This window comes from Xiphias gladius, chromosome 1 (genome assembly GCF_016859285.1).
Source record: "Xiphias gladius isolate SHS-SW01 ecotype Sanya breed wild chromosome 1, ASM1685928v1, whole genome shotgun sequence".
Taxonomy (NCBI): domain Eukaryota; kingdom Metazoa; phylum Chordata; class Actinopteri; order Istiophoriformes; family Xiphiidae; genus Xiphias; species Xiphias gladius.
Genome location: NC_053400.1, coordinates 9616368 through 9678731, shown reverse-complemented (window position 1 = coordinate 9678731; position 62364 = coordinate 9616368). Strand labels below are relative to the sequence as shown.

The 62364-nt window shown below is 41.2% G+C and overlaps 1 protein-coding gene across 1 annotated transcript; it reads right to left on the bottom strand.

The window, feature by feature from the left end:
* Positions 1-15057: 15057 nt before the first annotated feature.
* On the bottom strand, positions 15058-45558 carry nkd1 (NKD inhibitor of WNT signaling pathway 1). Its single transcript, XM_040133276.1, has 10 exons — positions 45391-45558; positions 45252-45284; positions 44898-45037; positions 25875-25932; positions 20649-20752; positions 20420-20515; positions 18322-18469; positions 17346-17427; positions 16748-16875; positions 15058-16123 (listed from the first exon to the last, which is right to left on the bottom strand). The coding sequence occupies exons 1-10, from the start codon at positions 45413-45415 to the stop codon at positions 15591-15593; spliced, it is 1347 nt and encodes a 448-aa protein (XP_039989210.1). The 5' UTR covers positions 45416-45558; the 3' UTR covers positions 15058-15590.
* Positions 45559-62364: the final 16806 nt, after the last annotated feature.

The following is a 62364-nucleotide window of genomic DNA, read 5'->3' as shown; positions in this document are numbered from 1 at the left end:
GCTTCTTACTCCTCTTGCATTCTCTGATATCAAGATAAAAATAAGTGCAAGGCTGAATTTTTGGACAGTCGCATGATTTATCATCACTTTTATTACAGCTCCCTACCATGATTAGTTTAATGTGTTTCTGTTGTGATTTCTGTCTCAGCCCTGTTTATTGGCCCTCCTGTCATACTCCACCTGCCCACCAGATGTCCCAGGACTTTCTTCCTGTTTCCAAATCCACCTGCTCGCCTGTTTTCTATTTCCAATCACTGGAACTTCCCTGCCCACCTACACAACTGTTGCTCTTTTCCCTCATCTGCTCCCTGGTATTTATACCAGCCCTTTTTCCTCACTCATGTGCCAGTTTGTTTACTAATGTCTCTGTGTTTCCCTTTGTGATGCTCATCCTGTGGACTCTGGTTCCTGTTACCTGTTGTCTATGTCTGCTCGTCTGCCCATGTGTCTGCCTGTAAACCTTGTCCCCATCACCTAATCTGTTCAAAGTTCCTTCATTGTACCAGCCTGCCTGTGTGTCTGCGCTTGGGTCGTCCCTTCCTGTGCTCCTACCGCCAGCCGTAAGAGTTTCTTCAATGTGCCCTGTGGGGCAAAATCCTCAGATTAACAAAGACAACAGTAATCAAATACAGACTAAAATAAAACTTTCTAAAGTGAGCTTCTTTGTTTCCTTCCTCTTTTTCTTGTCTAAGACACAGGCAACTCTACCAAGGGGAGTGTAATGCAGAGTACTCTCTGTCAGGTACCCTTGCGTGAAGCTAACATGGAGTTCTGTCATCCAGATCACAGTAGGGGGTGTAGACAAGAGTTGATGGATAAGAAAGAAGAAAAGAAATTGTCAATTAAAAAAAAAACTACAGATATAATCTCAAATGGCATCTGAGTATTTCTGTCTTTTCCTGCAACAGAGTTCTTAACTGTCAAATCACAGAAAATATGTGGCTCCATCTTCATGCCTTTTGACTACATAACCTCCTCCACCATGAATGAAGAGATCTTTGGACTTGTTTAGTTGGCTAGTAGCAGTTAGAAGTAAGGAAAATTTTGATAGGCTGAATAAAACAAAGCCTGGAGGATCTACTCCTCAGCTTGCAGTTTATTGGGCATGAAAGTTAAGTCTTGCTCCACATGGAGTCAGTTGAGCTCTGTGTACTCCACTAAAACTGCTGCCCAGCACCACATAACCTTGTCCACCGAGTCAGTTTAATGTGTATGTCAATGAATAACGGTGCAGTTCAGTGCTGGATCCTTCCCTCTCTCATAGCAGAGATGGAGCACTTTGGCTCCAGTCATTTCATCGATGTGCATTCTTTCTGTACCGATATCTCAAGCACATGTGGTGAGCTCTGTGTTCGGGCCGGGTGCACTGATGTACTGCATGTGTACTGATTGGTTCGCCAGTGATTCACAGCTCCCGGTCTCATCTTCTATGTATTCTGAAGTAAATCTACAGGCAAAGTGTTATACAAAGCCAACTGTCTTTCATGTTCAGAAATGATTATTTATTTTTTGATATTATGAACTTCATAAGAATGCACACCTGTACTGCACACAGAGCAGTACCATGATGACATCAGTATAGTACACAAAATAATACAATTCAATCAGTCAACCAAAAATAAAAGCTTTATTTTATCCTTGTAATGGAAACTGCATATGACAACAACACACACAGTAACAGCACACGTACATTAAAGTCTAGCCATGAAAAAAGTTCCCATTTATTCAGTAAGAGGTATGGGACAAAGTCAACAGTCTTCATTCTATGCAAAAATGCAAAGTTAAAATCGTTAGTATCAATTTCTGTCGCTACGTGTTTGCTTGCTGAGCTTCAGTGGAGGGATAGCGAAATAAAAGAGGGAATTTCGTACTAAAAAGACTGTCACTTCGGAAGAAACCCACTCAATTTGTCCAAGTCGACTGCTGAACTTCCTCAACTCACAGTATGTGGGAATGCAAGTTTGGATTTAAGGCAGACTTGAAAAAATGTAAAGCTAATCTTTCAATAACCAAACTTTACTTAACCTTGTTAATTTGGGTATCCATGTGTTCCTTAATCAGAAGAAAGATGGACAGATACTGTATGAAAGGTACCGAGGAGTTTTATATTTATTATTCAAGCTATTTAAGCTTTGTATGATATTGCTTTCAGAGATCAGTTCCCATTGCTGCAGAATAACACACAGTTCCTAGGAAGATCCTGGGAAATAGTAATACATCTGGGTATCAGAAATGTATGTCAATGAGTTTTGATATAATGTTTGCTGTTATGTTACAAAGGGACTGATTTGTTATGTTATACACGTTTTAGGTGGTTCTATGATACATTGTAATTTGCAAAGGGTATAGCTACAACTTCATGACCATGTTTTAATCAATCCACATTTATTGACAGCTCACACTAAGCAAACAACAGCGAGGAGTCCCAGTCCCCGAGCGAATGATGAAACAAAAGTTCTTCTGCCCTTCAACACAAGCATCGAGAACTTTACGTTACCAGGTTATAAAATGCAAAGAACAATGAAAGCCATTTATCAATGGCGTAAAGCAAAAAGGCTGTAAAATATACGTTAACGACCTGTAATCTCACGTTCCTCTGAGACAGAGGGGATGACGAATAAAGGTGGATTACCTCATTTGATTAATGGGGTTATTAACGGTAAGAGGATCACTACGTACGGCAATACTGTAGCAATGCAGACATTCAAGCCTCAAATTGACTCATACATTGGAGGGATTAGTGTATAATTAGAAAAGGCCTCTCCAAGCCAGAAAGGGAGACATGGCATGTCTTTTAGAGGTAAGTGGCTAAGGGGAGCACATTTGCGTGACCATGTGGGCATGGGTGTGTGTGTGTCAATCAGGATGTAATTGACAGGAAGATTAAAGCTTACGTCTGAGGAACCCCCCCCCCCTTTTTTTTTTTTTTCAGCAGAGGCAAAGTTGATGGAGTCTGGTCTCCAGGGTCTGCCCGAGGTTTGGGGTGCTGCGCGCAAGGTTAGCGCAGGCACCCCGCTGAGTGCGCGCTGTCTGAGATGGGTCCTACTTGTTGGACATTCATTATCAAACTCTGTTTGCTCCTTTCATCTGCAGCTCTCTGCCGCACTCAGCGTAAACTACAGAGGCACCTTGCAGCTTGACATCTCTCCATTCACTCTGTACCTTAAACAGCATGCTGCCACATCAAAGAGCCGCGGCTGCCTTTGATGTTGCAAAAAGAAAGAGCTCCAATGATCTGCTAAAAACCAACGCAACTTTCTGGAGCCTTGTTTTATTCATTTGCTATCTCTAGAAGTCTGGAGTCAGTCTCTAGAAGTCCAGGCAGCAGGTTTGGAATTTGGAAAAGTTGTGCTGTTTGCAAAATGAAGTGAATGAACAGCTGGTGAAGAGAGAGCAAGATAATACCGCTTTTTTATTTTGCCGCGGCGGGGCTTGTGTTCTCAGTGTATTCTGTGGTGAGTGTCATATCTTATAAAGTTGAAGGGGATTGCTATTGAGTTTCAGGTTTAAGGTGTAAGTAAGATGGCAAGGCAAAGGCAAACATCCATTACTGTTTACTAATTAACTGTTCATAAGAAAAGAGAACAACCTTGCCCTTTAGACAGGGTATCATATTAATTCATGCATTAATGGATGAAAATGGAAAACTTGACTGTGACAGGTTTTATTGGGTACATTTTCTGTTTCTAGCAAATGAACACTGCCGCAGTTTAAGTAGCTGTGCTCTCAGTTCACAGTTCATCTCACAAATTGATCAATATCAAAGTTGTTATTTTAAGAATTTAGCTCTTCTTAATAAAACAATATTCACATTCATCTCATTTCAAGACACAACAATATTAACAATATCCTCAAGATCCCCAACTTTTAAATACAGAAATATAATAGTAAGAATCCGAGGTTAAAAGTTTATATAGCATCCAGTAAAGTATAGTATCACAACCTCCTTGACAATGAGAGTGCTTGGCGAAAATTTTGGCAGTATTGTAAATAATGTCGTACAAATGGCATCTTACTCAGCCACTTGGGCACTTAAAGGTTGGTGTTATTCTTCATTTTCTTATAGAAAAACAAATCCCGTAAAAGACCAAACAATCTCTCCGTATTATCCTGTTTCCTGAGCCTGTCTGTGTCTTTTCAGCCTCAAACACATTTATTCCTGCGAGAAGATGTAAATCATTAAAAAGGGATTTAAAGGGGTAAAAGGCTAACTAATTTCCTAAAACAGCTGGGCCCTGTAGTTTTCACCTAACTCAATGCAAACTGGAGTAAATGGAACCTTTTTTGGTAGCTATTTTCAGCCACAGATTTATACACATTTGGTGGTTTAGTGTTTACGTGAGATCAACTCAACTCAACTCAGTGCCCATGTTCATTGTAATGAAGGAATGTGTCACCTAGTGCAACAGTACGGCTCACTGATTTTTTTTTAATGGTTTCTGGACAACAATGGAGCTCTATGAGAGAAAAATAAGGTATATCAGACTTTGGATACACAAGCAATACTTAGTAGTAGAATCAGTCCACCGATGGTTTTGGAAGTTTGGATTTTTTGACAATAACAAAAGTATAGAATATCACCAGAATTATCTTTTAATTAAAAAGGAAGACGTGCAGCAAAGTAATTAACTGTGGGAGGTACAAAGTATATGGGAAAGTAATCACATTTTCTGTGGTTTCAGGACACCGATGTCACCCTTATACATACATACAAACAAGTAAAACTTATCCAATCTACCTGAAAGTGATTAGTCTTTTTATACCCAGGGCTGAAGTATTTTTGCTTCTATCCTCGAAGGTGGTTAATTAACAGTAAATATTGTACAGGGGAAGACGCTGCAAGATGAAAAATCTCTCCTACACAAATGGCCCTTTTGTGGTTCGGTTGCCAGTCATTAATCTGAGGGAACATCAAAAACAGGCACAGACTCAGTTTAGTGGTCCTTACCTGCAGTGCATCTTGAGTCACTTTCATCGGACATGGCGGTGAAACCCCTCGCTAGTCCTCCGGGGGATTTCTTTGTAAATGAAGATGTTTTAACATATATTTGGAGGGCATGGTTTTTAATGACTCACATGAGCACTGTGCATGAACAGCAAAAATATTGGACCAGCAGACAAATAACTTCCACCCCCAGGCCCCAGCCGCCTCAACATCAGAGCTGAACAAAGCAGCCACTCTCTCTCTCTAGTGCCAGCATGGTGATTATAGGCCGAATTTAATCTCGCTAATTATAATTTCATCAGATATAATGAGAGGAATGTCGACAGTGAAAAGTGACATTTAATGCAAATGGCTACTGGGTCGGGCACACTGAACTTGAGCACTTTGTCAGCTTGTTTCCTAATTGAATGAACTTGACAATAATTGAAGTGTTTTATTTTTGCCCTTCTTTCCACACATAAAAGCCTGCCATGCCAATTAGCTTTAATTCTCCCTTTTCCCTCTTGCTTTTTCATGCTCTTGAGTAGGCAGGAACCGGCACATTCTGATCATTTGCATTATCCAAAGCGAATCTGCTTTGAAGTTCTGAGATTCTGTAAGAAAAAGGATCCACTTACCCCACATGAAAAAAATGTTCAAAGCTCATAAATTCACTGGAACAGATGTACATTATCATTGGATTTGCCTTTTTTTTCTCTCTCTCTCTCTGCTCCTGTATTGGTAATATGCTACCTCATGTCCTTCTCATCCCTTAGCGTTTAGCATCCTGCCTTTACAGAAGCTAGTATCCTGCTGTGCCAATCCACACTTCAAAGCTCTCTGCCTATCTGCTGGAAACAAAGCACACAGAACATATTATGGCAGCCTCTCATTTCCCCATATTTAAGTCAATATCATTGCTTATTTTTTTTATTTTTTTTGCCAGTGGTTACACAGAGATAGGGTTTATTTCTACCCAGAAAGACCACTCGCTGTAACCCGTGTCCCCCAACTGCAAAATACAACGCCGCACACATGCACAGGAAAGGTTTATCCCTTTATAGTTCGTTAATGTTGGATTTTTCCATGACAGTCACCGAAGTGTTCATAGCTCTAAATATGGAAAAGCCAGATTAATGTGGCTTTTCATTCTCTGAAAAATTACATAAAACTAAATGTAAAAATAAATGACTGATGTTTAAAATAGTCATTTAGTCCTTGCTTTACTAAGAAGACGCCCTATGCCTGGCAAAATCCTTCTGTATTGAACTACTCATACCTTGATCCATTTGTTAAACACCTTTACTTACACTACACAGTTTGTACTTAAACATTAATATCCTCTTGAGCACTGCCAGAGTTAAGGTAAGTGAATAAATATTTTCAGATGTGTAGCCCTAAATATCTCAGTGCTGAGCAGTACCAGGAGACCATTACTCCCCTCATTTCTGCTCTTTATTTTCTTCAGTGTAACGCATCCAGTTCTCCGGAGGATGATTCTCAGATTAATTGCTCATTGTATTGCTGTGTTTGGTACTCATCCATAAATGCCCATGGACCTTTTGCTCAGATCTCAACTTCCCATGTCGTAAGCCACTGACCTTTGTTCTCTTTACTGCTGAGAGTTAAGGAATCCACCAACACTTATAGATCCTTTGTCCTCGTTTATAGTGAGAGCTTTAGACTTAGGAGGGCACTAGACTACTATAAGCTCTTCAGCTTTGCAGATAAACATTGGATATGACAGAGTAAGTGAACTTTCACACCGTATAAAATGGGGAAAGGCCATAAAGGCTTTGATTACAACTGTAGCATCCAATAAAAGTTTAACTAAATGCAATGAAACATACCTTTCAGTTGTCTCAAAATGTAATAAATCAGTTTAAATCAGGATTCCTAAGCAAGTGCTATCTAGTGAAAGTTACTTTCTTTGGTGGTTTATTCTCTTAAGAGTTCTTTTTCTTCTGCCGCGTCTTCCAAGTATGAAAAAAAACCATGGTGCCAACATCTGTAAACATACCTGTAAATCTTTGTATTTTGGAGTTAACTCCCATGCAGTAAAATAATTCAGAAAGACAGCGTGTTAGATGTAGTGGTGGAAGCAGTATTCAGATCCGTTACTTAAGTATGAGTCGCAATGCCGCCGTGTAAAAGTACCTGTTCATAAGTGAAAGTCCCCAGTTTAAAATCTGCTTAATTAAATGTAGAAATATTATAAGGAAAATTTAATCAAAGCTGAAGATTAAAATATTCATTATGCAGAGGGAATCCAGTCAGTGTTATATTATTATACTGTATTAGTGACTTGTTACTACTGATTTTAATGTTGTAGCTGGTCGAGGAAGCGCAAATCCTGAGTAGTTATTATACTGTTTGTTGGTAATAACAGTCCGTCCGCACAAGTGCTGCCACGTATGTTACCTGATCACCTGACCTCTTCTCAGGACAGTACGGCTGTGTGTAAACTGCACCTGACTGATATCTTCCTCAGCCTCCCGTTGATTTTGGAGTACCTGTTGGGGCAGTCATTATTCTTATTAGTGCAGTCGGGGAGTTTGGTGACTTCACATAAAACCCAACATAGCTCCACCCACCTAGCGATCTGATGAGTGACTGAAACCACCCGTGGAGGTGTGCAGAGCCTTTAACCCTGATTCTGGGTCGGAGCTATTAATTGACTTCGAATTAGATGACATGTTGCTCATGAACTAGACGTCTCATCAGCTCTTACCTTTCAACCACATTTTGCTCACTGATTGATTAACTGAGGCTGTGTTTGATGTCAGCCATGATGTATCCGAGACTTGACTGAAATTATGATCTCATCTATGAGATCAGATCAGACGATCTGTATTAGCCCGTACTTTTAGCTCACTGAAGATGTCACAGTTCAGATAATATATGGGTTCTGTGAAGGCATGAATGATCTCATCACTTCTGAAGTAGGATCTTTGGCATCGGAGATGTTGTCACAATTCAGATATCATTGTAGGAATTATGCTTTTTTCACATCTCTCCATATATATACATTTATATACAATATATATATATATATATATATATATATATATATATATATAGATAGATATAGATATATACACCAGTAAGCATTCATTTGGTGATGTGGAGGTCAAAAGATATGAAAACCAGGCTCAATTCAGTTGTCTAGTGAAAGTTTATTGGGCGTCTGTATTACATATATGCGTTGCTTTAACACCATTCAAAGTAGCATATGTGACATTTGAAATACATTAATTTAATTGACAAAATAACTATAAATGTGAAATAAATGTAGTGTGGTTTAGTGTAAAAAGTACAATATATGAAGTAGCATTAAATTGAAATATTCCAGTAAAGTACAAGCACAGTACATAGTTACATTACACCAGTGGTTACCAGTACTGTAGGGGTTAAATAGGGTGAATGCTTGACTGAGAAGTTAACTATCCCAGACATTTGTGCATTTTGCATATGATTTCAAAGCAAAAGGTTTGATCTAAATCCTGTGTGTTTGTGCTGTAGGTTTATTTTTTTTCTCATTCACGTTAATCACATTCACATTAAATGAATGATGCACTCTACTTTTATTATTCTGGTTATGTAGCAGTATTTCAGGGTTCTGCTTTTTATGCAACTGCTCTCTTATACTGTCTGAGCAAAGATAGCTTCAAAAAAAAAAATCCCATTTTCACTAAAATCCTGCCATGCATTTGTGGCCACCACATGATAAGCAAAGGTATTACAGTGTGAACCAATACTTTGTGTACAGAATTTAATCTAAAAGAGCTTTGACCGAGTCTGCTGTACTTTCAGCAAAAAGAAAGGACTGATATAGTGTGAAGAAAACTATGTATAATACAGTAGTTTTAAAAATACAGTTATTAAGCAGCAGTTGAAATTTAATGTAGTAAGCAAGTTTAGACTGTTTTTCTTCAGAACTCCAAAGCAAACTTTAGTTTGAATTTGTAGAGCATGTTCTACACCTCTTACTTCTTCGTCTGACATACATATAAAGAGTCCTGAACCAAATGGATTGAGCAGCAGACACAGGCTTATAGATGAGAGGAAGGACACTGTCTCCAGTGCTGTCATTTCAAAAGCCGTGACAGCATTATCAAACAGTTACCCTGCACTGGAGAAGAAGATCTCCATGAACACCAAGGCTATTACCAACATATGTGAAGAGTTGAAAGGAGTACAGATCAAAGTCAAAGTTAAAAAAAAAAAGAAGAAGAAGAAAATTAAAAAAAAAAAAAAAAAAAGTGCCAGGCTAAAGAGAAGAGAGGATGCAGGACGATACAGTAGGAAATGGCCCCTTCAGCTATACCGCATCCGAGACTTGCAATGAAGATGCAAGAAAAGCGTCTGAGTTTTTGAGCTCCTTTTTTTTGTATAATTTTTTCAAAGATCACTCAAAAGGACGAAACAAATGTGTTCACTATGTTGACTATGAAAACAGCCAGAATCCTGTGATTCAGACAGAACACATTTCAGTAGAGACGGCCATAATTCTATCATATCATGTGGTTAATTATTGTTTGCTGGGCTTGTGGTTTGAGAGGTTTTATTTCATTCAAGCGCCTTCACCTTGACAGACTCAGCCTACATCGTTCTGCTGTAGTGCTCAGCTGTCATGGCTGTCATTAGTTATGGCAAATATAGCAAAGTGGTTTTAAACAGAGCAAGGATGGAATCTATTAGATTTGCTAAGTGCTCATGAAATGGTACTATTTCTTTTAGCACTGAGTGAGACTCACTTTTGCAGCCTTTAAATGACTGAAAATATTTTTCTACCTGTCGGATGCAGTGCTAACAAAAACTCAGGGTTAACAGGCAATAAGGCTAAAAGGGAGGAAAATAGAATGTGGGCTCAATTTAAGCATATTTTTCCAATAAATAGCACCACTCTGCAGTAGCTGCCGTGATAATTGCTATAAGCTGGAAAGACATTTCTTGACATTTCATTGTTTTGTTTTGTTTTTTTGTATGCACCTAATGATAGACCGGGACCAGGACCATACTTGCTCTTGTGTGTCTGAATTTGAAAAATCTCCAGGATAAGCACAAGTAAGTCCGTTTCGTCATAGGAGGTGACTTTAAAAGTGAGTGTGATGTCTATAAATAGTTGGCCGCGTGGAGATTTCTTAAAAAATAATAGTCCAAATTGCTCTTCATTTTGGGTTGCAGACATCTGGCTTAGTTTAAATCCTAACTAAAAAAATATGACTTCATCAACTGATTAAAATAAAAAAGCAAGACAAAATCGTCCAGCATCAGTTAATGCTATATATATATTTAATATATGACTATAACCTTTAAGTAATGTAAATATCATGTGATTATAACTGTAACCATTTACTTTACACCACTGATATATAAGACTAACTCTTTTAATAGCTGAGATGTGTGAAGCAGTGGTAATAATAACCTGGTAAGATGTGTTAGGATTGAAATCATTTGTAATGATGACAGAAGTTCTGCGGGTTACACTGCCTCGCTTACACAAATAGATGTGCTCCTGAGAGGGAGGCGTATCACATTGCCAAGAGGCAGACTCTCAGTGGTTGCCCCGACCAGAGATAAGCTGCTAAGCTGCAGATGAAAGTGTGTGCGCATGTAGAGAGCGTGGCGTGGTGAGCAGCTGTGGTCAGCAAGATTTGGGAGCCTTCTGTGACACCACAGTTAAGATACAGTGGAGAGGAGCTTTGCTTCACTACAAGCACACAGACACGATATACACACGCACACACACACACAAACATTTCCCCCAAACCTTCACATCGGTCCATCCTACTTCTTGGAAAGTCAAGATGATAAATTTCTTTAAAAGGAAAAGATACACCACATAGAAGGACAAAATGCATGAGAAACCTAATCAGCATTTGAAAGAAATTATTTTCAATGACAACAAACAGAATTTGGTCTGGTTTTATAAAAGTATATCAAGGCAACAATAAACATGTCCCAAATAGTACAGCCCCCCACCCCAAATCCAGCGTTTTCTTGTTTTGATCCTTAAGCCCCCATATGGCCGCAAGTGGCACAGTTGCTCAGTGGATAGCACTGTCGCCTCACAGCTAGACTTTGGGGCCTGTCTGTGTGGAGTGCGCATGTTCTCCATGTGCCTGTGCAGGCTGGGTGAAATGGGGGTTTACTGTAGGTGTGAATACGGTTTGAGAATGGTTGTCTGTCTGAATTTGTTTTAGTGATTTATTTATTTATTTATTAGCCCTGTGATAGACATACATTTTCCTGTATTTGTTTTCTTGCCGAGAGTTAAATAAGAGGATTAATACTACTCACTACAACTAAGCTTAGCATAAAGACTGGAAGTAGGGGGCTCCATTAATTATTTGGCCTACCAGCACCTCTAAAGTTCACCAATTAACATGTTATATCTCGTTCTCTTTCAGCAAGTTAGTGGATAAGTTCATTTCCCAAAACAAAAGACCCACATGTCAGTAGATGATGTTTTTGTTTTTTGAATGCATTTCTGTAGAGATCTTATGTTTTAGCGTGAATAAATGGCGTACTAATGTCGTTAGCTAGTATCTTTTATGGGACGGAATGTGTTTATAGTATACATACACATGCACGGTGCAAATCTACACAATAATATCTTCGCTACTAGCGAGAAACGAAATAAAATGACTCCAGTTACAAGGAACAGGTTCATACTTTAATAAAAGGGTATTTCCCTTGGCACAGATCTGCTATCAAATAAATAAAGCAATTAATCAAATACAATCTATATAAACTAAACCAAGTCATGAAAACATTAGGAGGGAGGGGGGAAGGGGAAAAAACAGCTAGTGCTAAACAATTTTCTTTTACAACAAATACCAAGTGAAAGTGTGTCTGTGTGAAGAGAGTGAAACAGCTTGTGGTAGAGGCAGAGAATTATTCCTCCCTGCTGAGTCAGATTGGCATGGCGGATATTATATTAGGAGTACTAGCTAACAGGCGAATGAAATAGCTTGACAGTCATTAATTATAAATAAGCCTTATTTTCTTTCTACATGATGCTGGTTTTAACCTTTCTGCAGTCCACTATATACATCAGATTTTTAAAAAATGTTGATACATGGATATTAGTGGAGCAATACATACTGCATTAACACGGGGAAGTGGCTCTGAATACTGAATATCCTGTAGATGATGGATCTAGAGCAGTTACTAGGACATGGTTTGACTTTTTTTTTTTTTATTCCAAAAGGAGGCTTTCATAACTTGAGATATTATCACATAATAATCTGGCAAAGAAAATAATACAAACAAATTCTGGTAGCTTTAGAGGGATGGCTGACGACTTGGCTGCTGGTAAAATGACATGCTGCACATGATCATTTTTTTTTTTTTCCTCTCAAAATTAGATAGGTTGCCACAGTAGGACGAAAGACAGAGCAGGGGTAGTGACAGTGGTAGGTTTGCTCCCTCCATGGAAGTCTTTTTGATAAAACAGGAAAATAACTACTTTCCCAACCCTTAACAAATGCCGCTAAGGTGCCTTTGAGCACAGCAAATCCTCCCCAGTTGTTCCAGTCAAGGGTATTGTAAGTACATTTGAACAGTAGTTTCTAGTGTGACTTTCAGGTAATTCTCTGAATGTGAAACAGGCAATTAAAAAAGGAGTTAAAGTATGTATCTTCAGTATACTCAATCTGGGTGAAAGAAGTTTAGAAATTACAACCTGACTGTGGGTCTGTCCGGGCTTTTCACCCAAATTCCTTCAGAAGCCCCCACTCACCGTGTCGAATCAGACCACCCTGCTGGACCAACAATTGCCTGCCTGCTGTCCGTTCAGACAACCAGATAACCGTTTCCACACCGCTTATATTTAGAGAGTCATACACTGGTACCAACCCTGTTTTGGGTGACGTGAGAGCTTTGACAAAGGAGTTACAGTCTTACGAGGGGTCCAGTAGCGAGGACTTGATGTCAAGGAAAAGCAGTACGAGGTGAGGAAGCTGAGGTATGGAGCGCAGCTGTGAATGCCCTCGGGGAATGACGCCGTTTTCACCACTGGGTCCCACGAGAGGACGCGTCTGACTGGTGCCTCTTTCTAAAGGACAGCCTGCAGCTGTGAGAGGACATTGCAGGGCTAAAGAAAAGACTGGCATACACTGCATTCTTGCTCATCACAAAAAACACACACGCTTATGACAGACTAACACAGTCAAACATATGGCATAGTCTGGGCTTGAAGCCTGCTAATGATAATAGAGTCTGGTTCACTCAAATCACCTCCCCTCTGCATGCATGAGGCTACCTTAGAGCAAGGCACTTAAATTCACATTGCTCCAAAGGTCAGGAGACTGGCTGCACTAGAAACAAACAGTCAAGTGCTGCAAGAGAACATGTGTGCTAACCAAGAATATCAGGAAAAACAGTCAACAATCCTGGGGAACACTTCACTGGCTCTGTCGGACCAGATGTGACACGGCGAAAACACATTTTTGCACATTGGTGCCTTCAACATCTGCATGTTTATGGCAGCGCCCATAGAGCATCATGGGACAGGATGAGCAGACAGTCCCTGGTGCTGGCAAGAGAGCAGCAGTGGTGAGTAATGGGTATATTGGAGACTGCAGGCCCGGCCCACTGTTACCCAGCACCAGAGGAATGAGACAGCTGAAAGAGCCCTCGCCCCGCCGCACCACAAAGAAAAAACCTGCCGACAGCCGGGGGACAGGAAGATGCCATGGCAACAGAGGGAACAGCCGTGTGACCCTGAGCCAGGCCAAGTGGCTGGACAACAGAGCTGCTAGGGAAAGCCCTGGCTTGAAAGTCAGAAAACAAAAGTCCAAAAAGAAAACCAACTCCCAGGTGTGAATATGCATAACTGCTTGGATCTGATGCAGGGCAGAGGTGAAAGATTAAATGCATAATAATTGTAAAAAACCCCAAAACTACATACTGATAAAGGAATACACCAACCTGTAACTGGCTGGATGAAACAGGGTTTCAGTCCATACAAAATATGCTAAGAGGCCTGAGCCAGAGCTGGTCTACTATACTGCTCTGATGTCACAGATCACACCATCTCGAGTTTTGTTTTTAAGTCTATCATGGGACCGAGGACCACGTAATTCAACTGCTGACATTTTAGACATTCAAATAAAAAAGGAGTACAAACACTGCCAGGGTCCAGGAACTTAACAAAGCTTTATAGAATATGTATTTTAAAGGGTAAAGGCTGATGATATTTCTAATCTTTAGGCAAAATCCAGATACTCTACATGAACAGCATGGAGGCCATTAAATTACAGCTAAGCTTACATAAACTAAACTCGAGTTATATACTTAGACATGTATTCAAAAGTACAGCCATGTACCTTAAAATAATTCCTCACCTTTTTAATGTTCTATTCACACTAATGAACGCTACTGAACAGCACTGTCGAGAGCTGGGATTTTAGTCATTCAGCCATAATTACAAGGTCACAGTTATGTATCTAATCACAGGGTGAGAAAGTTGAAACAGAGAGAGAATGAGAATGAGTGTGTGAGGCTGAGTGGGTACAGTTTTACAGTTGTACATATTCTAGTCAACATGGGGCTCCTAGTGATCTTATAAAATGCAGTTGTGTAGGAAAGGAAACATAAAAGCTTCAGATAGTGAATACAAAGATATCACATTATCAATAAAGCTTATAAAATTGATAACAATATATACCTTATGTACAGTAAATGTTAGTTAATAAAAGTATGGAGCTTTTTCGACATTTCAGTACTGCAGATTATGACACAATTTCTCTTCTTTCAAAAAAGTTTTGAAGTAATTTGAAAATAACCTCTGAATGCTTAGTCAAAGTCACCATTACAACAACAATTAGGATAAAATTAGAGGTAGCAGCGGATTTGGGATCTCTGTTCTTTTTTTACTTTATAACACTTCAGCATTTCCTTCTCATTTTTGCTTAGGGGGTATTGCGTGCTTAGATCAGTATCTTCATTTTCATCTTCAAAAACCTGCCTGACAGCCAGCTTTAAATACTCACGCACCCATGAGCGCACTTCAAGTGGTTTTAAACAGACACCAGTGTCGTGACACTCACACACACATGCGCGCGCGCGCCCACACACACACACACACACACACACACACACACACACACACACACACTCTTGCTTCGCCCACACATTCACACAGTGTTTCACACACACATACACGCTATGCCCTGCTCTCCTATCACCTATATTCCTTCATATAATTTCATCACAGTCTCTCTTCCTCTCATCCCTCCTGTTCCTTAAAAACCTTTTGGCTTAGTGGTCTGGAAGGGTTGTGGTGCTGGTTTGGAGCCGTAGAGTTCATCAGGTAGTGGGATACGAGGTCAGGGAGAGAGGAGCTTCTCAGCTGTTTATTAAATCTGTCCCTCCTTCCCTCCTCCCGAGCCCAAGCCGTGATCCTCAGTCCTGCTGCATACCCGAGCTTCTGTATGTCTGACCAACCTCTTTATAACACTGGTATAGAACATCTCAGCACTGGACTGCCCCTCCCATGATCCTCCTCTCCTCCCCATGTCCTGTGTCCACTTTAAAGCCACTGGCGGGCTAACTGCACAGTGTTTGAGGAGGAGGCTCACTGCAGTCAGTGTCCGCAGGCCTGGCTGGGTTTCGTGGGGCTGCAGGAGTGCTGGGCTGTCCCAGGCTGGGTAGAAATTCAGGACTGATAGAAGTGGTGGTAGTGGTGATGGTGTTCATGGTGGTGGTGATGCTCATGCCGCTGAACCACTTGTGCCAGCCCCCCCTCATAAAGCAGCACGCTGGGCAGGTCCCTCACCTGCTCCTTCTCCACCACTGGTCCTGAAGCTGCCAGAGGGCCGAAGGCGCGGTAGCCCTGGCTGTCCTTGGACCGCTGCTTGTGCTTGCGGTAGGGGGCTGTGGACTGATGAGGGGGGATCTGGCTGGGTAGGGCTGGGGGAGGCGGTACTCCTCGACTTCTCATCACCCTGCCACTGATCTGTGCAGGAGGTGTGCGGCTGTGGGTCTTGGGAGAACGGAGTGCATGTTTCCCTGAGTCTTGGCCTCGTGGCCGAGGAGGGTGGAGGCTGTCCGGAGCAACAGTGTCCACAACGGTCTGCAAGCGGCGGTGATGGGAATGGGTGTGGCCGTTTTCCGGTTCGTGGGAGCGAGAGCGGGTCTGGTTGGATGAGCGGGTCTGAGGCTCTGCCTTCGTCGGCTCTGTGACTGGAGCTGTGAGACACACAGACATAGGTATTTATTTTAACTGAGAAAGCAGCATCAAATACACACTTCAAGGTTGCAGAGAAACAATTCATTCAGAGGACTGGTCATTGTTAAAATTCATTACGTGGGCACTCAAAACCCAGCAAACAAGGAAGACAAATAACCCAATGTGCAAATTATTGTGCCAACAGCTCACTAAGAGAGATCCACTAAAAAGCCCCACGATAAGATTCTGGCAGTTTCATTTGAGGTTCTGTCTTCCTGGGGGTAACTCTGACACACTGTGACACAAAGCAGATCTCTGTTAGCACTTTCCTAAGAGAACCAACATTAAAATAATCACATGTCATCACTGACCTTCAGATCAAGGCTGCTGCTTATTAGACCTAATATTTCACTTCACAACAGCCTGTTCTGTTGACGGGCTTTAGCCGTGAACACTTGATGTATTGTGCTTGCCTTAGCCCAGATGTTTGTACTGGCGAGGAGCTCAGTGGGCTGGTAGTTCCACCTAATGGCTCCAAGCAGGTGCCGCAGTAATGAGGGTCCCGGGATGCAGTTTCAAAGGGCCACGGTCTATGTTTCTCCCTCCCCTCTCCCCCTCTTTACCCCTGGCCCCAGTCCACTCACCGGCTCCGAAGCGGGATGTGTAGTTTTCGATGCCTGCCAGGTCCAAGTAGTGGTTCCTGCGTTCCAGGTTCTCATCCACACAGTGGCGCTGGCAGCCCGGCTGGGTGTGGTGGTCACTGTGGTGGCGCCTGTGGACACAAGCGGCACCTCTCATTAGGTAGCAGTTTGGGTCAGTGAGGTTCAGTATAGTAGTGTTTGGAGAAAGTAAAACAAGTGTTCCTTATGATCAGGCAGTAGCAGAGTAATTGTTAGAGAAGTGAGATTGTGACTGGAATATCACAGGTTTAAACCTCAACTGGAAGTATCTGCACAGAGGGCTGACACTCCCCTCCACTGTTAACTCCTCCTTAGTGCAGTGGAGGTAAATTTGGGCAAACCTAATTAAAGAGTAGAGGACTAACTGCAGATCCAAAATGTGTGCCCCTTGCAACTCTTTATGGGAAATTTCTAGTTTTCTGTTTCACAAAGTGGATGTTCAAATCAGTGATCTAATAAAAAAATATGATAACAATAAACTTCATCGTCTTCTTGTAGACACCACAAATAATTGAAAAAAATAAATATTAGAAACCTTAGTGTTCAGGGGAGTTCGGTTTACCTTAGGAGCGCTCGAGTCTTCTTGTCTGCACTCTTGGGGTCTTCTATACACTTGTCATTTTTCTCTCTGGGGTGGGACAAGTCTGCATATGTGTGAAAGACAGGAGGCTATTATCAAAGAGAGCTACTCAGAGCAGTCGCACACACACACACACACACACACACACACACACACACACACACACACACACACACACACACACACACACACACACACACACAAACACACATGACAACAGTCACACAAGCCTGAGAAGAAAGCAACCTTTGTTTTGGAGTTTTACTTTGAAGATCTATAGAAAAGGAAAAACAACAATGCTTCATTTATTCTATTTTCAACTCTCAGCCTCTTATAAGGCGTGAAATGAATAAAAAACACGCAGACTTCAGAAATAGTTTATTAAGGCTGCGAGATCTGATACAGTTTGAAATTAGCATGAAGGCAACCGGCAATATTTTCAAAGCGTGCTCTGTTTGAATCTCTTGACGGATATTTATAGCCGAAACAATAGGACGCAAACACACAGGAATATATACTTTTTGAGATATTTTTCCCTGACTACTTATTTAGTCATCAGTGAGAAAAGTTAAGTTGAACGTAGCTATATTTTCCCAGCAGCTATGAGAGGGAGGGGGGGTGAGGGGGAAAAAGGGAACTTTGGAGAAAAGAAAAATGGCTGTGGTTATCAAAAGGACTCGGCTCATCTCTTAAGGTTTCTTTCAGAGTATTTGAAGGCGCTGAGGGTGGGGGCCCTCTCTTGGCTCTGTCACTCCCCCCATCATTAAAAATGAACCCCATTGAGTGAGAGAGATGGAGCGACTGCATGGAACAAAGCTCTGACGGGCCTGAAGCAGCCGCCTTTCTGCATGACAACAAACCCATCTCTGGTTGAGCTGACAGCAGGCAACACAAGGGGGACCCCAAAATGCCCTCTGTTCTCCTCCGCCCCCACCCACCGTGTTAATGCGAGCTTTACCTGCTGCACCCTGCGTACAACTCCTCCACCGCTGGCTGGAATCAGGTGCCACCGAGAGCTTGACCCGCAACGTCTTGCTGCTGCCGGGAGAATGGTTGACGGAGGCGTCCACGACCTCGTAGATGGTGTGGAGCAGGCTGGTAATATCCTGCAGGAAAGAGGTTATCCACTTATCACTTAAATGCAAAGTATGACAAAAATGTTGAAGATTCTTGGTAACATTGGTGCAGAGACACAGAATTTCAGCGCACATATTTTACGGGGAAAAAAAAGCAAGAAAAAAAGAACATTGTCTTCAGTATTCTGTTCTGCTTTGTGTATGAATCATAAACCTCATGCTAGCTAGGAATTTAAAGAAGTGACTCAGACAACAGTGAACAGAGAAACACACGGATGTCAGTTCTTTTACATCAGCTTTCTAAGTGAAGCGATCAGACAGGGTGTAAAGTGAAGTTATAAATTCATAAAAAGAAACGTCTTGAAGGGTAGCAGAGGAGGCTGAATGAGATGTCAGGCCTGATACGAGTCATGTTGCAGCTGCGCGAGCCCTACACTTTCTCCGTTTAATTCCTCGGCGTCTCTTCAATGACTGAAGTGACATCTGCATAGGGAGTAACATCTGTGTAGAATTTCAAATAAATGCACAAAAGAACATGTATGCATAAACTCAAAAGCTCACATTCAAATGCAAAGCACCCCTGTCCGCGCATGTAGGAACGCACCAGCAGATATTTTCATGTAACTACAGGCCATTATAACGCTCTGCCTCAGGCCAAGGAAAAGGAGGGATCACAGAAAAATAAAGAGAATTATAGGAACAAAGAAAAATGAAACAATTACCAACAGCAGTACTTTCAAATGAAAAGTGATACCATGTTTACTTCAGAACAAGGTAACTGACCATATTTGGACTGTTTAATTTGCACATAAAATAACGCTGTCTCTTGTGGCTGTTTAGAAGCTATATTTTGCACTGACGAGTGTTTTTGTAAACCACACTGAGCTAATGACTCCCTCTCGGGTGTTAGCAACTGTGCTGGATCTTAAAATAGCAAACCAAATTCTAATTGTCCATAAAAATTTCACCTTGTATGGACGTGAAATGAATTGACTTATGCAGTATCTCAAATCTCATCAGTGTTTTACTTTATGCAGCTTCACCATTAGAGCTCATTTGACAAAACCGCTGAGAATGAAAGCTGTGCCACACAAAGACTCCACTTGATTTTCACTTACTAAACCACTCTGACTCAAAACAAAAAGGACTATTATGAATTCTTCAGGGATTGGTTCAACATACTGGTTTCAGATATAGACGAACTGTAAAAAATGAAATAAAATAAAAGCTTCCTGTATCACTTTTGGTTTCCTTCTCTTTTTATTTGTGTGATGGGGTAAAAAAAAAAAAAATATATATATATATATATATATATTTTCAGAAGAAAGCTTTTCTTTCCTCCTCCAAGCCGCTGCCTGCCGTCTCATGAGCCGTGGAGCCACAGGGCAGTGCCAAAAAAACTGCACAGCCAACCACACAGAGGACAGCTCCAGTCTCTTTGCGCTGTTTCAAGTTGTTCTCAAAAAACATGGGCCTTCCTGGATGTTCTCTCAGATCTGTACCAGGCAGACACAAGCTACAAGGTACCTCGCAGGAGCGGGAACACACAGATGGTGCTGGATTCGGTTCTTAGGAGTAAGATTGGGTTAGAGGCTTATAACGTCCATCCTCAATTTCTTTTTGGGTGTGGTAAAACCAGAAAAAGTTTACGTGGAATTTACTGATTCATTTCGATTTAAAGACAGGATGGTGTTTTGTATAAGCAAGATGCTGAGCAGTAATTATTTTGTGGCAGTCACTTAAAATATGTGCATGCATATTTTTTCATTTTTATTAATGTAATTAAAAAGTACAGGAAAATGACAAAATGCAACTAGGTATGCTCGATGTGAAAAAGGCTGAATTACTTACTTTTTAACAAAGTGACCAACTAAATCTACCGTGAGGTGTTGGCAGATGTTTTGTTTAATTATCATTCGCTTGTTTGCTGATTCATTCATTTCTCCAGATTATAACCCTTTTGGAGCAGATGATTCTTACCTCTCTGGTTACTTTGCCGTTGTTGTCAAAGTCGTAGAGGGTGAAGGTCCACTCTTGCCTGTTATCCTCCTCCACAGACACAGCACACTCCAACTCCTGAAACGGCACAGCATCGAACTATCAACATCATCTAGTGTGTATGTGCGTGTGTATTTGCGCGTGTCCTGCCATTGCCCTAGTTTCATCCAGAGGGGAAGTAATAAACGTCCTGTTCAGTGTTGACACTCACTTCAAACTGGAGCTGTTTCTGTGGCCCTGTGAGAGATTGACTGTCCCTCTCCTGCATCTTCTCCTCCACGCAGCAGCCTTCTGTCTTCTCCGGGGGTAAAGCCACTGCAGCAACACACACAGATACACAGACATACACACAAAGATAAAAGACAGAGCCTGAGGATGGAAACGTTGGTTGCAGTTATAACCTGAGGATATGTCATCACCTTTAAGTATTCCTTGTAAGCTCCTACTTCTGAGCTCTGCAGCGGCAATTAAGTTGTGTCATACATTCAAGTGCTCCTGGTTGGAAGTAAACCTACACAGCCAAACTCCTCACTGTTTTCTTCTCAAAGAAATTGCATTTTCATATTAATAATACCATAACATATTTATTAGTAATGTAACAGATTTGAAGGCAGTACAGTCATTGTTGTGCTTAGCGTAAGTTATGCATATACAGTATCGACAACTTCAAATGTTGCAACTTGCAGAATCAGAATTCAGAATTCAGCCCAATTGTATTTGTAGAGTGTATTTACAGTTTATGTGATAATATTCCAAGGTGGCAGAAAATCAAAGTTCGGGTCACGGTCAAAAAGTGCTCTTTGGTTTATTACGTGTCTAAAACACCATGGGAAGGCAATCAGAGGAAACTGATCTGTGACAGTCTGGGGTCACAACAGGGTTCAGCAAAAACCAAGAATATGATCATTTGTTTCTTTTAAGACATTTGAAGGTGCTTCTACCACTTCTGAAAATGCACTTGTGGTAGCAGATTTGAGAAATGTTACTCTAATTGAACTTCTGAATGAGATTTTTTGTAGTGTTTCATGTCAAAAGGTTAACTAATGCCTCACTGCAGAGCACAGAAGTGGTGTAGAATCAAAACATCAAGACTGGAACTGAAGTCCAAAATGTCAATTCAATGAACATTCGCTTTGCGGTTGTGTGTCTCCATCAACCAGTCAAGATGCAGTTTACAATCATGTCTGTCCAGACTCATAACTTATTGTATGTATAAAGAATTTAATAAAAGGTATTAAGTGTATTTTTATTCTTGAGTAATGGCCTAAAATGTGTTTTCTGAGGTCACAGTGACCTTGACTTTTGACCTCCGAAATCTAATCAGATCAGCCTCGAGTCCAAGTCAACATTTGTGCCAAATTTCAAGAAATTCCCTGAAGGCGTTCCGGAGCTATCACATTCACGAGAATGGGACAGAAGGACAGCCCGGAAAGATAATGCCTCCGGCCCCAGCAGACGCCGGCGCGGAGGCATAAAAATGTTGAAACTGTGACAGCTCTGATTCTCCAGTGGTAAAAGCTCTTCCATCAGCCACACATGTAGTAATAGTTTTTAAACTCTTAGCCACAGTATATATATCCCAGTGGGTTCACAGTGAGAGGGGATGTCGAACATGAAACCGAATGGTATAACATGCCTAAAACATGACAGAATATTAGGTGGCATTCAAATAGAAATGGTGGAACTAAAACAGCATCTGAATATCAAAGTCCTATAGGAGGCCCCCTGAGTCCCCCGCTCAGTGCAGCAGGACCCATCATTTTATGGAATGTCATTCATGACATTACCATCCAGACAAATACAGGGAGACAGTCCAGAGGGAGTAGCAATCCGCCATATGCACTTCAGCAGTTAAACTGACGGCCAAACTCTCCTGTGTAGAGCCTGGCAACATTTCCTATACCGCAGAAGTCAATGAAATATTGGCCAGACAGGGTTCAAACTGAGAATGTCTTGATGAGGTCAATGTCAAACCTTAATACTCCTCTAACACCAGGTCAGTGGGCCTAACAAAAACCTGTGTGCCTCTGATGTGAATGTATCAAACCTGTGTCCACAACCCTGCTTTGCCTGTCCACAAGTTATTTTGTAGGGTGTGACCCTGTTAGGGGTCACACCCTACAAAACAAAAACAACACCTTCAGACTAATACAATCCGTTACAATAAAGCTATTAAGAAATATATGTAGCTTTCAATGATTAAAAACTTTATGACTGTGTAGTAGAGGTGTCTATTCAACATTATGGTAATGTTGAGGTCACAGTGGTGGTGTATTTTTGGATTGCACTGTATTGTAAGGTGCTCCACCCTTGTGGAAAAAAATGACACGACTGTCACTGTCTGGTTGGATGTTTCAGTTTCACTTTTGGATGTCAGCCCAGATCTAATGCTACCGAATAGAATTCTCTGCTTTGAAATCCAACATTTGTCTGACACATGAGACTGCAGATACACACGACATTTTCACTGAGACTTGGGAGGTGTCGTCTCCTCTGCGCGCCCCTATGAGTTACAGTTATCCAAACACAACTTTGCTTCTTCTTCATAGATGTTTCTGTGTATTTTTCTCAGAAGCCCCCCCCCCTCCGATCACAGTCCTGTAGGCCACAAACACACCCATAAACCCACACAGACCACACCCCTCTCTCTCCACCCTCCCCTGCTCCTCATTCCTCCCGCTACACTTTGAAGTTCCATTCTCAAACCTTTTGGAAGAGGATCAGACCAACTGTAAAACAGAATCACTAATTAATTAAGCCAAGTCAAATCTGAAACACTGTTTGTTTGCTCGCCAACAGAGCAGACACAACAGCCCAATTTCTTTCCTCCTGATCCAAAGCAGATCAAAGCAGACCTGTCTCATCCCTGGGTAGGGGAAAATGCCAGAAATGAAAGGCATCATCCCAGGAAGCTTCCACCAACTTTTTGGAAAGGAGCAGCATTTGGGGTCCCGCTGTTTGATCATCTGAGGTGCTCAAAGGGAACATTGTGTGCAGGGGCAAATCTGTTCCCTAGCAGGCTCAATATGGTCGCAAGATGCTTATCTCGGAGCTAATGAAATGCCGGGAGGAGTAACAATAATCTGCTATCACCCTCCCCCCATGACCAAAAACCCCCAACTAACACCACCACAGACATAAGCCGACTCTTTATGAGGGAAGCTGCCGCCAGGGGATTGGCTGCTCATCAGATCGAAAGGGGCGAGACGAGGGCAGCCGAGGCTGGCACCCTCCACGGAAAGCCTGTTCCAGCAGCCCTGCTACACGCACGTGCACGCATACACTCGTACACACACACAAACACAAGTTCTGGCAGGTTGGGAAAGCTGCCACACACTGTGAGCAATCAAGGTCAACCCATAACAGGTAAGCTTACTAGAAAATATCACAGGCGGGTTGTGATATAAGTTATTTATAACTGCAAGCAATAGGCTAGACTGTGATCACTAGTCCACCTTCTCTTCCCCTTTCTCTCTCTCTCTCTCTCTCTTTCTTTTCCTCTCAAATACACGCACGCACCAGAAGGTGCAGGCCTTCTTATGCCCTGGCTGTCAATAATCTGCATTACCGAACTATGAAGTGTATCATACTGTGATGCTTGGTTTTTTGGATAGCCGTGTGGAAGTCAGCTGTGGTCATTATTGATTATTAGTATACGTTTATCAGATGTGCTGACGTAGGCCTACATGTTTGCAGCTATGAATGTTTCTTTACCGCAAGAGTCACAGTCATTCCTCCCTTTGAGGCACACGCAAGTGACTTGATTTTCCTTCTCGCCTTTGCACAAGAGGAAATAAAATAAATAGTTTTTACTAATGTATGAACTGTAGGAGTCAGGAATATGAAGGTGTACTTATTGGAGGGAGGGTGGCTCCTCTCCACTCTCCATGCATCCGTGGTGCTAAAAGACACACAGCAGGCAGCAGCAGCTGCTTTTCATCTGTTCTCTTATTGTTATTATTCATATTCTTGTTAATTGGAATAATAATAAATAAAAGCTAAATCAAGTGCATTATAAATGTTCTATCTGCCGTTTCTGACCATGAAAAAGTTAAAGAGAAAGAGAGAGAGAAAGAGAGACAGTGAGAGAGAGATAAGATTTGGCAGTTTGCGGGTCGGATTCGGGTGGCTGATTAACGTTTTCATTTTTGCGGGCCGGGCAGAGTGGGTTGGCTCTCATAATGTGTCAGGTGGGTGCGGGTATTAAAAAACCCTGACCCATGGATCACTATTAGCTAGACTACTGAATTACACATAACTGAGTCTGTCCCCCCTCATACATTCAAACAGCTCAGTGGTGGGTACCAAATTGATTTTAGGATGGGCAGGATGAGATGGCCTTTGTGGTGAAAGTATTATTTTTTCTCCTTCTGAAGCCACCACTAAAGTACTCAGCTACTCATGAACAGGGGAGGGCAGGTTCTTCCTGTGTGCTTGCAGTACCGATGTTAGGAATCCTAAAGACACTTTCATCACTGAGCCCTTCTTCCCAACTTTACAATTTTTGCCAGCAAGTTCTTTGTTAATCCCCACAAAACTTTGTTTGGAAGTGCTTCCTTAAACCCAGAGGAAAGAAGGCTTTCATTTCTACTTTACCCCACTCTGTTAGATCTATGGAGAGTGGATCTGATCACTGCACTAAACGCAGTTCATGCAGAGGATGTCATAAATCCTCCACAGCTGTCTTCATTTGGGTCTTGTGCCTGAGGAGGTGCAAAATGGCTTGGTATGAGGACAGTTTATTCCAAAGTAAAATAAACTGTGAAGATAATAAATTGTTTTCATTAAATTATATTAACACAGCAGCTACAAATAAAATGTGACAGTTTTTTGGCAGACAAAATAACTCGGATGTATCCACCTCTGGCTGTCTTAAAGGGAGGACAAGCTTGGATCAGACTTGGGTTCAGCCCAAGACTAAAAATCATTTCAAACTTCATTTATCAGTCATGTTATCTCTTGTCTCTGTACTTTCTGTATTATCCAGTGAAGCATAACTGAAATAAAAGTCTCTGCCACGCCTCCATATTCTGGGCTGGTCTCATTCAGCTCCACAATTCAGCCTGCACCTCACATCCAATCCTGTCTTTAAATGGGAGGGAGAGACTTTCTCCTCCCAGAGCTCTTAATCCACGATCACATAACATCAGGGAAAAAACTTGGAGGAATGGAGGCACTTTTCAGAGCTCTGCTTGGGGAGAGGTGTCTGAGAGACGGAGGAGGTGAAGAGGTGGGAGGGAAGGTAAAGCGGACCTCATCAGCCCATTGTTGGAGCTTAGAGAATGGTTGTAGAGTAGAGGGGACAAGAACAACCACACAAGTACCTGGAGGGCAGCTGTGAACAGTGTTTTTGCAAGTTTTCATTCAAATTAAACTAACAGGGACCAAATGAGCTGGTGCAACTTTTGGTGATGATGATGAAGAGCAGGGGGCCTACCTTCTAAACGGTAGTGTTCATCACCAATCCCCTCAGCCCCTGCTTCATCCATGGAGTCCTATAAAGAGAAAAAGAGAGAAAACAATACACATATATTGCTGTTTCAAGTCATATAGAAGAGAAGTACAATATTTTTGTCGCTTAAAAACAAACATCTTTAACAGTACAAATCCACAGCGGAGCTTTCCGACAGAGTGAGATGCCCGAATCGAAATTATAGCGTTTACATAACTATATATGAAGTTTGACAGCTGTGACCTTAGCTTAAACAGCAGCGGAAAATTCAAGAGGCTAGTAATTGCAGGACTGAAACAAAACTGAGCATAAGACTAGCAGTCAGAACTGAGACTACGAAAGAAGTATCTAAATCACCGTCGCCAGCCCTGCGGGGAATTCTGAGAAAGAGAGCTGGTAGTAGGGCTATTTCAGTGGCGGGCCATCGTTGCAACGATACGTTCAGAGGCTTGTTTTTGTCCCGGACCATTTTACCCGGGTCCCCTCTGCTGGCAGCTCTATCTGTTAGTGCATACCAGAGACTGGAGGGACATGTGATCCCCGGGTTTCACTGTGGAAAAGTCTGGCTCAGGTATCCATGTTGCATTACAGTCATCTGGCCAAAAAACCATTACTCATGGGCTGACAAATGTATATACATGTACACATTTGTAAACACATACACACATGTTCAAAGACCCACCCCTGGCTTCATTTCAGAGCTTTCCACTGCACATAAACTACTCCTGAAGACAGTTCAGTCAGTCATCAAAAAAGAGATAAACTGCACAGACTCTGCCGAGACAGAGCATATTAACAGCAGACTTATCATAGGTGATGATTAACCTTAATAATTAATAATTAACCTCATAAAATACCTCCTTGAATGTAAGTGTCAGAGCATGTGTTTGTATTGTACACATGGTATGTTCATAAATGCGTGTGTGTGTGTGTGTGTGTGTGTGTGTGTGTGTGTGTGTCAGAAGCAAAGCTGTGACACTGTGAAAGGGGATTTCTATGTAATCCAGAGAGGTAGAGGGTCAGATGATGTGATCCTACCCTCTCAGACTATTGCCGGCCAGGCTGCAGCCCTGTGGGTGGCCTCAGGAAGAGAATACAGCAAACCACAGGACTAACTGATTGGCTAGCTGTAAGACTGATACCCCAAAGCAGGGATAAACCTGAGATTGTTGTTGGGATAAACGGGTCAACACACGTTACGGCCTAGCTTTCATGAGCCTGCTCCTAAGATTGTTTTAATGCAGGTCTGACACTGCTCGGCTTTGGTATGATAAAAGGGTCACCAGTAGCTTCTATGACAACTGTAGGATCATGCAAGGGTTACAATAGAATGCAAGAAAATGATACTACAGCTATGAACTATGCTTGAACTGACAACTGGTGTAAAAAAAGGTGCAATACTGTTTTACCTCACCAAATGTTTTTGTATGAGGTCAACTACGAACTTTCACACTTAAAATGGTATTTGTTGACAGACGTTCAGACTGGAGCTTAAGTATCATTGCGTCTGTTTCCCAGGAAGAACCAATTTTGCACATTTGACAGCTATATTGACCATCCCATTGCCAATAAATGCCTAGGACCACAGTCAATTGACCAGTCAGTTAGTTCAACACACTCATATTTCGTGCATCATCTTCAATGGGCGATTCATTCATGTTAAATAGAAGATGGCCACTTATACAGGTCTTGCATTTGCAGTTGTTGAGGTATTTTCTGACAAAAAATACAGTTGAAATACTCTCCCGTTTACTGGTGGACGTTTTAGTTTCTGATATTCAGAAGGCTCAGTTCAGCTCTCAGAAGTTTGTGTGATGTGTACTTTAGTTTGCTTTAAACAAAAGCCTTCAACCTGCATTGAACCAATTCATATGAGACAGCTGTCACAGGTTAATGAGGGGTTGTCATTTTTAGCAGAGACTCCTGACTGCAATATAGTTCCACATATTTCAGTGCTAAAATTTAGAATTATATAGAATTATATTACATAATTACTAGATAAAGTTACTAAAAGTTTAATTATGACTTATGTTCTTCTGTCCATATACACACTAGCTTTCTCCAACTTGCGTTCAACCCAGATGTGGAGGATGTTCGCAAACGAGGGTTGCTTGATGCATGTTGACTCATTCACATAGGTCACAGTTATGGGTATGACCCACATCACTGGGTAACTGTAAATCAGACTGTGGTAACATTAGCACTGGCCTCTGTTTCCATAACGCACCACAGAAAAATAAAATCACTCCACAAAAAATACACATACACAAATAAAGCATCTTGACTGCATTTCAGTCTTTTTGATGAATGATCCAAAATTATTGAGGGGTTAGCCTAGAACATGAGAAAAAGGGGGAAAAGGAATGTGCTAATTGGTTGTTGTCTGTGGTGATGGATGGCAGCTGTATTATTAGCATGCTGGGGTTACTCTGGGATTTGCTCTGGTCAGTGTTAAGAAAAAAGTATCCCATGCTTTTTTTACTTTGCACACACACGCACACACACAAACATATACACACACACACTCTCAAACTCAAATGCACTGATTCCTCCTCTTACAAAAAGTCTCTGACCACTAATTAGAAAACTCATAATTGTTATCATTCCTTGTAAGCGCCTTTTTCTTTGCCCCAGTGACATCTCAGTTGATTTAAAAAAAGGAAAGCAACTCTTTTGGTTAAGAAACCTTCAACTTGTAATGATGTTAGGTATACAATCTGGATTGGTTTCATAAAAATTATCGGGAATATGTACTTACATTTTTTTTTCTCAGGTTCTACAGCGACACAGCTTTGAACCAAAGACTGAATCGATTTTCCCAGAAAATCGCCCTGGCCTTGACATACTCATCCTTACAATCTGCTCTATAACAGTCTCTATGGAGCATCTCCAGAGTGACCGACCCGTTGGCACTACAAACGTCAAGGTTAGCTCTCAAGTTTCTGGCTTTGGCAGTGATAGATCAGATATTCCTGGGGCAAAAAAATAACATGTAGGAGTTCTAAAAATACGGTGTTTGCTTCTGAGTTTCCTGCTTTCCCACCAGCCAATTGCTCTGGGGAACAATGAGGCAAAATTTCACACTATTTGCTGCTGTAACAAACACCATCAGGTCTGGTTCTAGAGCTTCCATTTTCCTGATACCCTCTGGCTTCATCTCCTGTCAATGGGTCATATTGTGATATGATTCCCAAGCACCACCCATGAAAAGTGAAAAGAGACAAAATATGTTTAAAAAAAAAGCAACAAATATTGTAATATGATAGTAAATATAATAAACAGAAGGCAGCATAGAATGGTGTTGTCAAATTGGAAGACTATTAAAATCTTTTGTTGAATATCTGTTGTTAATCAGAACAGAAATTTTAAGCAGAATTAAATTATTACATACCAAAGAAGTAACAGATGTGGCAATTATAGTTATAGTCACAGTGGTAGTAGCAGTGTAGTAATTGCATGTTAATAGTGGTCTTAGACAAAAAAGTAACTCAGTCCAGTTTGTTAAGCCACAAAGGAAAAAGGCTTGACCTCACTCCTTTCAGTTTGACTTGAAATTAAAGAACTCAAAGTGGACTTTTCCCAAAATTGTGATGCTGGTCATTCCTCTCTAAAGTGACTGCTCAACTAATGAGTACAGACGAGACTCAACTGATGCAACATTTACAAACAGTTAGTGAATCTCAACGGTCAGGGCTATCAATGAGAAAACTGGGTCTCATTAGTTTCTGGCACACATGGTATGCGTGCACGATGACCAACTATATATATGTAAAACCGTAACCACAAAAGAGCCATCAATCTCCTTTGGTCCAGCAATGAGCCAATGGGGGCTTTTCTTGGGTCCCTTACTAATTCGAGGATCAGAGGTCACTTTGGGAGAGCATTTCAGCGCAAGGAGAAGCTATCTTATCCCTGGTGGCTCAACTACAGTGGAAACGATGACAACGTGAGCTGGCAAACTTCCATAGAGCAAATATCGGCAGTGGCACTATAAACTCGACACTACATCACTCAGAAGCACTGCAGATTTAACTCTGGTATACATTGGGTGTCATTGTTCTGAGTTTCAATCTGCTCATTCATCCTTTCATTCATTCAGTCCAGTTGTTGGTGCATATATGCCCTAATATAATGCTGCTGTCATTTCAAACCCTGCTACTTCTCACCTGACCTGCCCCTCCTCCCCACTCACCTGTTCCTCCTTTTTTTTTTGCTTTTTTTCCTATTCCTCTCCTGCCTGTTTTGATCCTGATTGTTTGTTTTTTTGGGATTTTACCTCAGCCCGACCCTTTGTACTGTGTTGCCTGCTTCAATTTTTGTGGCCTTGTTTTGTTCTGAGTAACCACTCTTTACTTTTACATCTGCCTCCTGAGTTGTGCTCTTGGAACAATTTTCTGAGAACCGTGACATTGGGTGTTGCAGTGTTTGGATGTTTTGCTCTTGCTTGTCTCTGTAGCTTATGAAAGCTATGGTGAAGATGTCACTTCCCCGTGTCTCAGCAGGATTTGGTCAGAGGTGCTGTCTTCAGGGCACAAACAGGGATCTTTCTGCTACACTTGGGACCAGCTAAAACAATTTTCCAGACATGATGTTAAATGTTCTATGGAAACCAGAGCATAGATCATTTTGCTTTCAACAACAGCCAGGTCCTTCAGAGCTTCTTCAGGTGTGTTTTAAAGTTATTCAAGCCCCTTTACAGAAAGTGATTTATTACTGGACTGTAACACAGAACACAGTGTGCCTGGCCCATTACAAAATCCCATCTACATAACTTGCCAGCCTGAAGCCCTTTTTGGGTTGGCCATTGGAATTATTTGGCAAACCTCATCAATGACACACTATAAATATGTATTTGGATATGCCAAAGACAGATTATCATATTTATGAATGACAATATTTAGTGGACTAACAATATATCAAGTTATTTCTTTAAGAATGGGGACCACTCTACACTCCTCATTATTTTTTTGTTATTAATGAGAACGTCAGATCTAAAACTTTAAATCAAGGGCTGTTCATTCACCACCAGTCCTTTGACTGATTATTGTTAATTATAATAAACTAACAATTGGTATATTTCATTTACACTAAATTATTAATTAAATAAAATATAACTCAAGAATACTTTAATTGCAATGTAGACTCAAAGCTTCAACAGATTTTCACCTACCACTATGATTTTCACTTGCTTTCAAAACACATTGGAGTAAACCTTTCATGTCAACATGAAAGCACAGAACAGTATAATTTAAATGAGATAGCTTACAGAAATATCTCTTTAACTTGGTGTTGCTATACATATAGCCCAAAGATAAAGTCATAATAAATTAAAAACATCTAATTTTCATACCTATTCTAACTTCATCTCACCACTTAGGCTGGAACTCACTTAATGCAGCGCAGATGTAAGAGCTGTAGCCTTGACTTTACATTCATAAAGTAGTCCACATTCTTAAGGAAATTAAATGAAAATGCCACATAGCTGTTAACACTGGCCATTTTCATCTTGGCTCACGAGTCGAATATGACAGCTCTGAAAACGTAGCTCACCTCACAGAGTTAAAAAGCCCCATTTTGTCAGCAGTTTAAATTATTTAATTTTTATTCAAAATAGTGAGATAATGTTAAATGACCCAACTGATCCCTTGGCTGCTAACCTTGATCAGCATGAATAGAAATGAAAAAAATAGTCGAAACCCTATAATGAAAAAAAAATTTTCATTATAGGGTCCATATTGTACAGTAAGAGAGTGAGTGCATCCTCATGACTTGGTGAGTAAAAACAGAAAGTTGCTTCTAGCGTCATCCTTATTCTGGCACTGCAGACATGGACCCACTGGGCCAATTTTTTTTTTCTGTAAGTCTGTCTGAAAGCAAAAGGGTACATTAAAGTGCAAGTAATGTGTACTTGTACGTGATTGTGGGAAAGTCCCACAAGACCTCTTGGTCTCTCTGCTGTGTGCCTCCACGATCCACCACACAGGCTGACAATTTATGCCACCGACGACAGCTCCCCCTGATCGCACGCCAGGGCTCAGTGGGGGCAGGCCTCTAAAGCAAGGGCAGCACCACTGGCAGTCCATCAAAAACCCAGGAAAAATCTCATTAGGGCTGCAGCCGGGTTCCTCCTGCTTCATTCTCCACCCGGCGAAGGAAAACACCTTTAGGACTGGGATGTTCAGGGGAAGTAGTGCCGAGATGGAGTGGGGAGCGACACACATGAAAGGCCGTTTAGCCAAGTGCGAGGCGGCACAGGAAGAGTGACAGACACGAGGGAGAATGTGGGAATAGTGACGGTGCTTCTTCAAGTACATGTCTGCTTCCCCTGGGCCTTTCAAACAGGACACAGCTGAGATTGCTCACACTCACATAAAAGCCACCCAGAACTGGAGAGGGTGAAACAGAGCATACCGAAAGTCAGAAGTGATTATTCTCACTTGTGTCATATTCTTCACAGCTACTCCATTGCCAGTAGGTATGTATTAAAGCCGCAGTATGATAAAATTCAAAGGGACAGCGCAAGACGTGCATTTTTACTGTCCTTGTACCAGGTATGTTATGATACACTAAAGTTGTTATCATGTACTTGTACTTTGTCCCATAAATTTAGTGCACTTGGCAAATGATTTTGATTGATTGTGACTAACCTGGAAAGCGGCCATTAAGTAAAGTTTATGAATAACTGATGGAAAAAACAGCTGTATAGCACGGGGATTTCCCAAAGCTCTAGTGTACACAGCGCCTCAATGTTGAAAACCAAGAAATAAAAGAAAAAAAATCGTATTAGTTTTAGAGCTGCAAATTAGCTTATAGGTGTAGTGTTACTTGCAGAGGACCTTAAGAGAGGAAATACCCATCCCCCTCCATCATCCCAAAGAGTAAACTGAGATACACCGGAGGCCGTTTCAAAGGACTGAACAGCACAACTCCTGGAATCTGGAGCAGTGCCTATCCTGCAATATGTGGTAACTGTGGTGGTGCTGCTGGAACGGACCACCAGTCATCGTCAGACAGCAGTTTAAACCTGGCTCCAGTCCTTTGCAGTTCTATAGACCGGAGAGCCCCTCACCTTCAGCAACATTAAACAGCCTCATTCAAAGCACAACGTAGCAGTAAAACATGACGCCCAGAGATGGAGCCAAGATAGAGGGTGTTGATGTGAGGTAGTGAAGCGCTTCACTGCCACTGAGTGAAGCTTCAAAGGGGATCAGTTTTCACACACGAAATAAAGATCTCAGATAATCATATAGCATACCAAAGCTGACGCGAGATTGTCCCATTTACGGAGGAGGGGTGACGGGGCCAATTGTGAGACAACACCTACAGACTGAAAGCCATGGCAAATTTACATCTCTGCATTTATCTCTAGCCAAACAAGATAGATCTGTTTTAGCTCAAAATGAGATTATCAGGCTCATCATCACATGATGCAATGAGGTAGTTTCTTGACTTTGCTCCAGTAGCGCAGATGTTTGCTCGTGTAAAATGTCAGCTTCACAACAAAGCGAACAAATGCATAAAACTGATCTCATGAGCAGTCTGCAGTGCCAAGAGGAAGTCATATCTGCTGCGTTTTTTATGCCTTTGATAAGAAATTCAATGCCTTTCCAGAGGTCACAGATTGTAAACCCTTTGATGTTGAGCCCTTCACATGCACAATTAACATAACATACGCTACGTGCTGAATGCTTTTAATCTGAAGCATTTTACAGTACATTTAGTGCACACGTTTTATTTAAATTTTTATAAACAGCACTCCAAAAAACCAAATCACAATTTAGGGGCATATCAGATGTGCACGTTATCAAGTGGTTGCAACACCCAACTTTGAAACCACATGTAGGGCCCAAATGACCACTAAAGCCTTCTCTTCTGCACCACTTTGTTTACCTTGACTTTCTATCTTTGAAAAATGACCAATAATTAAGTTGAGTGGACAACAAACTGGATAAATAACTGGACAAGCAATCCTTGAACTATGTTGACTAAAGAGGACTAAGGTGTAATTTAACGTCTCAGAGGGAGAATCAAAGACGGACACCTTCTGTGCAGACTCTGCGGCCCCATGTCTGACACCCCTCAGTCACGGCACACCCACTTCTTTTCCTGCACCCCAGGAAGGAAATTATAGCCACAGAGTTGGGATCCATCACCAGGCAGGTTGGAGGAAGCTGCTCTATGATTAAAGTGTGCATGGTCAGCAACACCAAGTCTGGAGGGGTTTGAGGAGGCAGCACATGCCAGAGGGCTTACTGTGTTAACTCTAGTTCATGACACAGGTCATGCAGAGATTCTCCACACACACACACACACAAACACACGCACACAGACCGGAAACACCTCCTCCATAAGCTCTGTATACGAAGGAGGTGCGGTTCAGCAGTTTTGCTCTGTATATTAAGTCAAATTATACTGTATGACTGTGTAAATTAACTCTCTGACACTGCCAGATAAGAGGTTGCAAAGACACATGACAAGACATGTGGATGAGTGAATTTATGTGTACATGTGTTGTTTGCTCTCTGAATTCATTTGTTTTTTTTACAGGAATCACAAGTGCCATAATTGGATGCTTTCCTTTTGTAGAGCGATAGTGCACCGACACCAGTCATTTCTCCCCGTCAGATTAACATTGCAAACACCGCTGGTCATATTACCTCACCCACATCAAAGGCTTCCTCCTGAAAGGCTCAGTGGAATATTAGCAGAGATTTACAGCCTTCATCTCTATGCTTCAGAAACATGCTGATCTGAAGTAATCTCCCTCCCCCTCTCCCTTTTTTTTTGTTTTATGTGTGAAGTTGGCCAACACTTTAATGACCCATTTACAAAACTTTTACACCTGCAAAGATAAGCTTTTACAACTCAGCCAGCACCTCAGGCACTAAACCCTACCTGTTACTCAAGGTAAGAGCCTTTATTAGCTTTTGAAAAATATGTAACCACAGCAATTAACATTTATCACAGTGTTCATCAAGCCTTATCTCACCAGAGAGGAGGAAAGGGAGAAGATACAAGGTGTCAAGATCAAGAGTTGAACTGCATGATCACCCCTCCAGCAATTTCGAGAAACACATTTTTCTACAACGAGGGAAACACTGGGCCTCATTCAGGAATGTTTTTTAAGGTTCTCTTAAATTTGTTTAAAAATAAAAGATTACAACAAAAACGACAATTTTGTCTCTGATTCACAAAATGGATGTGAGTGTCAGCAATTAGCCATAGTTTGCAAGCACCATAGCTGTGGACACTACTGTAAATGAGACCAATACAACTTCTGTTACTGCAAGTTAATTACTGTCATTTTGAGTCTTCTTTGGCTGAGTTGGCTACAGTTGAACGTTTAGGTAAAACTGCTCATAGACAGCCAGTCACACACAGGCACTAAAGTAATAGCCTGAGCAAACCCACTTAGGTTTTTATCCTGAAGCTTCCTTGAGACTCAGAGGGTTAACAGTGAATCTGCGCTAGAGGTGAATCCTTTAAACCTATTCCCCACCAGCCAATGAACTCCACTCTGGGACCTTGCATTCCCAAGAGGAAGCTATGGTTATGAAGGGAATGGAGACAGGCTGTCGCTTGGCCTTGATTTACAGGTGGTCTCCGCCTGCCAAGAGTAACAAATCACAACATTATGGCTCTCTGAATTCAGAGTAAAGCTCAGTTCCAATGAGGAAAAAGAGAGTAGAGAAAGAGAAGAGAGACAGTCTTATGCAAAATGACACACTTTATCTCCAAGATCTTGTGCGGTTAGTACAGCAATAGAATATCTCACAATTCATGAAGGAAATTAGTTTGGAACCTTTAACTTCCTTGGCAAAAATGACAGAGCAGTCCCGCTGATCTGACATGGGCTTACAGAGTGTGTGCATGTGTGTCAATCGTTATACTGTACATTCAAGACACATGGTTAACAGCATGCCTGCTTCCATGCTAAAGTGTCTGAGTCTTGTGTTTTAACAGTGACTGTGCTACACTGTGTCTACAGGGTCTTAGCAATTAGGCATAGCTCTCTTTGAGGCGAGACAGTCCTTCAGTCATCTGGGTGGCTTCAGATGCCAGTCTCAAGTGCTGCAGAACAGGGTCTTAGTCTGGAAGTCTACCTCGAGGGCAGCAAGAAAGGTTGAGGCACTTCAGCCTTTTACCGCATTCAAATGAGAAGAAACACCTACAGTATGAAACTTGTGTCCCTAGCTACAGCTTAAGGATGTCATTCTAAAATAGTATATATTCATGATGGGACAATCCTCGATGTTTCCAAAATATCTATCTAAAAAGAATCTAAAAAGATTACATTATCTAAAAAACTTCCCTCACTTGTTACCTTGGAGAGAAACCAATAAAATTACACAAGCCCTCAAGTTTGTAATGTTTTTAATTGAAAGGGCATCTTAGGTTAGAATCAAAGTCTTTTCTTTAATGTGGTTTTTATTATCTGATCCAGCAAGGACATGTTAGTTTAAAAGCTGGAATGCACAAAACAGATAGAGATAGTGGTTTTTACTCAGATTCCTGCTAAACCAGTTTTGTAAGTTGTCAGGGCTACACTGAGTGCAGTCTGGATTCAATCAGGCCACTACACACATGGTGGAATAGAAAAAAACTGTAGATGAGGACATATCATAAAATATGATCTTTATATATCAGATCTCTACAACTCAGTATTTATCTCAGTATTTTATCAGTTATTCAAAGCCAGTTACTAAACCTTGTCATTGCAATCAACAGCGGAGCTCCATGTGATAGGTGGCACTTATGGAAACCTCTGACGCGTGCATGTTGACCAGATGGAACTGACCTCAACACCAAGGTGGCCATTCTTCCTCTGTGCCTGTGCACACACATATCCATCCACTCTCATACACACACAAGCACACACACGCACAGCACGTTTGGAGCAGACATCCTGCCAGCCATAAGCCACTACCTCTAAACATCCCTCACATCTGACCTTTTAACTGTGGAACTAAAATCTCTATAATTACAGAGAGTGTTTCAACTTAGCAAGTAAACATAGCAGCAGAAATAGACACTTCAACTACTATATACAAGTACGCTGGTGCCAGAGGCACGTTTCTATTCATAGCTGACTGGAATTAGTGGTTTGTGTCACTGCTCACTATAATGAGCTTGCAAAAGAGTATGTTACTCAGTTGCAAATTGCAACCAAATTCTACTACCAATGCTCATTCACACATTAACATGTATTGCGCGCACAAAAACATAAAAAATACAAAGATACACTCGCAAACCAGGAAACTATATTTATGAAAAGGTCATAAATGTTCTATCCATTTTCTCAAACCCTAAATTCAATCAACAATCGACATCAATTCTATCAGTTTCGCAGATCCATCCTATTGTGTCTTGAATATAAGTGAAAACAACATCATCATCAGCATACAGGAAGCAGCAATGACATGTAACACCACTTATGACTAAGTATAGTGTGAAAGTTAATAATTATATCCACAGAAGTATATAGCAACGGAGAGAGAGGGATCAAATTTCAATGTTGACTATGTGAAGAGGACCGATTTTATGCTAAAACATAGGAACACTTTAAATGCACACCTACTGTATGTTGAACAGACTTGTGCTGTATCTCACATACAATAAGATGTACAACTAAACTCACTCAAATTTGAGAAGCCAACTGGCGGATTGTGAGCGTAAGGTTACTTTGCAGTCCCCTAAAGACTCACAAAACCTCTTTCCAAGGAAGCTATTTTTCAGACTTGAGCAAGACATGGTTGGGGGAGTGGTGGGTTTGACGGACAGGGCAAATGGCCCTTTGGGGAGCACAGTGTTGGCCTGCTTCATTGAGAGTCTACAGGGTGAGGTCCTCTTTGGGTTGTGGCACCTGTGGAGCATAAACACACCAGGGGAGGACAGCTTTCCTTTCAGCGGGGCCGTTCCTCTGTTTACCTTTCCTTCCACCAAAAACATCCCCTAACACGCAATCCAGATCTCCTCCAGCCCTGGCGCCACAGGAAGAGCTCCAGAGCCCTGGAACCTCTGTCTGCGGGAGGCACAATGCTCTCCCAACTCTGTTTACCTAAATCCACTTCCTCTGACTCAGGTGGCCTTATAGCCCTGGTCACCAAAGCTCTCAAACACAGGGAGGATAAATACAACAGCAGGGTTAATGGAAGCTGTGGAGTCCATCACTGGTGTTTCCGTATATCTAGTTTGTAAGAAAAACAAGTGGTAGGGAAACATGCTGGGACACTGTGCCTGTTTTCAGTGAAAAATGGATTCACATATTAGGGTAAACAAATGGGTAATGTGTGTACGTATATTTGTGAGAGCTTGTGCACTTCATGGCACGAGTGAGCTCCTGGGCATGTGCGCATTCTCCTGAGAGCTCGATAGCAGTTTTCGCAGATGTGATCTCGTCCTATTCGAGAGCCACTTTGAGTTCTCAGTCAAATTATTCAGCACTTACTGCACGGGCCAGAGCGCAACCCGCAGGGGAACCTGATAAACAAACAAGGGAGAATTATTCAGGGTTTAAACACTTAAACACCCACTTCAGCAGAGCCTTTTAAGTGGGTGATTAAAATGGGCACTGAGCTCCCACAGAAAGCTCAGAGGAGCTCAGTGCCACCAAAGGAGCCCCAGTCACCTAGAGTCTCTCCCAGACACCCCACCCCCCACCCCCACGACACACATCTCTGACAATCCATAACCTATAACTGACAATTCTTATTTTCAGAACTACATTTTGAATTTTTAGGGAGTAAACAAGCAGCTCAAAATATTTTTGTAATATATGAGACCTTTCCAGACAGTCATTTTGAAATGTCATAGCACGTGAAGCAACATAATACCATTAATTGCTGCATTCCATTTAAGTGAGCTGGGTCCTAGTATTTTGCATGGGGGCTCACTGTCATGGCTTACTGGGGACACTTAATGGAACTGAGCCTTGTTAATGTTATTAGATACACCTGCGCTACGAGTCAAAAGCCTGCCTACAGTGAAATAGGTTTATTTTTACACTGTGATAGCTATGTATTAATAGAAATTGTCACCCATGGTATTGACCTGTTCTATAAATGTTTACATTTACCAGTGCGTGTGTAATGTACGACCTTATCTGAAGTGTAGCTTACTGTAGATATTTTGGTTTCTGAAACCTACCTATTTACCTGAACGATTACAAATTATTTTTTCATTAAAAACAGCATGAATCCATCAAAGGAATTACATAAAATTTGCATTCTTGGTTGGAGAAGTCTTTGATCTAACATACTGGCTGCATGAAACTAGCCCTCATTTATCAACTAAAATATTTATCAATTAATTGCTCTCCTTCCTAACTTAATATTTCAAGTCAAAAATGGAAACACTTTCCTCATGCTTTTCACAGGGCATTAGGGTGTCTCAGGCATACACACACATCAAAAGGTTGAAGATATGTGAGCATTACAGCAAAGATGATGGTGTCATTTAAACGAACTCTATATTTAGATGGATTATCTATTCAGAGTATCACACTATTTATACTACTTACTAGGCACATGCTTATCACTTGCAAGCAATTTCACTCTGAGTGCAGTTTCAAAATAAAGGCAAACTGACCATAACTACACATACATCCTCTAAATCTAACTATCCCTCAGAATTTTGAAATAAATGCCACCCTCAAGCGTGGAAAAAAAACCCTGAAGCCTAAATGTAACTGTGAAAGGGGTGGTGAGAGACACTTTGATCAACAGCTATCCATTGCTCAAAAATGAGCTTATATTTGGGGAAACAAAGCAAAATCTCAGCTGCTAATCCCCTAAGATTCAGAGCACATTCCCGCAGAAGCCTTTCATCTCTGGAGTGCATACGGAAAGCTGACTGCAGACATACTGCACACTTACATGCACTTGCATGCAAATTTGCACATACATGAGCAGCACTCCATTCATACAATTAAAGTGCCAAATACATGGTTTTATTTGTCATGACACCTACCTGTGATTACAGTAACTTAAAAAAATCATTGCTTTTACAAACTTGAAAACATGTTATGGTACTTGTTGAAGAATTAAGAGGAGGCCAGAGGGAAATACATAGGAAGATTTAGCACAAAAAAAGAGAAAGGTAGATAAACCTGGTACACAGTTTTATTTGTCTTGTCTACATGCCACTAGAGCTTTACCTTACTCAAAACCACTGTCATTCTCTCAAAGAAATCCTTTCCAGAAGGCAACAATCACAGCAATTGAGAGTTATCCACTGTGCTTTGTCAAAAGGGAGAAACTCCTCCAGCTTTTAGTAGTCTATGTGACATACGATGCCAGATGTGACATTAAAGCCACCTGCATCTCCTCGAACATCCCAGTCCCCCAGCTATGCTGACATAAGCCCGAGACTTCTACCCCATCTTCTCATGGGAAAATAAAAAAAAATTCACAGAGCCCCTCTATGGCCAGGTGCTACCCCTCCTCCCCAAAGGCTAAGGTTTTTCTTCTCTTTAGAGTGTGGCTCCAAACTTTTCTCCCAGCCTCTTCAAAGCGCAACAACAGGCCCTCGGTCCCTTGGGAGCGCAGAGGGGGTAGAGCCCGGTGGGAGAGGGGCATACGTCACACTGCACGCACAAGAGGCCAGCCGGTGGGAAAAGAAAACGCATAGGGAGAAGACAGAAAGAAGGAGAGAAAGAGGAAGAGGAGTCTGCATTTGAAAGGTGCTTTCAGCCTCTAGACAAGGGCCCGTGCTTTGTGAAAACGACAAGAGGAGAAAAAGCACAACAGCAGAAGCAAAAAAGGAGGCTGAAGGAATGCGTTTAAAAGCTTTAGGCCTACTTCCAAAAAAAAAAGTTTCTTTCAAAAAAAAAAAAATCAAAGACTTGGCAACCAACTGTGAGACAAGGGGGTTGAGGGCAGAGTTGCCACTGTGATTCACTTTTTAAGTTGCATTCTGTCATCAGATGTACCTTTGCTTTTTGTCTACACTCCATATAAGCTGATGGAGTTGAAGAAAAAAAAAAAAAGCTTTGAAATTGTACAAGCAGCAGCTTGGGAAGACTGGAGGTGGAGGGGAGGCTTTTACTACACAGACCGTAGGGCTTCACAGCGGAGGAGGAGCCATCAGTGTCACTACAAACACCTCCCTGCCTGGCCCACTTCAAATGCAGTCTCAACCAACACACAGCCACAGGGTAGACGAAAGAAACAGATGGAGGCTAGGAGGGGAGAGAGGAGGAGAGGGGAGAACCAGAAGAGGGGGAGGGGGTTTTAAGAACAGAAAGGGATAACTTTGTGGGGAATAAGCATCAAAAATTATTAATTTTGAAGTTAATCTTGACATGTGACAAACATAATAGACCTCTTTTTCAACTGAGGCCAAGAGAAGCAACCAAATAAACTTGCCACCAGAAATTTGACCTTCCAAGTCATAAGTTGTGAAAACCTGCGGCCCTATCAGTGTCTTTGTCGGCAACATAATTCTACAGGCAGGTCAAAACATCAAATTAACGGTTAGGTGTAGACACCATGCTGTAGACAGGGGAGAAAGTGTGGGCGCACGTGACCTGGATCTCATGTGTTGAGACCCACAGATCCACCTGCCCACACCACTCACTCACTGTCTGCCACACTGAACTAACGCCGCATCTGACGGCAGAACTCATGAATGGGTACAGGCTCTGCGGGGAAAAGTCATTAAGCCTTCAAGAGCATCTCTATGTCTCGGTCTATCGGTGCGTACTCAGCCACAAGCTCAATGTAAAGCCATTAATGAAGCCAACCTGGTAATGTGAGCAACTCTACAAAACAGTGACTTCTGTAAAACTGTCATTGTTCCTACAAGGAATATGGTTTGGAAACGATCGGATCAAAAGAATTCCAAGCGTGGACTCCCTACTGATGACACCCGACCCACATTCTCCTGGAACCTGGTTCAGCTGGATGGGGGACTCAAAGAACAGAAGCTATAAATAACTGTCTCACCAGGTATTCTATACAATATAGACAGCTTTTAAAGCTAAGAGAGTTGACTCGTTAGCTTCTGTTTTTATTTGAAAGCACCTTGGCGTCGAGCTTTCAAACTCCTTCTCACAGAGCGCTGATACTGCTAATACAGTTAAAGCTTGTGATATGGTGAATCAAGATTTGAAATCATTTTGATCATTTACATATAATAACTTTTTGAGTATATAGTTTTTAAGTTAAATGAATTTCACACATGCTATTTATTCCGTAAATGCTCTGGAAACTTTGGGACCTCATAACATTTGTGTAACTCTTTTTCAGCAGCTCTAATTTAAACAAAAGCAGCGAAATTTACAAATAAAACATTAGCTTGCAATGTTAAAAGACATATAAATGTTTGAATCAAAGCATTTAACGTGGTGCTTACACCACACAAATGTAAAAAAAAAATACCAGTATAAACTTACAACTGGTTTTTGCCCAAGCCAATGGTAATAAAGAACACATCTCATAAACTCTGTCCTTTCTGATTGATGAACAGATAGAGGAGACTATTTATTTAATGTGCGGTAAAAGTCATGGGGGAACACAAACGTTAGAAGCCTCCCCCTTGCAGTGCCGATGATCAGCGCTCATCCTGCTGGCGAGATAAACATCCAACTAGAACATTAATTTTAAAATCAACCATTTAGGAATTCTGTGCGAGAACTGACACCATTTTTTGGTGCCCTTATTTTACAGCTCAGCTCTGCCCTGCAGTAGCGGTGCCATCTTGGTGAAAAGGAAAAATGGTGTATCCAGACAGCTCGCACCGTGTGTGAATAGACTCAACATGGAATTGTCCTTCTGACAAATAAGACTCTGAATGCCAAAGTCCTGAATATTTGATTGTTGCAATGTCAAAAGCTCCATTTCTGCCCAAGGATTTTGCTGCCCTCTAAACGATGCTTACACAAAACATGAACACAATAAATGTGTACAACTATGTTCTGTGACACTCAAATACAGGAAGAAGCATACTAATGGTTTAAACTTTAATTTTAAAAAAAATGTAATATTCTAGATACACTTTACAATGACAAAACAAAAGCAAAAAGCAGCCAAATAAATACTGATGATGGAACGACTTTTTTTCTTTTATTCCTTTTCCCTCTGAGCTATAAAAGCCATTAGGCTCCCAGACTTGAATTATTTATACAATCTGAACTCTACTAACTCCAAATTGTTTAAAAACATCCAACCCTTTCATGGGGCTCCTGTTCCATCCTGGGCCAAAACTTCACACACCACTGTTGTTGGGAAAAGAAGCACATGAATATTTCCAGGAACAAAGTAATGAATGTTTGTTTTTGTGGTAATAATATGTGGTAATTGCATGGTAATAATGTGGTTTTAAATGCTTAAATTGCCCAAAGCATATGAACCCCATTCAACACATAAGTGACCATGGAAATGGCGAAGCTTTTCTGCTGCAGCAGCGTCAACATGCTCTAAATAATAAACATACTTTCATGTGTTTCTCATAGACCCAATCCCGGAAAAAAACGTCCTGCAGACACAGTGTCTGCTGTGAGTGGGATCCTGTTACTATATGAAGTTTGGTGGAGGACCACGACCTTGCTCATCACCGACCCACCATGCAACAGCACACCTGCCCTTCAGGCAAAGCTATCATAAACACCTTGCAGGACAAGACAAAACAATGGTGGACTTTAGACCAGACTTAGGCAGGAATCAGAAGATATTTCAGCTGCTTAAGACTTCCTCAAGTTTGATGTTTGCCTTCTCTTCAGCATAAATTGACCAATAAATCCTCACACCAAAGCCTAATTTTTCCAATTATCCAAACTAGCATGTGCAGTTTTGTCTTGCCTGCACAAGAATCCGTTTAAATGCATGGTATAACATGACCTCACCATGAGAAGTGCTGCACGCTGTGAGAGCAAAGGTTTTGTTCTTGTAAAAAGAAAGAAAAGGAAAATAAAACTGTTATAACACCAATGAGCTACTTGTCACCTATTGTAGGATTCTAGGTTTTCAAAATGATAAGCAATTTAAGGAGCTGTCAAGTAGTTTAAAAGGAAAATCATGCAGAAGGTGCTCTAATGTGTTCAAAATGCAGGAGCTCCTGGATCCCGGGCTCCATTTAATAGATAGATGCATTTCTGCTCAAAGTGTCTGGATTGTGGGTGGAGGAACTGATTTTCCTTTTTTCTTGGTGGGCTCCAGTTCCTCAAACATGCTGCCTTTGAGGAAGGCATCACTAACCAAAGAGGCTTAAGGCTCCTCTGAAGCAATTCCAAAGGATTTCCCCACTTGACAACAACAGCACAGTGTTTACACCAATGCCAAAATACAAAACAAGCATGACCTCCAACATTTCTCCCCAGCCCTTACAATCCACACTTGTCACCAGACCGCCACACGGCAACGCTCTCAGCTCCGGCTTGATCTATTGTTACCTGGAAAAAAATCCCCCTGGTGGGTGCAAAGAATGATACCAACGTTTGTTCCCTACATCAGCAAATGAGAGCTCTACCTAAGACAGTGTTAAAACTCATCTTTTCAGGTCGTCCCCGTGAAAAAGAGAACTGGCTGTTACACAAAAAAAAAACTGAGGTGTGTTTCAGTTCACTCCCACGGGTGGTGACACAGCTTGTGTTTTTTTTCAACTTACAATACTGAGCGGCAGACTGGCAAATATTTCACCGTCTGAAATCGGCACCATTTAGTGCGCTGTGCGCGGCCTACTCTAGCCACCGCCGTTGAAACGTCGTCCGCCGAAGAAAAAAAAAAAAAAAAAGCTGCGAGAAAGTTTGGCCGGGACCTGTGAGTGCGTTAGAGGAGCAAAGGCTTCGGCCAAAGACGGACAGGCGCTGGAGCCTCGGCGTGGCCCCACGCAATACCACCGTGGAGGTGAAAAGTCTTGAAACACCCGCAGCCAAAAAAAAAAAAAAAAAAAACTCGTCCTAATCATGTGGAGTGCACCCACGAGGGGACGAGGAGGTACTTTGAGAGGAATTGATCGGGCATTTCTGCGTCACCCTAAAACGGTGAACCTCGTGGAGAGCGTCGCACTCACCCGTGCAGTCAGACCGCAGTTACTCTTGTGGTGACAGTCCCGCTGCTCGAGGCGAGAGCTCGTGCAGTAGTATTTCTGCTTCACGAGCCAGTCGTCGATTCCCTTCCTCGCCAAGCAGGCGTTGACTACGAAACTGTCGCCTGAAACAAAGAAGCGCGTTATTAGCAGCGAGATGAAAAACTATATTTTTCTCTCGCCACACTCGCGTTTTCCGTGGGCGCTCCATCTTCAGAGAGCCGGTACGAGCTGGGGTCTGAGAACTGCCCCGCCGTCCACAAACTCACCCAAATGCTCAGAGAAATATGAAAGTGTATCAAACATGAGAGGGAAAAAAAAAAAAATAAGCGCGCTTACCTTCTGGACTCTCCCTCGGTTTACAAATAGCGGCTTGAGAGACAAGAAAGACACAAGACAATGAATACTGTTACTCCAAAGTATCGCAGCACAGAAGAACTAGAGCGGTGATTTTTCTCTCAGGAATAGGGAACCTTACCATGTTTCGAGTGCAGTTTACCCATTTCTATGCATCGAGTTGGAGTTGAAAACCATCAGATGAATATAATCCAAAGAAAAAAGAAAGGGGGGGGAGAAAAAAAACGAGAGAGAGAGACGGGCTAGGATATCCAGACAGAGGAGCGTCCGTGGAGACCGAGGGCAGACAGCGCTCAGCACAGGACCGTACGGCTGGAGAGCCAAACGAGCCTTTGATCCGGAGCGCCGCCACTGACAAGACGCACGCGAGGGGACTCGCAACTTCCTGCCAACGCTTTCAGTATAAAACCCTCAATTGATGAGATATTGCTGGTTTTACAAAACAGTGATTCGCAGAATTGAAATAAAGGTGACATGTGGCCAACTACTGTTTAAGTTTTCTAAAAGGTAGACCGAATATTTTCATTGTATTTACGCTACGATAAGTGTATAACACACTATAAGATAAACTGTATGTATTAGACTGCAATTTGGAAAATTTTAAATTTTGATTTACTGTAAAGAGGCTAGTTGTAGTGCAGATGTAATGTAAAACATAGACTGAAACAACTAAACAAACAGTCCAGAGACCATCCAACAGCAACCAACGAGGTGTCAGTTTTCATGTTCTTTCATAATTTTATTATGAAAATGTAATGTCAAAAGTTCCGGTCGCAGTCGGCTTTTTCCAGCTGACTTGATGCAGCTCGCTCAGCTTTCCCGACTCTTGCCCCTCTCCTAAGTGCTGAAGAGGCTTAGAGAAAACCTTTACTCCAGCAGCCCGAAGACTCATTTGCACCTCACCCCTGATTGCAAACAAGTGCATGTGAACGCACCAGCGTTGCTGCATTATTGTCAGTGCCTCTCAAAGATGAGGTCTGGGGACCCGCGCGGGTTCCTGCAGGGGTCCCGGGATATTAGCATGTCTGGTGACAACCACCTCAGCTCATAGGAGTCCAGATCACACTTTGTACTTTGTAACCTTTTATTTTGAGAGCAAACAAAATCAGCCAAACGTCATTTAACGTCACAAAGTATTAGCCACAAGATCTTTTCCATAATTTAGTATGAATTGACACCCTTGTTAGAGTTGGACATCTTCCAGTTAAATCACTGTTTTGATGTGTTTTTACCTCCCCTCTCCACGTTTGAAGTTGTCCACTTCAGTAATAAACCATATCAGCAATAACAAAATCATATCATATTGGGCTCTGTGGTCAGCGTGCATCTGTCTGTTTGGGGTCTTTGACATAAGAATAAGGTTTAGAAATCACAGTTTTATTGGACTGAGGCAGCAGATGAAAGCAGGCTAAGATTCTTTTGAAGTCTTCAAATATATAATAAAAGACAGAAGCCACTGTGCCATTTCATGCCAGGCTGCCAGTAGCTCACTGTGTCAGTAATACATACACAGTGTGGGCATCATCTTGTGAGAAAGCAATGGTAAATGGCTAGAAATCTTTTAAAAGATATCATGTGAATCTTCAAATCATTATCAGTGTTAAACAATAGCTTTAACATTAGTCAAGTTTTAGATGCATACATTTTTACATGTATTTTTTTTTTTTTTTGCAATATTGAATCTGTGACTGTTGAATAATCCCAGATCAGCAATATTGTTCTTTTCATCTGTGTCATCCTGTGATTTGGGGGGGAAAATGCATATAAACAAATAATATATCTATACTAGAAATAGAAATACAGAAAACACTAATTTATGGTCTGTAATGCAATATTTCATCATCAGATCAGATTCATAATGTGTTTCTTTGATTATTTGTGCCCAAAGAAGGTTCAGTTCCCAGTGGTGTATTATAGCCAAGCGAAAATATAAGCACTTTTTTTTAATCGCTGCAGCATCTTCAGTATTTACAAAGTGCATTTTCCAAAAACAGTGAACTTAAATACATGTACATAATACAGTCAACAACACAATTTAATCAAAAATGTATTCTGAGAGCTGTCAGCTGGCACCGATTGGTAGTATTGACTATAAGATAATGTTTTTTGTCTTACAAATCAAGTTGATAAAAAGGTGCCATGTTTTTCAGATGCTGGATGCCTAATTTTAGAGTAAAACTATGTCATGGTGTACTTCTTCATTAAGTCTAAAGACAGCACATTAAAATCTAAGAGGAGGCTCTGTTAAATTTTAGGACACAATCTTAAAACTAGCAAACACTTGTTGAAGTGTTGCTTAAATAGCATTTTAGTAGATGGCTCCCACAAAGTTGGAGGGCAATGGCCCCTAAATCATTATCAGCCTCTAAGTCAAACCTGTGTTTAAGTTTACAGGCCTGGTTTTTACCACTCGTATCCATATGCCTCCAGCATACCAGCATGTCAAGCACATTCTGTACATTGGTAGACTGTAATATCTAGTTCATTAATGTAAATGAAAAAAGGGCAGAACGCAAGCAGATTTTTTATGTATTTCACATTTTTACCTTTCTTCAAGACATGAGCCACTTTAGCACGTGCACCTTAAGCAACTTTCCATGTTGGTAACACGTCACAACTTCTGTACAAGTCACTCCAACAATTTTCCAACTCAGGAACTTATAAGATTTTTAGAAATCTTCCTTTGTGGCTCTGGTAAAGACAAAAGTACCAGTGTTCCCACATAAAACTCCTTAAAGTGACCTTACATCTGGATTTACACTGGAGATAAAGCTGCCTGTTGGTACCACATGGGGACCAACAGGCAAAATCTGCCAGCTAGCAAATGTACAGCAGTGTAAAGTTGCCCTACTGGTAAGCTTAAGTCCTACGAGAGGTCCCATAAATTCTTTAGTTAATCGGCTAATAGCCAAAGGTGACAAATGCAAATATACCTGAGTTGGGATGATTTCTAGGAAAGTTAAGATCAAAAAAGTAATCTGGTCCCAATTTTCAGGTACAGATTTTCATATCTTTAGGCTATACACTGGACTCATGTCCATAATGCAGCCCTCCAGTTGCATTTTTACTAAACAGTGGTTTCCGCATCCTGACTCTATCATCACATGTTGTACCAAGAGGAATCAGGCTCCCCTTTGAACTAGTCTGCCGCAGACACACAGATGAGCTTGTTATTATAGCAACTCGCCTGAATTTGCTGGGAAAGAAGGCCTGTCCCTCTGACACACTTCCTGTCCTTTGAAGAGGCCAATGGAGAGATGGCTTTGAGGGCCCTATTTCCAAGCTTTGCCTTTGATGCCTGAGAGAGAGGAGGTGGCGGGGGTTTAAAGCCAGAGTTCCATCTCATGGACGTGAACCCCCAAACCTCCAGTCTATCTCCATTATTGTGGGGGGCATTTGTTTTAGCTTGACACGTCATCGAATCAGAGAATAAATTAAGTAAATATATTTGGTTTTTATTGAGGTATTTGTCAAATCCAGTGGAAATCTGTCACCTGATTTCTGTTGTGTTTCTGTTTTGGTTTTGTTTTTTGTTTTGTTTTTTTTATGGTGGAAAAGCTTCATAACACAAAAGGTAGACACCTGCCCGATGGGTATAGGTATTCATTGACCAGGGGTAGCTCCTACCTTGGTGGCCAACTCTGGCTCATTCTTCCCTAAATCTCAGCATTCTCCCTTGGAAACAGGCATAATGGGGGGCATTCAGACAGCCAGATTCAGGGGTATCTAATGGTTTGTCTTTGTTTATATCCTTGTAACAATGTTAGGGGCCTGATGCCTGAAGAGCCCATCGGAGGGAATGCTGCCTGGTGGTGAGGAGGGGGATGTGAAGCATGTAGAGGGAGAGAAGAGCAGCTGCTGGGCGCTTAAAGCTCAAACATGTGACTGTTGCCTTTATCTTGAGGAACAAAAGGGCATAAATGTTGTAAAGGGCAGAAGACAATCGTGACTGAAGTACAGTGTTGATTCCTGGAGCGGTGGTGACTCAGCCCATTGTGGTGGCCCAGCATGTGATGTGTCAGGCGAAGGGAAGTGGGGAGGGAAAGACAGCCTGGCATGCGTTTGCCATTCTGTATACTGGAAGCAATGGAAATAACCTGGATTCACAATATTCCTGGACACAATGGTATATTTTGAGCTTTTCGGCAATACACGGACTGCACATGAACACTTTCCGAGTTGCAAAGTGAAGTAAAATTCAGTGTCAAAGCGGACGCCTATGATGTATTTATATGAACAGCTGCTACCTTTGAGAGCATTTTATGTCCAACATCAAAATAAAAACTGTAATTTTATATGGCATTATATACAAGGTAAACAATAGAAGTGCAACAGGCAGGATGTAGGTTAAAAAATTTTACATTTGTCTTTGAAATTACTGGTTGTGCATATGTAAAAGAGCAAAGTTTCAATAAAATTGTATATACATGTTCAAAATTCAAACAAATATTCAAGAACTGAATTTGCAGTTCAAAGAATTACAGTAACACTTCTAAGCTTGCACCAGATCACAGTGAATTGTGAGTGAGTGAGACTTTAATATGTGCAAAAAACAAATCTTCAGGATTGGAATTTTCTAAGACTTATCTTAATAAAATTGCTGATCCCGTACTTAACATCATTGGCTTGTAGTGTAAAATACGGGAATCCTTACTGCCCCACTTAAAAATTCCTTTTTATCTTAACAGCAGCATAAAACACTCATAACAGGGCCTTAAGCCCACTGGCATGTATTTTTTGCAAAAAAGTTTCTACAGTAAAAATGAACAGAGCAAAACGATGTGCAGTAAATAAACACAAACTTGCAGACTTTTAGCCATGTTGCTGAATGACTGGTAATTTTTCCAACGTCAAAAAATTCTCCAAATTTAGGCCTGTGTAATCAATACTTTCTGCTTCTGTACTTCTCTTTACTATCTGCACTCGGCACTGGCTGCTTTTTTGAAGCGATGGGGGTGTAGCCCCATCCAGAACGAGGACACAATTAGTGTATTCAGCCGAAAACAGTGGGGTTTCCCCTTTGATGTGGGGATCAAATGAAGGAGCTGTGTGTTTTTGTCCAAAATGACAGGCTTGCCAGGTTTACTAATGGGTAGCTAATAGAAAGAGAGGTTTATGATGCTCATTAATTACACAGTCTGTCATGTGTTGGAAGGGTAGAATAGAGGAGATAGGGAAAAAGAAAGAGTGGGGTGCAGCAGAGGAAGCAGAGAAGAGAGTGGGGGTGGTGATGAAAAGAGGGCTGGGTGTACTCTGAAAAGGGGGAAATTGGAAATGAGTGGAGTGAAAGAGCAAGGGCAAGAAGAAGATCTCCTAAGAGATCTGAACAAAACCTGAATTGATGGAAACTGAGAGAGAAGAAGAAGAGAAAGGAAGGAATAGGAGGAGATAAAGTAATCCTTTGCCGAGATAAGAGCAGCCACCAAGACAGGAGCTTCAAAGAGCAGGAGACACTCTCATGGGAGCGTGCCATAAACCTTTTCCTCCTCTTCAGAGGAAAATTCAGTCCCTGATCCAAACACGCCCAAGCTCTCAGCACCCACCACTCTGCAGGTGTCCGAGGCCTGGCAACTCCTGGGGTGGCGTGCACACTTCCAAGCAACGCTGCCTTTGAACTGCTTGGAATCATGTTGAGTGGCGATGATGATCTCCAAAGAAGGTCCAAATGTGAATAGTTAATGAAGAGAGAAGAAAAAAAAATCAGAGTCTGTCACTCCCACCACAGGGAAGACTAGTGATCTCTGCTATCAGCTTCAACCAGCACAACTCCTATGAGCCCTCTGTAGACGCAGTTTGTCATTTCAAGCTGAGCCACTAACAATGCCCTTGCCAACAGTAGCCTATCCTTTGTGACAGAGTAGAGGTGTGACTTGTGGGATGTTGCTAGTGGATGTCACGGTGAGTTTAGGGTAAATGAGGCTGTCATTAACACTGAGCCCGTCCAGTGACCTGTGAGAGACCAGGCTGCTCTCGTCCCCATAGCCGGGCACCAGTGGGGCCACTCAGCCAGACAAGGTTTATTTAGCTAAGCTCTGAGTCTCCCACACATAGAGGCCCGCACTGCCATGGAATTCATTATCCTGGGCCGTTAACGGGCCACTGGTGTTTTGAATAGTTTCAGCAGGCTTTGAAATTGCACTCTCTGCTTGGGTTCAATCACAGAGGCCACGATCAAATTGCACCGAGTGTTATATCATCTTCAGGGCATTCGGCTTGAGACGCGAGGTTGAAGTCCACACAGGAAAACAATGGCCGGCTAATACCCAAATATTTAGAAGCACTTTCCACAGCGTAGAGGCCTGTTTCAGAATAACACAGCTATGGTTTGGTGCTGTGAGCCTCTCGGCTCTTGTTGCAGGAAGGCTTCCTGTCCACAGACCTGTGACCTTTCACCTACAGATCAACAAGAATGCAAGACAATTTCTCTTCTTAATGGGAGAATGGAAAATGAAAATATAGACCTCCGCTGATAGAAGCCAAAATATAGCAGAACAACAACACTGTAATCTAATGCCGCTTATAGTTTCACGCTGAAAATGTCAAAAGTCATCACAAGTTAATCCTGTATTGGGAAACACTGAACACAGGTCCTTACTCTAAATGATCGTACTTTATGCAGATATAGAAGTGCATTGGAAACCAGCAAAGTCCTCTATCCCACCACTGTGTCCTCCACTGTAATGGCCACCACACCCCTATTTTATCCTAAGTTGGTGTAATGGTGCAGAAATGAGCAGTATCACTGTAGTGCAAACGTCAACTAAAACCTTTGTCCTACATCTACACTTTGTCACTAGTGAAAAATTCCTCAGTAACTGGAACAAAATCTGAAATTTCCAAACAGTTCATCTCAAAGGTGGAGCAACCTACAACTCACGGGGCTCTACAATTACTGGAGCTGCAAAATTCTAAAGACTTTTAGGCTACAGGGCAACAACATACACTAGGTGTGGAAAAAGAGCTTCAAGTCTCGTCAAGATAGTCTGGTTATATATTTGTAATGACGTAATCAAAAACATGAAGATAACGTTAGCAGGGCTGTATTGTATTTTTCAGTAATTACGAAGCTTTTCCCTCAAGGAAAAGAGAACCAGTTACCATCCTGAACACTGCACTTTGCCCACCCCCGAAAAGATCACAGACTCATGCTGAGAAGTGATCAGGTACATTGAAAGAGTCCTATACTCATTAATCTTGCTCAACAGGAACACATTATATGGAGCACTCTATGAATGGAACTATTCCAAAGAGCATTTCACAACAGAGCGTTTTAAAATTGTTCTTTTTATGTGTTTACTTAAAAAAATCTTGTAAAGTCTATCATTTAAACTGACAAAAGCTACACAGAGCTGTCAGCTGTCAGCAGAAAAAGGCATGCCTAAGGCAGCATTGTAAAGAAAGTACTTAAAATAATTTTTCCACAACAATAAAACATTTCTGAGTTGGCTCATAGCCACCCCACAGAAATTTCTCTGTAGCTGCTTGGCGAGAAAGCAACGAGGACATTACAGAAGAAAAGCAATAAAAGCAACAGTAATTCTTTACTGGCTGGTTTCTACGTCTATAAAATCTTTCAATGACTGAACGTTACAATGAACAAATAAATAAGAAAGTATATTGATTCCTTTTATAGCACTATTTCTGGCACAAGCCAAACTAGTCTAAGTGCCAGCCTCAACACGTGAATATGGTCCAACTGTACTGAAAGAAAAATGTTAGATTTCAAGTTGTAATCTTTAAGCAGGCTTCTTTCTTTCAAAACAACTTTCACTGTTTTGATCATTTAAGGAATGGAATAGCAATAACAAGTAAAAGCTTTTTTCCCATTACACCGTCTTTATGGATCCTGTGTTTGCACTAGACAGCTTCACAAATGTGTGTAACTCTATGAATATGAATCTGTACAAGGTCGTGCTTTGGAAACAACAGATAAACTCACCAATTTGCTTCTCAGCAAAAACAAATGTTTAACAAGATAAGTCTACAGCCACACTAGTGGCTTTGAAGCAGCACAGCACAGTTTTGAGCTAAATGCTTGTGTCAACATAGCAACACACTCATAATGATGTTTAACGGGTATAATGTTTGACCACTTTGACCATCGTAAATCAGCCGGGGTGATAGACATTAGTTTTGTGAGTTTTTGGTATAAGTATTGGACAAAGCTAAATTATTTGTTCACCGATGGTATGCAAAGCAAAAAGTTTTTATAATTCATCCTGTGGGGAACGTGAATTCAAATTCAGTATTTTGTGAAGATATTAGTACCAAGGTGATAGAGTGACTGACCCATCAACATTTCCCTGCTGTTAGTGTTGCTAAAGTTGGTCTAAATTCTTTCTTGAAAAAAGTTGGCACTCCAGACCAAAGCTGGTTGAAATTTGCTGCAATTTTGTGCAGCTTGACACAAGGCTGATTTTCAAAGCCCTCTCTAATTTAAAGTTTCACATTTTCAAGTCTGTTTTATAAGTCAGTTTTGTTGAACCTGTAGCCACCCCACCAGTGATGTCACGGTGTACTGACCACACCCTGGAGTACGCCTGTACATCACTGCAGCAACTTGAGAAGTAAACCACTGGAGGTCAGCAAAAACAAGATTTTTAGCCAAGAGGTTGGCTTCGATGACGAAAAAGATGTTCTCCTTTCATCAGTAATTACTGCCGATTTTCCCATGAGCTAAACATTTATGTGTTAATTGATCCATTGGAAATGCTACATTAAGGTGAAGCACAGTGTGGCAGCAAAAGATCACTTGTGCCTAGTCATCTCTTCAATGGTAAATAAAAGTTTTAAAAAATCTTCATTAGTATACTGACTGTGATTTTGTAAGCCACTACCCATGTTTCACTGTCCTGTATAATGTTCACTGTATAGTTTAAAGTGACATACATGGACTGTGTCCTCAACAGGAGGAAACGGCTGCTTCCTCCAAGATCTGATCAAACACTCCCCAACCAGCCTGACACTTTAAAACTGACCACCCAGATGTCTGCCTCCAAATGTTGGGCTGTCTACTACCTACTTTGCAAAAAGTTGTTTTTTTTTGTATTTTCCATACACAGTTGATAAAGCTGGCTGGAACTGACAGTGCACATGCCTTGGGAAGAAATCGTCCTTTTTCCTACACAATGGTGACCACGGTTAGCTGTTAGTCTTCAAACAGACCACCATCAAAGACATTAAATTTTGCCTGTGCCAGTAAATGAAGCTCCAAAAACTCCTTTTCATCACGAGAGGGGGCTGTACCTACAGGGTCACACTGAAGAGTGAAATCAAAATCAAATTCAAAAAAATGGAGGAATTAAACAAGTACTGATTAGTATTGACAAGTATTGAAATATTGATCAAGTAGAGGTACAACTGTAATTGAGAGTACAAGGCCGGAAAAATGATCAAATCCAGCAAAACTGTGACAATTCTAAAATTATTTTGTAAAAAAAATAATTAGGTTTTCAAAGTATTTCAGAATCTTCCTTAAAACTTTTGTTTGTTTTTTATATGCCATAATTACAAAAAAACACAAGTCATGTTTTATATATATGCATTGTCCATAACTGTACACTCATTAAGTTTTGTAAAAGATGTACAAAGATGTTCAGCGCACTGTCACTTGGTGTGGCTATGAGAGGGCCCTCGGCTGAGAAGAGGAGGCAGTCATCCAGTGATGCGTTACGTGAGATGCTTTTCAAACAGTGGGTGAAATGACCCCTGAAGCCGGGTCACCGCATGATGCCCCAATGTCCAGCAAGGCTCCACCCTCTCCTGCAAGAGGGGACAGTTGGGTCTTCACAATAAGACAATTCATCTCTGTAATGAAGTTGTGTTCCCAGAGAGAGAAAAAGGTTGGCCGGTTGGATGGCTGGCAGTCCAACTACTGACTCTGAAGGTGGGGGTGGGGGTGTTAAATGGAGAGGGGATGGAAGCTCCATAGAGGCCAGTGATGTCATCCTGTTGGAGGTTGCGCCATTTGTTGACTGCTGGTACAAGAAGAAAATTTGGAGTGGAGTAGGAACTGGAATATGTCAAAGGTGCACAGACATATTGAGAACATGAGTCAGTACACACTGACACAGTACAAGGACCTCACATATGCTGCACAAGACCCACACAAATGACAAACACAGATATATTGTACGTATGTACCAGTGATACATTTTGGTATGAAACTAAATCCAACAGGTGTTAAAAATTGCACAAGAGAATATCTTAGAACATTTTCATGATATAATTATCTACAACTGCATTTTAACCTTTAAAAAAAAAAACAAGTTCAAATGAATTTGAAATAACTCGTTATTTGTTTGAATTACATGGCAAAATAATACAAGCAGGAGAGAGGGAGGGACAGTAGTTGGCTGCAGTGAGTACAAGGACATAAAGGGTAGTGACAGACAAAAACCTGTATAATTTTTTGTTGTCAGCCACGCTAGCCCCTGCAGTTTATACTAACAGTGCTACCTGTTCTGTTGTTGAAGTACAACGGTCAACTTGTTAGTTATAACCAGAGTACACGACTCAACATGTCTTTTTGGCTTGACTGTGGCCTCTCTTTTTTTACTGTCCTCCAGGCACCCAACTTAATACAGAGGTATTCCTGCCTTTATTTAGTTACCCTACTTATTTACAGCCAAAAAGTACTGTTCCACCTGCTTTTTGCAGAGTAAATTTTGAGTGACAAGCCAGTGTTTGAGGCCGTTGAATTTCACACCATCAGCTAACAGACAAAACAACAGACAGATTTTAGGAACGCATGCCACTGGAGTTCAAGGCACAGCCTATTGCATTGTGATTTTGGAAATTCTAAGAGATGAGTACAGATATGATATGAAACAAATATATTTAATTTTTTCCCCACTTTCAAAAAGCAGTTCAAATTTCAAATGAAAAGTTACAGCCCTAGTCTGTGTAATTTGAAGCAAATCCAAATTCCAGATTAGAAATGTGTGAATCTTTGGGAAAAGTATTTGGTCTCCAAGTGCTTTCTAGTTGTCAGATGGGTGTTTTTTTTTTTTTGGTGGCTGGAGCAGGGTCAAGTCTGTCTCCCTTTGCATGTTAGGAAACATCTGGAGAGTGTGTGGGTCATAGCACAATCTCTCCCTCAGTGTCAGTGACCTTCAAAATCACCGGTGAAAAGACTGTGTGCTTAAGCACTTTGGTGAGTGCTGACTAACCTGAATGTATTGATATCATGCACCTTAACCATTCAAATTAGAAGTACCTATTTCATAATATGCAATATTATGTTGATGTGAAATTCCAACGGATTAATTAAACAAAAACCTTTTTTTATTGTTGTATACAGATTGTACATGATTGGTTGACCAGGCCTATCTTTTTCAGTTCTGCAGACTCTTGCACCACCTGTTCATAAGTATAAACCCAGCCTACTTATAATGTCAGTATTAACTATGTGGAGATTTAGCAACACTAAACATAAACCACACCACACAGAAACCAGTTTTCACGCAGAGATTAGTTATTACTAAATAGCTGCTAGGTGTAGCTGTTGGGTAGCATTAGCTAACTGAACCAATGGACAAAGATAGCGTTAGCTTGCTAATATGCCTCGAGCGAAGAGTACAAAAGGTAAACGTGATCACCATATCAAAACCTGATATTTGAGTAAATTTCTGTCTAATATTGACATAAAGTGGTTTCACAAAGTTTCACAAACACAACACAATAAACCACAACTGTCAAAATGTTATGCTAACAACATTAGGCTAAATGCTGAACATAACCCAAGCTAGGTTCTGAACAGTATAAGTACTACAAACTCTGACACATATTTCATGTATGAGTATATAAATAAAATTTAGTCATACCTACATTTACAAAGGATATATCGCTCAGTCCCTTAAAACTGTCATTTTTGGCAGCCAGGTTACAGCTTTTGAAGCAGTGACTTTCTACAGATAATACCTAGCAACTGATTTGCACATTATTTAAGTCTTTACTAGCCAAGACATTTCTTACATTTTAATAGTGCAACCTGATTTAATAAATCCCTAGTTTGAAAGTAGCTCATGGTTACAAACTTATCTGGTAAAAAACCCAGTCCTAGAAACCAGCTAAGTATCACAAGATAAAATGGTAAAAATGGTAGTGCAGCTTAATCCAAGATTAGGCATGTTTTCTTGGTAGGAAGTATGAATCTCCCTCCATCTATCAAAGCTGAAATGCTTTTGAAAAATTGAGAAAGGGCTCAGGACAAATCTGAGAGGATAAAAAGCTGTTGACGCTGAACCAAAAAACAGCAACAAATACGAAAAAGCCATTTGTGTCATTTCATGTTTGGCCTCTCTGGATTTTATGGTCTCCTATGTACTTTGCAGAGGACAATCCCAAGGTTCAACTACAAGTCAGTCAGACTGTCCTCTGTTTATTCTCACAAAAATTCCGTGGGAAAGGGAGGACAAACAACCTCATACTCTAGTTCTTTTTTATTGGTCTGCTGTTCATCCAGACCTCGCTCGCTGTGTCAGAACATCTTACATGTCCCCATCCATAATACTGCCTTTGATAATATCCTCTGAATCCTACTGATGCCTAAATTTGAAGCAAAGTGTCTTTGGATGATCACACACACAGCCACACCTCGCCAGACCAGCTGGTGGCGAGCCTCGTCACTGGTTTGTTTTCTCGAGGTCTCAGGTTGTTTGAAGTCTTTTCCATGGAGGAGTTTGCGAGGCTGTAATTGGGAGCAGATGAGGAGGCCCCTGCGTGCCTCCATGGTGATGTCAGCCCTGGTGGAGGGAAAAGCATGGCAGGATGGGTGTGAGAGGTGGAGGAGGAGGGGGAGTATATGCCGTGAACCAGAATGTCTGAGAGGTGGCCGACTCTCTGCAAGTCTACAGGTGGGCAGACTTGCAGCAATTACGCAGACAGCAAACGTGGAGAAACAATTCATAAAAAAATTCCCTTGTAACACATCTTAAGAGAAAAGGTAATGGGATGGGTATTTTTCTGACATAACATTAAGGTGCAAATGAAAATTATAGCCTCGTTATCCGGCTCTGGAAACTGAAGAAAAGTGCTCTTTGTAATACAAGATATATCAATATGCTGTGCAATGTTTTCACCATCCATTATCTACTCAAAGAGAGACTTGTGAAGCCATTTTAAGCACTAGTGTGACTGCTTTTTGTTGTACTCAGCTTGTTGAGATTCTGTGATCTAAAATGTAAATTCATTAAGCACTTTGCTCTTATCCTGGTACACACAAACTGTGCCCACCTAGTGCTGCCCTGACCCATTTCGCTGCATGCAGGACATTTGCATGAAAGGAATGAAACTCAATGCCAAAATAAACATCAATTAAAGCTGTCAAACACCACCAAAAACAGCTGCAGCTTTGAACAGCTCGACCAGCAGGCTTCAAAAGCGGGCCGTCTTTAAAGGACTGCCTCGCATGTACCAAAGGCCAGGCTGGAATTAGCACGGCCTAGGTTAAAACAGATATTACCTCCCCTAATGAACCAAGGCAAGATGATTTCATTAAGTCCTCTATCAAAGTAAGATTTTCTCTCTGTCATTTACCATTAATAAAAAAAAAAAAAACAAGTATATACAGTATATAAAAAAACAGAAATTAATGATACAAAACAAATTTTGCAATGACATTGGATTCTAATTTAGATAAATATTTGTTGTTCATCTAAAGTGAAGAAAATACAAAAGATAAGGTTGTTTTTCATACAGACACAATAGAATTTTGTCGAGTTAAAACACCTCAGCTATGGCATAGCTAAAAGTGCTATAAAAGGTGTAGACAGGTCCTCAGTAGGAAGGGAAAGCAAACAGGTATTTGTTCTCTCCTGGTGATTTTACTGAAAGCAGAAGAAGAGCTGCAGTGATTTGTCAATACAGGTTTTTGTCTGATTTTAATCCATTATGGCCGCTCTCCTCTTGTCCATTTGCTCATACAGAGCTCCCATTGAGTAACTGCCATGGCTCATTACTGCCTCAATACCAAACAATTTTTGCCTGGAGTAGGTTTAGCCTGAGATCTTGCTTCTTTTCCACGAAACCTCACGCTGCGAGGCAAGGACTGCTCTTGACCTTTATAAAAAAAGTAATTTGAGAAATAAAAAGCTTTAGAATTAGTTCTAAATCATATCAAGGGTGAGATCAGAGGGCACAAAGGAGCAAGAAAAGCGACAGGAAGGCAGTAATTTCGAGGGGAATATGAATGTCTGCACCAAACTTTATGGCAATCCCTCCAATAGTTGTTGAGAGATTTCAATCAAAACCACAAATGTAAACCCCATATACCACAGGTAAAGTCAGGAGACCATCAAATTCATTAGGATACAGCCTTGTCCATAATGCCACACAAGCATGGCTGAAAAGAGAGATAAAATAAAAGATATACATAAATATTGTATTCCTTTTACAAACTTTAGTACACCAACAGTCTTTGGTCCTGCCCCTTAAATAATGTCCCTCTACTGTTTCTAGTTTTTGTTTATCAGTATCTCATCCAAATGAAAGCAGACTGTGTGCACTCAGCAATAATTTCTCTCAGAAGTGTACAATTAAACATTTCTCACTCTGAAAAGTTTATAACATCAGATTCCGAAGGCAGCACTGAGCACATTCATATTCCTAATGACCAAAAAAACCCCGATGGATTCTTTATTGAATTTCACATGAAAAGCAAAGCAAAGGAGGCCCCCCGACATTTCTCCAAACACTAAAAAGGTAAACACATTTTTGCCTTGCTACATGCACAGCAAAGCGCCGGCCAAATTACCAAATTAACACTGAGCCGGTGGAACGTCGGAAGGGAAGAAATAAAAGCTTCGCTCCACTTTGATCTGACGTCTTTGGGAGGAATCTTCTCGGCAAAACGTTAATCTACCCTCTACATTGCAGATTGCCCCCACCCCCCTTCAAAATGTGACTGTTCTCAGATGGTCAAGGTAATTTTGACCCACTTAGGCTGCTTTGATCCAAAACCCCTTTTAACAGATCCTCCACACAAGAGTTCAAACTGATTCTGTCACTGCCGACCACAGCCCTTCTGCTAAGAGTCAGAGTCAAAGCTAAAGCTCCTCCAAGCTGCCAGAGTTGCTGACAGCCAGCCGAGTTAAAAGCACTTTCTAATGCTGACGATCAGCGCGAGTGACTTACTGCTAATGGGTTGAAACACCCACTTTTTTTGTTGGGGGATGGGGGGGGTGTCTCTGTCTCATACTTTAACTGTTCTTTATTTCCCTTCAAGAAAATTATGGAGTTTGCAAATTCTCTTGTTTGCTGTTGTATTGCGCTGGCCTCGGCAGAGACAGAATGACAGCCCGTGTTATGTGGCTCTCCCTTTAAAGTCTCTCTTACTGTGATTCTGGGTGCTCTGTTCGGAGGCAGGGAATCAGCTACCCCACAGTAGCTGTGAGGTGTCAGCAGCAAAGCACTGTCAGAGCAGCATCATAAAGGAACAGAAATGTGATTAAAGAATCAGATAACGAGACAGAAACACACAAGATCGTTGAGAGACGTGTTCACGGACTCTTCAGAAGTGATCTCAAAGCCTCTTTACTCAGAGACCTGTTTCCTGACAGCACTACTCTTTTCTCCAACTTTCTTTCAGGAATGTCTGAGCAGCACTCTGAGTTTACTTAACTAAGAAACCAGCTTTTGCTCCAGAGGAGCTAAAGCTTTACACTTCAACTTCGTACTGCTGATGCTGTTTCGTCCCTCATTGTTGATGGATTGGTCACTTTTTCCCACTTAGCTGATATCACTGAAGTATCTGTATCATCTTATGGAGCCATTATACTTGCTGTGGAAACAAGTCTGGCCGCAAAATGCTGCTTCGGCATTAGCCTCTGCAGTATGGCAGAAATATAGTCAAATTCTTCACACACAAGCTCCCAGTGGAAGACTGTTCAACTGGTGTAAAATATTCAAAGGTTACATTAACTTTGCATCATTGTCTTTGTATAAATCCCTTTAAAAACATATTTTGTCAACTCCCCAAAATGATTTTGAGGCTTAGCTCACTGAGCTTGTTACAGGATATCAATACATGACAATCTAACTGTCAGTTTAGCAGCAGGTAACACAAACAGTAAACAGGAGCAAAACAAGCTGCAGGTAGAGTTAAAAAGCAGTTTACTTTGCCAAGATCAGGCCTACAGTGGTCAGTAAAAGACAGACAGGGAGGATCAGGAAAACAACTTAAAAAATAGGCAGATAGACTTTTTCAACATATGCAGGTCAAATGTAAAATTATGGCTTTTCACAAGAGACTGACATAAAAACATGCTAAAAAAAAAAAAAAAAGTGTAAGATTTTCCCAGTCCTGGAAAGTGACAGAGTAGGATTTGCAGCACATACTCTAAGGCACAGTAATTCATCTCAAAAGGTTTATAATTGACTGTTAAGTGTCTCCCAGTCGCATGCAGTGCTTTGATAGTGCTTTAAATTACAGGCAGATAGCTGTGCAGGAATGACTTGAAATAACTACGCATAAAACTAGTTATAGCTTTACAATGACTGGAAATCACTAAGTCGCATGAATATGAAAATATGTTCTTTTACCAGTAAGTGGAATTACTGTGAAAACTTCAACACTCAACACAATTTTTGTTGCAACAAGTTTCTTTTTCAGCGTATGTTTTCTTCTGTTTAATCTAGAAAATATAAAAAACTGGTAATATTGTACAAAAGAATATTATTAGTGGGCATGTCTTGTGCATAATATTGACAGTTGTAATGAACTGATTGTATGGTATCCATGTACAAATGTAGTACATACTATCTCCATAACAGTGGGTTTACTGCTGCTGCCAATTGTGCTGCTTTACATCTTACATCCTAGATATTTTATCCACTGTTACAGTAAAGTGGACTATGTTTAAATGTGTGAATTCTGTATGTGGTGCAATACTGTGAGTATTTGTATCTTTAGCTTTCCTATGGAAGGCCATGCATACCCTCACAGCTGTTCGTTATTCACTTCACTTTTTCACCGAAATTGCTCCTATTTGCCACATATTGCACTGTATTTACTGTGTGCCTTTCTGTGCCTTGGTTTTGTAGAAAGCAGTGAATGAGCGAAGAAGAGAGTGATTTTGGATACAGCTATCAATTT

Coding starts and splice junctions, on each gene's coding strand:
- nkd1 (XM_040133276.1), bottom strand. CDS start 45,415: ATGGGTAAACTGCACTCGAAACATG. Junction 20,516..20,648: donor AGAAACAGCTCCAGTTTGAA/GTGAGTGTCAAC, acceptor GTGCCGTTTCAG/GAGTTGGAGTGTGCTGTGTC. Junction 17,428..18,321: donor TTGTACGCAGGGTGCAGCAG/GTAAAGCTCGCA, acceptor ACACATATGCAG/ACTTGTCCCACCCCAGAGAG.